General features: G+C 48.6%; 1 protein-coding gene across 5 annotated transcripts; it reads left to right on the plus strand.

Annotated features, from left to right (window-relative positions):
* The first annotated feature begins 3,554 nt into the window (after nt 1-3,554).
* Nucleotides 3,555-59,699, plus strand: LOC144934244 (uncharacterized). 5 transcript variants are annotated; one of them, XM_078859885.1, is made up of 14 exons: nt 3,555-4,021; nt 15,827-15,895; nt 26,187-26,340; nt 26,628-28,442; nt 30,245-30,456; nt 32,159-32,261; nt 39,173-39,248; nt 40,374-40,773; nt 42,489-42,569; nt 52,749-52,832; nt 53,840-53,956; nt 54,397-54,466; nt 55,038-55,069; nt 55,595-55,703. In XM_078859885.1, the coding sequence occupies exons 4-13, from the start codon at nt 26,723-26,725 to the stop codon at nt 55,058-55,060; spliced, it is 2,886 nt and encodes a 961-aa protein (XP_078716011.1). In that variant the 5' UTR covers nt 3,555-4,021; nt 15,827-15,895; nt 26,187-26,340; nt 26,628-26,722; the 3' UTR covers nt 55,061-55,069; nt 55,595-55,703. The 5 variants fall into 5 exon arrangements, with proteins under 5 accessions (XP_078716011.1, XP_078716010.1, XP_078716007.1 ...); XM_078859884.1 differs by lacking the exon at nt 55,038-55,069 and having other exon boundaries at nt 55,595-55,826; XM_078859881.1 differs by lacking the exons at nt 54,397-54,466; nt 55,038-55,069 and having other exon boundaries at nt 55,595-59,699.
* The last annotated feature ends 12,390 nt before the right edge of the window (nt 59,700-72,089 follow it).

Consider the following 72,089-nt stretch of genomic DNA (forward strand, 5'->3'; position numbering starts at 1 on the left):
TTGTTTGTTTCTATACTCACTATTAATACAATCCACTCAAGTTTCTTTTATTAAAGATTCCACTAGGTGGCGACAAATAATATTGTTGGATGAAACGTGTTTACGTATGATGACGTAAGCACGTTAGTGCGAGCCCTCCCGGAAGCCATAGAGAATGCATTGCAGCGCCCCCCGTTCGAAAAAAACATCTTTGAATTAAAGTCTATGGGGCCACTCGGGGCGATTCTCAGCCAGAGTGAAATCGCCCAAAAAGAGGCGGTACTCCACAGAACGTGACATGACGCTGATTGGACTATATCCAGAGGCACAGTGACGGCTAGCGTGACTCTGTGGTTGAATGACATTGGTGGTGCGTCGCCCAATCGCCCTAATGAAGAAACCGCCCCTGGAAGGGAGGGCATATGAACGGTGCAAATATCGCTCGCCACGAATACTCGCCGTTAAATAAATGCGTTTAGGTCGCAGTGGTTGCGGTTTAAGTGGAAATAAACCACATGTGATCGTCCCAATTATAACCGTCTGTGATTGAATGCAATCCTGCCGTGAAAATAATGGCGCGCCACTGTGATGTTAACTCAGTCGCCTGGTCGTGGGTGTGTTCCCAACCCTGACGCCTGCTGAATATTTGGATCTGGATGTCGTTCTCCTCGTGGTCGCGTGGGTTTTTCTCTAGGTCCTCCGGTTTCCCCTCCACGTTTATAAACATGCGTCTAGAGCAGGGGTGGGGAACGTCCGGCCCGCGGGCCGTATGAGGCCCGCAAAATCATTTGGTGTGGCCCTGCCAAGGCAACCGCAGGCGGGACTCGAAATTTAATAAATCTAGGAGCAAACCTGGAAAAGCAGTTGCGAGTAGCAATATCATCAATACCAGCTAACATCACACGCCTCGCCAAAGAGAAGCAGTTACAGCCATCGCATTAGGCGTGAGTTAATTAAATGTTTGACCAAATATAACAGGCAAATTTTAAAGTTGATAATTTTGTATGGTCCGCGAATGATGTTATAAATATCCAAATGGCCCTTGGCAGAATAAAAGGTTCCCCACCCCTGGTCTAGAGTATTTGGCTGTGATAAAAGTCCACAGGACAAGCTAATTTCGTTGAGCTATAATTTGTGGCCAGATCGCTTCTAAAAAAATAACTATATAGCTCAGTGGGCACTACCTGGTAAACTAAAAATTAAAGTTTCATAGTTTTCAGTGTAATCCACAGCACAAGACGCCAGCCGTGGCCAATGCAACCCAAACTATGAACCATAGAGAGTAATAAAACGACACGAACTCTCTCCCGAAGCCCTATCGTCGTGGCCAGCACACTTCGACTTTGGACTTTAGTTCCTGAACACATTGCCATACGCAATTACATAGATAGATATAGAGACTCATGCAGATACATATTGTACTCATAGAGACATCGAGACCCATACATAGTCCTGTACATTAATTGCAAGCCACGGGTTGTGCGATTGTGGCCATGCAACCCAAGCTATGGAGCGCACAGTAAACCGACAGTAATCTGCGCTCCTCCAACAGAGGAAGAAGAATAGCAACACCACACGAACTCTAAACTCCTGAAGCTCGACTCGTAGTGACCAGCAAGACCTCGATATGTGGGCTTCTAGCCCAAGGGTCGGCAACCCGCGGCTCCGGAGCCGCATGCGGCTCTTTAGGGACTGCATTGCGACTCTTGAAATATTGAGGGGGTTACCGATTTCAGAAAACAAGTAAACCCGTAAAAACAAAGTTTTTCACTATAAATCCTTTATATGCGTGGCGGCTAGAGTCCTCTCGTCCTCTGGCTTGAGATGGCTGCCACCTATGGGTCAGATGATTGTCTGCCACCATTAAGCAATTGGTAATTAAATATTTAATTTGTTTTCCCTAAACAGTGTTAAAAAACGAGCGAAAGATTTGCACGGTCCTAAGCAAGCAAGCAAACTTAATATAAAGGATTTAAAAATATATTCGCCTGTGGAGGACGCGGGGATCGATCCCGCGACCTTTGGCATGGGAAGCGAGGGTGCTACCAACTGCGCTACTCCGCCACGGCCTGTGGAGGGGTTACGCTCTGGGCTCTTACACTGTGACGTTCAGCCATAGCCATGAATGAGTTCTATTTGAATATGTAAAATATTTTTTTTTTGCCTAAAAAGTGTAAAAGTTTGGGAATTTTTTTTCACGAACATTAATTGTCTCGCACAACGAGTCTGTGTGGAAAATGTCAGCTCGATTGGATCACGGGAAGTGGGTTAAAAAACGACCGAAAGATTTGCACGGTCGCAAGCAAGCAAGCACGCAAGCAAGCAAGCACGCAAGCAAGCAAGCACGCACGCAAGCAAGCAAGCACGCAAGCAAGCAAGCACGCAAGCAAGCAAGCACGCAAGCAAGCAAGCGAACTTAATATAAAGGATTTAAAAATGTCTTGGTTTGCCGACCTGTGACCTTGGGAGTCCAATGTACCATGGAAGTCCAGTTTACCATGGGAGTCCAGTTTACCATGGTAGTCCAGTGTACCATGGGAGTCTAGTTAACCATGGGAGTCAAGTTTACCGCGGAAGTCCAGTTTACCATGGGAGTCCAGTTTACCATGAAAGTCCAGTTTACCATGGAAGCCCAGTTTACCGTCGAAACAAAAATATCTTTCGTTGTTATTTGGGTTTCCCGCTGTATTCTATAGCCCCTGTGAACACGGTTGCAGCTATTGCTGCAACAGCTGCTGCTATCGTCGCCTCGAGCAGCATCTCGAGGGCGCCACGGTGGCTAGGAGATGTTAACTACCTCGCCTGGTGTGCAGGAGGTCCGTGGGTTCGACCCCTGACACCTGCTGCTGTATATTTGGAGTTTGCGGGGTCTCTCTCCCCGTTTTTGCGTGGATTTTTCTCTGGGCCCTCCGGTTTTCCCCCTCCACATTTACAATCAACATCAGCTACTGCTGCACATTTCCACTTGATAAGCCACTTCGCTGAGCTATCATTTGCGATTGCTTTTGAAAAAGCGCTACGTGTAGCTCAGTACTAAACTAAACAAACAATGTTAATAATTGTTTTTTTTTACCGTTATCTGGCAACAAAACTGACACCTTTTTTTTTACAAGGAGTCATGTTTGCATAGACCACAATACCTGCAGTCGGAAGTTGTGCGCCTTTTGGCGTCACCTGGTCCAACACCATGTGAGACTAGGCTCTAAGGAAAGCTGTCTCGGGTGTGGACCAATCAATTTCAAGGACAGTGCATACATTATCAGAGTTGTGTTTTTTGTTTGCATTCCGACTGCAGGTATTGTGGTCAATGCAAACATGACTCCTTGTAAAAAAAGGTGTCAGTTTTGTTGCCAGATAAAAGGGTAAAAAAACAATGATCATATTTTGCTACTGGCAAATGAGGTTCCAATGGGGTAAAAAAGCAATGTTTATAGTTTTATAGAGAGCGGACCAACCCACTGGTGGTCCTGCGCTGCCACCTGGCGTCCACGCAAGGGAATGGTCGCCAGTGCCGAGCTCGGAGGATGATTCGTGTCGCTGCTGGTGGTGGTGGAGGTGGTGGTGGAGGTGGAGGAGGTGGTGGTGGTTGTGGAGGTAGAATTGAAGCGGTCAGCGCGCCGCGCTACGAACCCGGCCACCCGATTTCGATTCCGGCTCACGTCCAACGCCGGCGACGATTATCGAACCGGGCCCTGGGCCTCCACTAGATCGACTCAGCCTCAAATGAGTAACCTGGTGTAGCGGCGTGTAGTGACACAGCGCCACTGGGGGAGACGAAGGCGCTCTCCGACAGCACTTTGCCCCAATTGTTAAAGGCGATAGCGGGAGATCTTTATCTTTGAAGGTGGCGCTGATGGTGGTGGTGGTGGCAGTGTGTGTGTGCAGGCTTGTTGTGAGCTTACACTGTACCGGCCACCCCCCACCGAACCAAGCCACACGGATGTGAAAGAGAGAGAGAGAATTGATAAATGAAATAAATAAAATCGTGATACAAGAAGGTGCCCCCCCTCCCCGTGCGACGCCGACCACCGCCGTCTTCAAGGTGAGGGCCTCTCCGTGGGAAGGTGACCAACTTGCCGGTCAGCTGCTGCTGTTGTTGTTCGTGGTGTTGACGACGGCCACCACCACCACACACGGAGCGATGGTCCCTGCCATTCTACGTGGCTGGGACACGGCTGATTATCGCGTGAAAAGGGGTAAATGTTGAGTGTGTGGCGCGTGTTCGTCTGCGCTAGTCCCGTAGTGTTTGGTGGTGGTGGTGGTGTTGTTGGTGGTGGTGTTTAGTGGTGGTTGTTGGTGGTGGTGTTGGTGGTTGTTGTTGGTGGTGGTGTTGGTGTTTGGTGGTGGTGGTTGTTGTTGGTGGTGGTTGTTGGTGGTGGTTGTTGTTGGTGGTGTTGTTGTTGGTGGTGTTTGGTGGTGGTGGTTGGTGGTGGTGGTGTTGGTGGTGGTTGTTGTTGTTGGTGGTGGTGTTGTTGTTGGTGGTGGTGTTTGGTGGTTGTTGTTGTTGTTGGTGGTTGTTGTTGTTGTTGGTGGTGGTGGTGATTGTTGGTGTTGGTGGTTGTTGGTGGTGGTGGTGTTGGTTGTGTTTGGTGGTGGTGGTTGTTGTTGGTGGTGGTGTTTGGTGGTGGTTGTGGTTGTTGTTGGTGTTGGTGGTTGTTGGTGGTGGTGGTGTTGGTTGTGTTTGGTGGTGGTGGTTGTTGTTGGTGGTGGTGTTTGGTGGTGGTTGTGGTTGTTGTTGGTGTTGGTGGTCACAAGTGGTGAGAGGGTTGATGGCTCGCGGAGGGCCTCCATCCAGCAGTGGATGGAGGATCTTGCCTGCCACTTCTACCGCCGTGACAGGCTGATGGCGATATTACGACTACAGTGCGTGTGTGTGATGTGGTATGTATGGACTTACAGTGTGTACTGTACCAGCGTATGATATACTGTAATGTATAGACTTATAGTGTGTACTGTACCAGCGTATGATATACTGTAATGTATAGACTTACAGTGTGTACTGTACCACCGTATGATATACTGTAATGTATAGACTTACAGTGTGTACTGTACCAGCGTATGATATACTGTAATGTATAGACGTACAGTGTGTACTGTACCACCGTATGATATACTATAGTGTATAGACTTACAGTGTGTACTGTACCACCGTATGATATACTATAGTGTATAGACTTATAGTGTGTACTGTACCAGCGTACATAGCTGATATCACAAGTTAGGATGTGAGAATTGTAAGGTTGTTGTGTAACGTTTGATGCTTGGCACAGATTGCAATGTCGCTGTTGTGAATTGCCTCCAATCGGATATGCAATAGTCCTCGTGTGTGTGTACTGTGTGTACATATTGTTGTACACACGTTATGTTTGTGTAGGGTGTAGTGTTGTGTACGCGTTACTGTGTTGCTGCTTACAACGTCTAACACGGATAATGTGAATAAGCTTCGCTAATAATGTACTATGATTAAGACAATCACAGTGCCACTGCATTGTTAGTGCTCTGAGATGTCTCTTAGTAATTGGCAATCGTCGAATATGGACTGATGCTCATATGTAGTAACATCGTCATCATCATCATCAGCAGCCATGGTCAATCCACTGCTGGGATGAAGGCGACGATATTCAGAAGGTAAACAATCTGGAACTGATTCCATCGCTCCATCTCCCTCGTCGGACGTCGTTGAGTCTGAGCCGTGGACGGTGACTTGGCCCCGAAGTGCCACCGACTCTTCTCAGCGGTCTTGGACGATGTTGGTCGTCCACCTGCCACCCCCACGACCCTGTGGATGATGTTGGTCGTTCACCTGCCACCCCCACGACCCTGTGGATGATGTTGGTCGTTCACCTGCCACCCCACGACCCTGTGCACGACGTTGGTCGTTCACCTGCCACCCCCACGACCCTGTGGATGATGTTGGTCGTTCACCTGCCACCCCCACGACCCTGTGGATGACGTTGATCGTTCACCTGCCACCCCCACGACCCTGTGCACGATGTTGGTCGTTCACCTGCCACCCCACGACCCTGTGGATGATGTTGGTCGTTCACCTGCCACCCCACGACCCTGTGCACGACGTTGGTCGTTCACCTGCCACCCCCACGACCCTGTGGATGATGTTGGTCGTTCACCTGCCACCCCCACGACCCCGTGGACGACGTTGGTCGTTCACCTGCATCCCCACGACCCTGTGGACGACATTGGTCGTTCACCTGCATCCCCACGACCCTGTTCACGATGTTGGTCGTTCACCTGCCACCCCACGACCCTGTGGATGATGTTGGTCGTTCACCTGCCACCCCCACGACCCTGTGCACGACGTTGGTCGTTCACCTGCCACCCCCACGACCCTGTGCACGATGTTGGTCGTTCACCTGCCACCCCACGACCCTGTGGATGATGTTGGTCGTTCACCTGCCACCCCCACGACCCTGTGCACGACGTTGGTCGTTCACCTGCCACCCCCACGACCCTGTGCACGACGTTGGTCGTTCACCTGCTACCCCACGACCCTGTGGATGATGTTGGTCGTTCACCTGCCACCCCCACGACCCTGTGCACGACGTTGGTCGTTCACCTGCACCCCCACGACCCTCTGGAATCCAGAGGGTCATGGGGCCCCTCTCAATGTCATTCCAAACTTGCATCTTCTTCCACACGCTTACGTTGAGCACAGTATATTTTTAAAAATATATATTGTACAGATGATAATAACAATAATAGACAGTTTTGTAGGCAATAGTATATTTGCTGGCAAGGATTATAGGTATGACAACTAAACTATGTTGTTTATTTGATTGGTTTTAGGCCCCACTGGGCAGATCGCGTGTAGAAGCGACCTGGCTGTCGCATGATCGTTCAACAAAGTGCGCTGATCGTGTGGACATTTATAGCAGTAACAAAATACTCTAAACGCGTGATGTTGATTCTAAATAAACCAGAGGACCTGGACAAAAAATTCCACGGGACCATGGGGAGACACAGACACCCCCGAAAACTCCAAATATACAACAGACGTCTGGGTCTGGATCAAACCCATGGCCTGTATGCCGGGCGAGGTAGTTAACATCTCACCACCATGATGACCCATGACCCACAACCCAGTAGCCACGTTCTGGGTCGTCCTGGGGCCCACGTTTTACCCTACTAGACGCGATTTGCCCAAAACGACTTTCTGTAGAGTAACCCTTTCACCGCTGCTGGATGAAGAGAGGTGGGTGGATTGAGGAAACGTATCCATTGTTTTAACTTCCGCTCCTGGAGATCGAACCGGCGTGCTCAAAAGCACTCAATAGACACGGTGGTTCTTGACATGAGCAGATTTTTTTTAGAAGGTAAATCATCGAAAAAACAATCAAGCACGGACACCTAAGTACAAACTACAGTGTCATCAAACCTATGTATTTGTTAACATATATAATTGTTACAATTGAGAACCAAATTGGGTGCCAGGCTGCAGTAGTAAAGATTAAGAACCACTGCCACAGACAGTGCGTATCACAAATATATGACGTTGGACTATGAGCGATTACGTCAAGGCTCTTTCTCTTGGCTTGTGGGGAAATAACATTCTTATTCCTAGCATTTGCAGGGGTGAGGAGGCATGGGTGACTCATGCTAACAGTGGAGTGGCGGTCATGCCTTGCGTGTCCATGTCCTGACGTTGGTTTGAATGTCTGAATTCCTCTCGTGCCCTAATGCAGGAAGTGAGATTGAATCACGTGTTGCCTTGTCACCGCTGCATTTTGGTCAACAAAAAAAGCCCCTCCAGAGAATGTAGGTTAGCACGCAACAAAAGAGCCTTGGGATGCCACACATTCCAAAGGTTCAATTGCTGCACCCCTCGTCTTACTACTTGCCGTGGCGGTCACACCTCTTGCCGCATCGCCTGGGACGGGCCCGACCTGGTCGAATCTCGGAAGCTAAGCAGGTACCAGCCTGGATAGCGCTTGTGGATGGTAACATTGGCTGCTGTGCGGTGTATGTTGTGAGAAGCAGAGGGCAGTGCGGCAGAATGCATTGTTTTACTGAACTATGCCCCCATGTCCATGTTCCCTGCCATTACCAACCTTGGCTGGCCGGCGTGGTGAAGTACGGTCAGGTAATCCCCATGACCCTCACAGCTTGGGGAGGCCCTCATCCAGCAGTGCATTTACGCAAGGGCCGTGTGTGTATAGACTATACACAAAGATCCCCCATATAGCCTAACAGACTGTTGAGGCAAGTTCTGTCAGCGAGCACCTATTAATGCCGGCACGGCACACGAGGGGGTGGGTGGCCAGTGTCACACCCAGCCGCCTTTGTCTCCTTAGTCGCGATGTTTACACACCACACCAGGTACTAGGGGAGGCCCAGGACCGGTACAGATAATCGTCACTGGTGTTGGCCGTGAATTGAACTGTGGTCGTCGGATTCGTAGCGCAGTGCGCTAACCGCTACACCACCACTCCCTCCGTATATGTGACCTTGTACACAATACACGGCCACATATACAGCTGCAATCACCATCATCAACTATTGGATGGCAGGCGGCAATATTTTTTGTTCATTCGTTGACACTGCACCTTTTAACAGCCAGAAAGGCAACATCTGCTGTATCACCTTGAAGCCAGCCCTGCATAATAAATCTGTGATGGATCACGTATACATTCAATCCCGACAGAGATCCCAGCGGTGTCGACGTTTCCGACGGAGTGAAAAGAACGAGATAAGGCCTCACTTTTGTTGAGTGTGAATCGTGTGTGTGTGTACGTGTGAAAGGGCCTCTATTAAATGCAGAGTCAGAACGAATTACTGCAATGGGGGGGGGGGGGGGGGCTTTTACGCTTTTAAAGCGAGGCACACTCACCACATGGTCACCCCGTGGGCAATGTCGACATGGCCTGGCTAATGGAAGCTTGCAGCACAGCCCAGGACCGCGGTTCTCAACTGCAGTGGAGGAGATGCCTTTGACGGATTTGGTTTTGTCACGGGCGTGCTGCAGGCGGTGTCATTTGTGGCCCTAATTCTCCATCGTAATTATCAGGCGTTAGCCATGCTGTGTCGTAGCCATATCTCAAAGTCCAATTCTGTACGGCGCCTGTACAGTGCTTTACACACAGATCACTTTGCATGTGTAATCTACTGGCTACCAAGGTCTCCTTTACAGAAGAGATCATACATTTCACCAGGCCCTCACGTGAATAAATAAAGGAGGATATTGGTAAAATTTCTATCTTGACGTAATGTCTCCAAGGGGTCGGGTGAAGCTGCAGGATATCTCGCTGCCTTCTAACCTTGGGAGGCCACGCGATCATTTCCCCTGCGGGCATCTGAGCCCGGTGCCCCAAACCATAACAACCCTTCTACGTCTTGTCCAGGCTTTCCAATTTCCACTCACCAATTCTATAAGCACATATCGTTGAATGCCGTCTGTAGGCATGTTTCATTTATCCAATACCGCATGTGCTTAGAGATGGCCATGTGATAATCTATTTTCCCCCCGTCCTCTTCTATTGGGCTGCCATCACAGTTTTTCCACTTCCCGCACTGTGGATGAAACGAATGTAAGTGGCTGTAATTTGAATAGTTGGTATGAATGCAGGTGGAGAGTTTCAGTCGACAGGCTTTCCCGTCGAAGATATGGTTGTGCACATGTTACACATGCCGCCAAATTACCATAGATGATAGTGTGACTCGTGCAGATATCATGCTGAGGCTGTAAATAGTTTTCAGCTACGTTGCACTACATGCGTGGATTAAAGTGATACATCAGGAATAGTCTGTAGTTTATTTTGATTCCGATAATCTGACTTGCTGCAATTCCTGTATCAAGTTCATTGGACCCAGACACATTTATACATTCATGATCGTTGCATATTGTACAACCGTTGCGTTATTCCATTATGTCGTTAGTCCTCCCTTAAGTTGACTGCTTTAAATGAGTACCTACTGCGGTGTGTAATACATCAGCATTGCGGAGACAAAGGTGGCCGGGTCTTCTTCTGACCACACCTTCCCCTTGCGTGTGTTGCGTCGGCTGTTAATGTGCTCACTCGAATCACTTGGCTCAATAGTCTATTAGGCTCTGTGGGGATCTTTGTCCTTGATTGTGCAGAAATAGTCAGATGATGAGAATGTATCCTTTCTATGAGTTCGAGTGGACAGTAGTTACCATTGGCAGCTGCCATAGTTATATTTGCACATCGGTGTTCATGATGGATTTCATGTTCGCTACGGTCACCTACACAAACTCTAGGGCTCCTGAGCAAAGGATCACATAATTCAGGCTACATTTCCAAAATACCATGTAATCAAACTGCTCTTATCTGAGAACCCTATTTCCTTTAAATCCTACTTGTGGCCCCAATTGATCCCCAAAAATGCATTTAACCTAGGGTAGATGTTTTTTTTCAATTCAAATGTTTTTTTACAGATAAGAGGAGTGACCTGGAAGTGATGGCAATTTCATCCCATTATTTATTTTATCTGTGGATACGAATAACACAGAAGAGGTCTCTCAGAAACACTAAATGCATCCTTTAGGAATACCTGGCAATGAGAATGCACTATGTGATGTGAATTGCAAAACATGAATTGCAAATTAAAGTTCGATAAAAGTAGTGCTGCATCAGTAGAAAGAAAACATTGAGCTTGATGTTAAGAAATAACTACATTGTAAACAAAGGCAACATTTTTGGGTGGAATTTTAGTTAAATAGTTAAAATGTGTAGCTATTCAATTTAAATTACCTATTATGATCCTATTAACTTCTCGGTGAGGCCTTTGTCCTGAATATTCCTTTATAAATAAAATGACATATTTATAAAATACATTACAGGTAATATAAATGCGATATACCTGGTGTGTACAATATTGACATCGATATCCTTGTGCAAGGGAGTCCAAGGATTGGTAGCAAGTTCTGGAATTGCAAGAGACGTACTTGCTCGGCATGTAACGATGCATCGATTCGGCACGGAGGGTTTTTGTGCAGCCCGTAATTCAATCGCGCTCGTCCGGGTTGGCGCCCTGTGTCGATAATTTTTTCTCTCAACCTTTTGCCACACAACAATTACTGCGGGCATCTTCAGGAGTTGAAAAGATATTCTCAGCACGCAGCTTAATCCAGAAGACCACAAGCATGCATGTAGTTATGGATAAAATCGAGATGTTGTGCGTGATAATTTATTCATTTTCGTTTTGTGCAAATACAATTTTTGGTGAATGGAGCAAATAGGACTGTGCAAACAATAACAAACGAGATGGATAAAACGAGACCAATCATTAACTGAATTCAATTGTAACCATGAATCTTAACAATTCATAAATTCGCTTATGATACTGGGGTTGAGATATCCTTGCATGCTTAGTGTTTACCTTTCGATATGAGACTTATTTTCTGAGATGTCGCTGTTACTGTCAGCATGTTAATCAGCGCAAATTGAACAGTTTTATTGCCATTGTTGGTTGTACTTTAACGGGCTGGGTGAGCGTGAAGAGCATGTCACTTTCGCTGTGTTGGTAGTAGAAGGTGATCGTGCAAAATGTTGAATGGTGCTTCATGGAATAGCCCGTGGATAAATACACGTCCGCCTTTGTTGAGCCTATGGCCGCTCCCCTCATCATTGCTGCTTGTGTATTCACCCAAAAAACAAAAGTACAACGCGCCACACGCTTTACTTTGGACTTTTCAAGATCCCTGCACGATGTCATGGTCCAAATTTGCCAAATTTGAAAGATTATTTGCATTTTAATTAATAGGAAAGTATCGCAGTAATCGCAATCGCCCCCCGATTTAGAAAATCTAGTATAACCCTCCTAAAAAAGTTTTTACACGCAGGTTTTCACAGCTAATATTATGAGTAATAATAGATTTTTTTGGGTTAGGCCATGTCACGATCTGACCAAATCCTTGTCTTTAAGAACCCTCCACCACCCAACACAGTCAAATAGAGTAAATCGTTACGCGATGTACAAGCGTTTTAGAGCTCCGGTAATTATTATTGTTTCACATAGCTCACCGCTAAGTTGACGAACAATTCTCACAACCAAATTACGCAATTATATACGATCTAGAGTCTGAAACTGTGTCAAGCCTCGTCAGGACAGGATCCAGTAGGTCACAGTAATAATCCAGGAAGTCAGAATCGCAGTCTCTCTTGACCCGCCTGACTTAATATAATGATTATTATCATGAAAGCTCAGGAACGCAGTGCACTAACTATACTTTGTTTTCTAAAATGTGCCGTTCTGTTTTGCTCGGCTACCCTGAATGATGGTGATCGGTGAGGCTCTCCGCAACTAAGGCGTGGCAGCGATTTGCGTGTTTTTGCCGACACTTGAAATAGCGCAGGGTGTGCCGCCCGAGCCTGGCAGGTGCCCGCAAACAGCGACGGTGGCTCCAGATCCACTGACGATGCTCCCGGGCCGGACTTTACAATGCGCCTGTAAATGCTGATGCATTGGCGCGCATGAATTAGTCATTGTGGGTGAAGTGGCAGCCAGCTTACCGGCATTGCGGGTTAGAAGAGCTGGTCCTTTACGTGTGCACGTGTGGGTATTTTGATGGTGGTTAGCACACTGCGCTACGAACCCGGCGACCCGAATTTGATTCCACGCTTTAGGACAAGTTGTAATACCAAATTTTACCGATGTTAGCCGTGGTCAGGAAATTAACGCGGGTCACAGGGTTCATCGTGCAGTGTGCAAACCACTGCACCACCAAAAAACAAAGACAAATGTTTCCTGTACAGTATAGAGTACGTTACTGTACGATTGTCAGGGGCAGGATGATCTCCTAAGGCCATGTACTTGCACACAGAGGCAGAGACACAAGAAGATGCACAAAACTGGATTTAAGTGGTTTGATTGAAGGGCGCCCTCGTTGAGAGAGAGACAAGGTGGTACATGCGTGAAGGGCCTCGGGCATCCCCGCCTGCATGCGTTGCTGAAAGCCTCCCATAATGGTATTGATCGGAATGAATCCATTGATGGGCCAGGGTAGGTGCTTAGGCTCTTGAAAAGTCACGGGTGGTGAACAATGGTAAAGGACCCCTCGAAGCCTGGGAAAATGTGAACCGAAGCTCCGTGTGTAAGTTGGCTCAAGTGTGCGCAATTATCAGTGCTTTTATTATGTGAGGGCTCTGCGAATTTACGAACTAGCACAGCGCTGCTGTTGCTACATCGGCCGTAGTAAGCAGGGCGTGGGGGAGGGGATTCGTAATACCTGGGCAGTAGTAAGCAGGGCGTGGGGGGCGTGTTTGTAATACCTGGGCAGTAGTAAGCAGGGCATGGGGGGCGTGTTTGTAATACCTGGGCAGTAGTAAGCAGGGCGTGGGGAGTGTGTTTGTAATACCTGGGCAGTAGTAAGCAGGGCGTGGGGGGCGTGTTTGTAATACCTGGGCAGTAGTAAGCAGGGCATGGGGGGCGTGTTTGTAATACCTGGGCAGTAGTAAGCAGGGCGTGGGGAGTGTGTTTGTAATACCTGGGCAGTAGTAAGCAGGGCGTGGGGGGCGTGTTTGTAATACCTGGGCAGTAGTAAGCAGGGCGTGGGGGGCGTGTTTGTAATACCTGGGCAGTAGTAAGCAGGGCGTGGGGAGTGTGTTTGTAATACCTGGGCAGTAGTAAGCAGGGCGTGGGGAGTGTGTTTGTAATACCTGGGCAGTAGTAAGCAGGGCGTGGGGGGCGTGTTTGTAATACCTGGGCAGTAGTAAGCAGGGCGTGGGGGGCGTGTTTGTAATACCTGGGCAGTAGTAAGCAGGGCGTGGGGAGTGTGTTTGTAATACCTGGGCAGTAGTAAGCAGGGCGTGGGGGGCGTGTTTGTAATACCTGGGCAGTAGTAAGCAGGGCGTGGGGAGTGTGTTTGTAATACCTGGGCAGTAGTAAGCAGGGCGTGGGGTGCGTGTTTGTAATACCTGGGCAGTAGTAAGCAGGGCGTGGGGAGTGTGTTTGTAATACCTGGGCAGTAGTAAGCAGGGCGTGGGGAGTGTGTTTGTAATACCTGGGCAGTAGTAAGCAGGGCGTGGGGTGCGTGTTTGTAATACCTGGGCAGTAGTAAGCAGGGCGTGGGGAGTGTGTTTGTAATACCTGGGCAGTAGTAAGCAGGGCGTGGGGAGTGTGTTTGTAATACCTGGGCAGTAGTAAGCAGGGCGTGGGGTGCGTGTTTGTAATACCTGGGCAGTAGTAAGCAGGGCGTGGGGAGTGTGTTTGTAATACCTGGGCAGTAGTAAGCAGGGCGTGGGGAGTGTGTTTGTAATACCTGGGCAGTAGTAAGCAGGGCGTGGGGAGTTGGTTTGAGTGTCCCCGCCCCCCCATGCCAGTTTCCCACCCACATGCCTAAGCACTTTTCGTGAACTGAAAGCGAGACCAGAGAGACCCGGCGTGGCTTCTTTTGCTGATAAAATGAACGATTTCAATTGTACGGAAGTTTGGATTAAGACGTTAAAGCAAAACTGGAGTGTGATGTACATCCCTGCATGCTGATTGACGTAGAATAATGCTTCTCAGCATTGTTTTCTGTTTTGCGGAAAGGGTATTAAAATGTTTATTACTAAGCCCTGTTTGTGTTACGTAACGTAATCAGTAGTACAACCAGACTGGGTGTATGATATGATGAGGCACCTGTTTGTTTGCTCTGTTTTTGTCACTTAATACCATTTCTGTGCACTGTAACAGGCAAAGTGCAGGTAATCGGGAAATCCTAGAGGCATACACACTCGTGCCTCTTGTACATGTACAAGCAGCCCTTCTTTGAATCTACTGCTGGATGATCACCTCCACACACCGTGCGGGCTCGTGGGTGTTATTGGATTGTACTGCACCACGTCTAGCAATTGCTGGGTGAACAAGGTGGCGGATGTAGAGGTGGGAGCATAGAAGTTTATCACAGCAATGGATTTTACTGCACTGCCCTCTGCTGCTCACCAAGTGTGTCACGAAACGTAAATTACAATTGTTAAAATTTCCAAATCGGAGCGGGGGGTGGGGGGCACCACGCTTGTTAAACAAGTTTTGTAACATCTCAAATCGCTCCCAAAAAATAAATAAAAGTGTTATCCTGCCTCGGTATGCTGCGAACATTGTCACAATCGGTGGCCAGACCGCTGGCTTTCGTGACACGACACTGCAAGACGCGCCACACCGTCCTCGGGCCAAATGTTTACCAAAAGAGACGTGCCATAATTACACACTTCCTGCGCAATGGGGGGCACGGAATAGAACGACCGCCGTCCCATCCCCGAGCCGTGCCCCTCTCATCTGCGAGCGAGTGGAGCTAGCGCAGCCGCGTGTATGTCTCTCAAGAGGGGAGGGGCGGGGGCGTGTTAGCGTGCGACGTGAGTGCTCGTTAACCCGAGAGCCGGCAAGGGAACTCGAGCGAGCGGACGGGACGCATCTCAATCCGTGTTGCGCGCCTCGCCCGCTCCACCGCAAACTTGCCACGGCGGCGCAAACACTCCGCAGGTCGGTAATAAGTGCTGCATCGTACGTGCCCAGGAGAGCGATTTTTTGCTTCTTTATTTTTTTGGAATTGCAGCGCAGCGGTGGAAGGATGAAATAAAATAAGAACTCTCCGCAAGTTCAAAATACATTTTGCGGTAAGCAGTGTTGACGGAACGTTTGGGGAGCTGATTATTGATTGACTGCCTAGCTATAGATAAGGAGTGCCGTTATCTGTCTCTTATGATTGGGGTTTAAAAGTCAAGTGTATTATTAACCTAACCTGTGCTTTTCAGCGAGGCTGATGTCACAGAAGTGGCCATTTGCTGCGTATGCCCAGTGTCGCTTTGGGTACACGGAAGAGCTATGCCGTGCTGATACTTGTGGCTAAGTTAACAGAACGCTCGTGTTTGTGTGTTTGTCTTTGTTCCAGGCTTCGTGAACAAGCAGCAGCAGCAGCAGCTGTAGTCTCGCTGGAGAAGTTGTTGCCCAGCTGCGAGCGGTAAATAGCACGTGCGTGGGACATTCCCCAAAGCGGCCACAGTAGGGGCACACTGCGGTGGCCAAGCCGTCCTGTGGGGTAGGCAAGGTTATTGCAGTGGCTCGTGTGCAAGGCGGCCGGGGTGAGGGGGTTGCCATTTAGCTAAGTGCATTAAAGTCTGTCCTTCACTTTTTCTAGCGCTCTGCGCGCTTTGGGTAATTTAAAATCTTCACGACAGAGTTTGAGAGTTGGTGGTTGTTCCCAGTATGTTGAAGTTTTGATTTTTACTCTTTGGGTCTTTCGGTAAAGTCACGTGACTTTACCGAAAGACCCAAAGAGTATGAATTCCTGCAGTCACGAAAGCTTTAAGTCAAGGTTTAGATTTTGTTCAACCTACCATTTTGAGGGCTGCATGTATCGATCGTGTTTGCGGTGTTTGTGTGATCATGCTATGTGCTGCACATGCAGCAAATGCGTGTGTGCGTGTGCGCAATGAACATGAAATGATAATTATTACAAACTAAAATAATTTGCAGCGTTTTGTAAACCCACTGCTGGGTGAAGGCCTCCCCACGCTGTGTGGGTGATGGGGGTTGTTGGACCAGCATGGCGAATCATGTGCCGTGGAAGTGGGGGGACATCAAGGACCAGTTGGGATGTCACTCGCCGCTAGTGCCAGTGGTTATTGGCTATCGAACTGACATCACCGTCGAGTTCATGTCGTTGGAAACGAAACAACGCGGAAATGCTCACCCACCACTGCATGTGCTTAGTTATTTACAGTGCCGTGGAGAGGTCGTTCCCAACCTTTTCACGATGGCGAGAAGGGCGCCGTGCTGGCGAGATGTTAATTACCTCACCTGGTATGCAGGAGATCGTGGGTTCAATTTCGACCCTAACACTTGTATATTTGGAGTTTGCATGTCTCTCTCCCCGTGGTCGCGTGGATTTTTATCCCGGTCGTCCAGTTTTTCCCTCCACGTTTAGAAACATTGTGTATTTGGCTGCTATGAATTTCCACGTATCAGCCACTTTGTTGAGCTATCATTTGTGGCCAGGTCGCTTCTGAAAAAGAGCTAAATAGCTCAGTGGGCCTTACCTGCTAGAGATTAAAAATAATAGAGTTGTTTTTAGTGTGCGGACCCCTTTTCAACCTCCCAAATTTTTGCGAACCACCACATGCTACGAGTAGTTAATTGAAATTGTACATTTCCCTGGTGAGGGATGACTAGTTCCACCAGGGGTCTGCGGGACCCCAGGTTGGGAAACCGCTGCCCTAGGGAAATCGCCTTGAGCTGCAAGGTGGCTCTAGTTTGTGTTCAACGGAGATGTGGCGTCCGGCCGTAATCTTGCCAACAAAGTGCGTGGGGTAATCGCGTCGCATTAATAGCAACACTTACTGCCATTACAATTTTCGTAAAACTTTAATATACAGGTTTCTCCTCACTCTACACGGTAGTAGTAGTAGATGTTTTCCGAAAAAATGGGTGCGACAAAGCTAAACTGCACGAGGAGACAGCTGCCTACCGATAAGCGCGTACAGCACACACAGTACACAGAGTGTACATACACAGTACACACATAGTACACACATAGTACACACACAGTACACAGAATATACACACAGTACACACAGTACACACACAGTACACACACAGTACACAGAGTGTACACACAGTACACACACAGTACACAGAGTATACACACAGTACACACACAGTACACACACAGTACGCAGAGTATACACACAACGTTGTCCCAAGTCCGACCGCATAGCCACATGTAGAGTGAATTCAAACCGCATATAGCGAATTTTGGGTATAAATAGTTAGGCCGCATATATAGCGTGAAATCGTACAAACCAAATCGGCATAAAGCGAAGGGAAAACCTTGACCTTCTCTCCATGCCCGTTTGGTTTCCGGAACCAAACAATCGGAAGTAAAATATGAAACTTTATACATGTTGATGGATAGTTCTCTTGGCAACACCATCATCTTACACCAGAAAAGAACAAAATGCGATACATAAACCCTTAACGTTCGTGGGTTTTACAATCAAGGTTTTGCGTATTTGCGACAAATTAACTTTAATTATACATTTTCTGGAATGGTGTACTGTGTTACCGTTACCCATAGCCCCCAAGCAAGAAGAAAGAGTTGCATTATTACAGATAAGTTTAAATAACACCATGTAATATTTATTTATCTATTAATTGACATTTTCACTTTTGAATATGTTTATGACATCCTTATGAAGGTAAGTAAAATAACAGTACTATACAACATATGTATTGATTAATATATACATACACTATGAGATCTCTTTTACCAGTGGCAAAATATAATAGTAGGTTTTTACCCTTTTAACTGGTACAAAACTGACACCTTTATTCAAGGCATCATGTTTGCAATGACCACAACACAAGTAGTCAAAAAAGCAAACAAAAAGAAGCAACTCTGATAAAGATGATAATATGCACTGTCCTTGAAGTTGATTGGCCCACACCCGAGACGGCTTTCTTTAGAGCCTAGTCCCCATTGGTGTAGGGCCAGATGACACCAGAAGGCGTACAACTCAAACACAGTGCAATATCAGAGTATTGAGAGCTCGGGGTAAGCATTTACACTATGAGATCTCTTTTACCAGTGGCAAAATATAATAGTAGGTTTTTACCCTTTTAACTGGTACAAAACTGACACCTTTATTCAAGGCATCATGTTTGCAATGACCACAACACAAGTAGTCAAAAAAGCAAACAAAAAGAAGCAACTCTGATAAAGATGATAATATGCACTGTCCTTGAAGTTGATTGGCCCACACCCGAGACGGCTTTCTTTAGAGCCTAGTCCCCATTGGTGTAGGGCCAGATGACACCAGAAGGCGTACAACTCAAACACAGTGCAATATCAGAGTATTGAGAGCTCGGGGTAAGCATTTACACTATGAGATCTCTTTTACCAGTGGCAAAATATAATAGTAGGTTTTTACCCTTTTAACTGGTACAAAACTGACACCTTTATTCAAGGCATCATGTTTGCAATGACCACAACACAAGTAGTCAAAAAAGCAAACAAAAAGAAGCAACTCTGATAAAGATGATAATATGCACTGTCCTTGAAGTTGATTGGCCCACACCCGAGACGGCTTTCTTTAGAGCCTAGTCCCCATTGGTGTAGGGCCAGATGACACCAGAAGGCGTACAACTCAAACACAGTGCAATATCAGAGTATTGAGAGCTCGGGGTAAGCATTTACACTATGAGATCTCTTTTACCAGTGGCAAAATATAATAGTAGGTTTTTACCCTTTTCACTGGTACAAAACTGACACCTTTATTCAAGGCATCATGTTTGCAATGACCACAACACAAGTAGTCAAAAAAGCAAACAAAAAGAAGCAACTCTGATAAAGATGATAATATGCACTGTCCTTGAAGTTGATTGGCCCACACCCGAGACGGCTTTCTTTAGAGCCTAGTCCCCATTGGTGTAGGGCCAGATGACACCAGAAGGCGTACAACTCAAACACAGTGCAATATCAGAGTATTGAGAGCTCGGGGTAAGCATTTACACTATGAGACCAACTTTACCAGTGGCAAAATATAGTAATAGGTTTTCACCCTTTCAACTGGTACAAAAACTTACACCCTTATACAAGGCATCAAGGGTAAAAACCTACTATTATATTTTGCCACTGGTAAAAGAGATCTCATAGTGTAAATGCTTACCCCGAGCTCTCAATACTCTGATATTGCACTGTGTTTGAGTTGTACGCCTTCTGGTGTCATCTGGCCCTACACCAATGGGGACTAGGCTCTAAAGAAAGCCGTCTCGGGTGTGGGCTAATCAACTTCAAGGACAGTGCATATTATCATCTTTATCAGAGTTGCTTCTTTTTGTTTGCTTTTTTGACTACTTGTGTTGTGGTCATTGCAAACATGATGCCTTGAATAAAGGTGTCAGTTTTGTACCAGTTAAAAGGGTAAAAACCTACTATTATATACATACAGTTTATATGCTTAAACATAATAAATCTGTATGACCCCAAACGCGATTCTCCTCATGAGCTTTGAGTATTAATATTCGCCGATTGACTATTCGCTCCGTCCTCAAGGAACGTATCCTCCCCCCCCCCGCGAATGGGAATGGTTTACTGTCATGGTGTGTTCCTCGCGACGCAGCCATCCACAGAGCTCCTGCGCACGAGATGCTTGACTCAATCTTGATTTGAAGCTTTCGTGACTGCAGGGATCCATGCTCTTTGGTTCTTTCGGTAAAGTCACGTAGGTAGAAATAAAATAAGAAAAGAAATAATATTTAACGACGTTTCGATCGCAACACCAGCGGTCGTCCTCAGGCGGAAAACATTATCCAGCAGTGGAACTGCTGGATAATTTTGTAATTTTTTGTTTTATTTTATTTTTCTACCTACGTGACTTTACCGAAAGAACCAAAGAGTATGGTTTACTCACTCCGTCTCTACGCGGTGGATGCCCTCCTGGGCGTGCTGTCTCCTCTCCCCTGACACTCCCTCGCTAGTATAAACCACGCTGGCATTGGCACGTCCAGCAGCGTGCCTTACGCAGGTCCCCAAAAACGTCCTGTAACAGTCGATGTGATGTCTCTGTGCTCATCCTCTCTCTGAGAGTGTGTCGACCCGTAATAATGTAGACATCTTGTGTACGTGTGTACGGTACATGTTTGTCCCACGTGTGGGGGGAGCAGCAGTGTAGGGATTAGCATGCTGCGCTACGAACCCGGCGACTGGAGTTCGATTCCTGCTCATGGCCAACACCAGTGACGATTATCTGAAACGGTCCTGGGCCTCCCCGAGGTTGACTCGGCCTCATATGAGTACCTAGTGTGGTGTGTAATCATCGTCACTAGGGAGACAAAGTCGGTCTGGCGTGGTGTAGGCCACCCACCTCCTCGTGTGCTGTGATGGCTTTCATAGGTGCTTGCTAACAGCATCTTTGTCCCACGTGCCAACAGTTGGCATCGTGGGGAGCACGGGTGGTGCATCTGCCAGTCATCTCAGTCACCCCCCCGTGGCCTCAACGTGCACCTAGCCTGGCACAACCGCCTTGGTGACATCACCGTCACTAAATAGCGAACGGCGAGAGAGCGCTTATTAAAAACGAATTGGTGCTCTGCAAAGTCACGTGGAACGTATTTCACAATCATCCGGCATGTGCTGCTTGCAGCCACTAAGCTTCCGAGTGGACAGAGGTCAATGGGTTATCTTCGAAAGCTGGACTGTGGTGGGTCGCGAGGACTGGAGTTTGCGAAGCTCTGGACTCAAGGAGTTGGTTTAGGAGGCACTCGCCCAACCCCTTGAGCCACAATGAAGCCGTTGGCAAAAGCCTCTCCATTTGAGCAGCCACACGGCGCTTGCACCGCAGCCCCGAGGGTCAAGCAGGAATTAAGAGGCTCACGAGGATGATTACGGTGGGAGGTGGCGGTGGCCTGGGGAGGCCTTCATCCACAGCAGTGGACGGACCATGGCTCATGATGATGAGAGGGATGATATGTGTGCAGCTCGGTGAACAACAGGTGCATGCCCTGAACATGCGGGCACTTGCACCTCCCAGACTAAGAGAGGCCACGTTGACCTTATGTTTGACATTTAATGAAAAATTGAAAGTTTTATTTGCAATGTTTTATTGTCAACATTCATGGTATTTGTTGACCTCGTAATGCATTCTGTTTGACTAGTTGCAGCAGCAGCAATAATAATAACCAAAACACCAATAATTATTATTTGTATTTAATTATATGTAGGGTAATTGAAGTGAGAGAGGGGAGTAAACATGGGCTCACTGCTCCTGTTATACTATATAAGGCATTTTATGAAAGGAATGTTAAATGCATCTGATGTTATCTGTAAATGAGATGAGCAAGCGAGCTCCCCCCTCGGGGCAAGCAGAGGATGCAGACAGCAGGGGTAGGTCTGGGGAGCTCAGGCACCAGCTTGTCCGTCCAAAAAAATTATTATTTTTTCCCCCCAGATCATTCTATAGGCGTCGCATCTTTTAGACAAATAATCCATCTGCTACTCTCGCAGGGCATTGCGACGGGCCCGCGGAAGTGGATCTCGCAGAGCTGCCTCTTGAGATTCCTTCCACTGACCTCGGGTCCACGCAGTAGGTGGCAGCACTTTCCCACCAAGAGTAATGTTCGTCGCATGACAGTTAAACCGATCATTTTAATTAATAATACTTTAATTCTGTATAGCATCATTCATGCCAACAGCATCCCGCAACGATATAAGGACCAAATTTTATATACGTGGTTGGCTACATACGGCGCGAAAGAAGCCAAAAGCGCGCACACGTGCATACTGAGCAAATTAAAACGCTACGACCAAGTAAAATGAAAAATGAATAAACAAATTAGGAAATGGCACCAAAACAAAAATCAGAAACAACAACAAAAGTTATCACAACAAAGAAATGAGTCCCATTAGAGTTGTAATTTAGCCAAATTAAGTTCAAAACCAAATTGAATGTGATGGGGGCCGGGGAGGGGGGTCATTGGTGGCCATGTTGAGACTCACAACTCGCTGCACTTGAGAACCCAGTTTAATCACAGGCTAATGCCTGGACTTGAACACGGCATTCCAGCGGTGCCGCCTCTAAATCGTTAGCACTGGAGGTTGTGGGGGAGGAGGTTCGCTGTAGCCTCCTGTACATTCTATTCCTCGAAGATACCAAGGGTCAGCCCTGTGTTGTGTTGTGCGGCCTAGTTAAGTGACTGGCCCGATTGGTTCCATTTTGTTGGCTCTCACAGATGTCGTGAAATCTCCAGGGGCACACCTGTGAGACTGCTCTTGACAGGTGCGGACCGACCTGTTTGGCCGCTGTGCAGCGTGTTTACAATTAATTACGTGGCTCATTGTATAACAGCAGTCAGTACATAAATAGAATGCACCCTCCCACATTTCTTAATGCTACCCCAAGGCCACAAACGTTGACGGGGACCCACACTCGTACTAGATGCACGCACGCATAGCCCTTTGTCAAGCCACTGCTGGTTGAGGGCCTCACCACGCTGCGTGGGACGTCGAAGTTATTGGACCATACTTTACCACGCTGGTCAGCCAGGGCTTTGTGTAGGCGAGGAGCATAGACAGACGTTTGGAACGTAGGATTTCAGTCCATCAATGGATTTTGCTGTAGTGCTCTTACTGGTACCATCCGTGGTGGTCGCCCCATCCAACACTCAATATGCAGGCTCAAGCTCTTGCTTGGCTTGCAGCCTCTGATGAGATGGGGCGCGTGCCGGGTGATTTTGTGCCAACTTCTAGAAAACGTGAGCATAGCGGCTCAATTCAATGAGAGAGCTGGCGATTTTGGCGTTGATTATTTTTACGGTCGAGAGCGGTAATGCGGCCGCTACCGGGTGATATGAAGGGCGTGCGTTTTCATGCTGCGTCTTCGTAAGACGTCATTCTTGTCATCACCATCATCACCACCACCACCGAGGTCACATGGGTTCTCACGTTTAAGATTCCCAGACGGTTCACTGTGTGTGTGATGTGGCAGTTCGCTGTGCTTATGGGCGGTGGTGGTTCCCTGTGTGTGTGACGCGGTAGGTCGCTGTATGTGTATGATGCGTAAGTAAACTGTGTCGTAAACCTTAGCGTATAAATAAATAACAAAATAAAATTACTCGCTGTGAATTACATGTTCATAAGTACACAATTGCTGCCTTAAGGTTTTAATTAAAAAAAAATTTAAAACTCTAAGAGTAAAGCTGTTAAAGTGTGTGAATGTAACCTCTGGGTTGCCACCTTCATCAGCGTCAAAGGCATTTGCATTGTCAGGTAAATGATAAGCACCATTTACTTAGCCCATTACTGCCATCATCACCACCACTCGCACCTCACCACTATCATCACCCATATTACAATCGCTGCTGCCACCTATACCGCCATCAACATCAGTCTCATCACAATCATCGGCATTAACACCATCACTCATCCCCGTACCTACGATTAGTACGGTGAGAAATAATTTCAACATGCATGCATACACATTCGACACGGCCAATTAAGAAAGTTGTCACGTGATGAACAAACGTGCCAATGTATTACGGCTTCACTGGCACGACCGGTGTGTGTGAGAGCAATCCACACGTTTAACAATTTGGTGAGAGAGTAATCCACACACGTTTTAATAATTTGGTACCCCGCCTCGTCTGGCAAAGCGTTTTTGCATTTGGGCAGCTCCACGGATCAGGAAACTATAATTTATGGTAGGTATTGTTTTGGAGATAATTAATTATGGTTTTATCAAAAGTGGCTCATTAATGGATGCGGCGGCGAGTGGTTTGGCACAAACGCGAAAACTTTCAGCATCATCACCCGGTATTAAGGAAGTTAAACAAATCATCTGCATCTGAAACACAGTCCTAATTGGATTTCGTACTGTGCTTAAGTGAAGATCCACTTCATGATTATACTGATGATTACTGACTGCCAGTGTGGAATATAATCCTGGAGCCATATCGGTCATTTAAACGTTTATTGCAAACGCGCCACAATTGCAAACTCATCACATGGGCCAGAGCAGAAGCTGGTACCACCTAAGGTAGCACAACTTGAGTCATACCGATGTATTTGCACCGCTAACGAGAGTGAATTATTTGATAACGCACGTTTCACTTGGTTAATTATCACTCAATTCACTGTTGTTGGCTAAATAAGGAAATTGGAACTAATAAAGTTATGCCCCCTCCCCAGGTGATACCGGCAAGTGATAATTATATATATATGATGTGGGCTTATGGACTACATCATGCCTTGGTACAGCAATGGAATTGCATCTGCTCATCGGTGTTATGCTCCTGAACCTGGTGCTGCTAACCAGCAGGTGGGGAGCGGTGGTGTAGCGGTTAGCACGCTGCGCTACGAACCCGACAACTCGGGTTCGATTCCGGCTCACGGCCACCACCTTTGACGATTATTTGAACCGGTCCTGGGTAACTGGTGCAGTGTATAAACATCGCCACTGGGGGAGACAAAGGCAGTCGGGCGTAGTGCTGTCCACCCAAACTCATGCGTACCGTTCCGGCTTTCATAGGTGTTCGCTAACAGCACTTTCCCCAACAGTCTGTTCAGGCTACACAGGGGGTCTTTGTTTTTGTTAACCAGCTGGTGGGAAATCAATACGAGCACATTCATGGATCTGTAGAACCATATTAAATAATTAATGTGCACAATTAGTGGGAGTATAGCGCCAAATTTTAAAAGTCACGGTCAGAATTGTCGGAGCAAATGTTCTCTTTTGCGCCAGAAATACGAGGAGAGAAAGACACTTGTAAAGAGAGACGTGCGAAGGCAGAGAGAGCAACATGAGTAGAGACAGGGAGAGACACACTGGCATACGAGGATAGGGACGTGAGGAGAGACAGGGAAAGAGACAAACGGAGCGAGGCATTGTGGGAGGGGAGAGGGTCGAATCCCCTGCTCCACATCGGTGATGGTGACATTGTTCCATACATACATACATAGTTGAATCGCTAACTGAGATCCCTGGAACTGACGGACACCGCACCGCTGAGTCCTGCATTGGCTCCCTACTGTGGATCAGCATATCATGACAACTTGCCCATCGTAAAGCAGCCATACATCTCACAAGGCTAAATGTGGCCAGCTAAGCATGGCTCTGTTCTCAAAAGCCCGCACGAGTAGGAAATTAAGAGTCTGTAATATAGTGCGGAATAAGCCTTTGGAATAACCCTTTTGTCTCCTTAAGTTGTCGTTTCGGCATTTGTGTTTGCGTCCACGGCATAAGTGCCAAAATGTATTCCTGCTTATTGAAGGATTTGCATTATCCAGGGCCCATTCTCTCTCCGAAGAGGCTTGGAATTAAAAACAAAGGCTTACGGGGTGAAAGTGCCACGGTCCTTGCCGTGCCGTGTTGCCGCGCGTTTGCATGTCCGTCACGGGTGGGGGGGGGGGGTATTGACGCGCGGACTCGCCCGCTCGTCGCTCGTATTGTCATGGGGAAAAAGACGGCGATGGACGCCCCCCGTATTTATTTCACGGATGAATATCTTCGCCCCCGCAGCCGCTCTCATTCCTGTATTCACACCAGCAAGGCCTGCTTGTTGCGTCATGAATGCACGCCCCACTATTGCAGTAAATTTTTGTAAGTAAATAATCCGAGGCAGAGGAAAAGGATCCTCGCCGCCGGAACGTTACCGGGGCTTTTTGACGTGCTCTGGCTGCGACGCGGCGCAATCCGCCGAGCTAATATGTCCTGACACTGGCTCATTGACGTCGCCCACCCCCCCTTCTTCTTTCGTAGAGTGACCGACCGGAGCGCGATGTGCTGACGTGCGGTTGCCTTGACGTCGTAAACGTGGTTCGCGTGGAGATGATGCGCGACCCGGAGTAAGCGCTGCGCGGGAGCCATGGCCTAATTCCGTAATGTGCGACGGGCGGCTCGTAAGAGAGCTCAGGTGAGTGCCGCGAATGTGGATCCCCTGAGTCTCTCTAATCCCCTAAGTGACTTCGTTTTTTTTTCGTGTGTTTGATGCACGCGACGTTATTGGTCGCGGGACAAACGACCAAATGTTTTGCTTTTGAGAGTCCTATCGGAGCTGTTCCCCGGACAACTCGATTTTGTTCTTTTTTCCTGCATTATCATATTTAAGATACAATTTAAATTATTGTTGCCATTGCTTGTGCTGCTGTTCTTCCAAACGTAATTAATTAAAAGCGGCCATTGTTATTGTTTATCCTGCAGGTGGAAGCGGAGCTGCTGAACAAGACGCATCATAGTATTATAAAAAAAAAAATCCCATCGCCGCCAGGCCCCCAACGCGAACTCTGCGACTAACGATGGAGGGTCAAGTGAACGACCACAAGAAAAGTACACTGGCCTCTCGTCTGCCGCGGCTGACGCGCCGCTCTCCGGCACGGCCGGCCGCGAGCAGCGGCAGCAGCCCGCTGTACGTCGACTCGGGCACGAGCTCCGCGTCGGGGAAGACCAGCAGCAACGGCAGCGGCAGCATCACCAGCAGCGCCGGGACAGGCGACTCGGCGGGCAAGCGCTTTAGCTTGTTCCGGCGCCCGTCGTTTGCGCTCCGGAGCAGCAAGAAGAAGACGCCGTCGTCCCCGACGGCGGCGGCATTGGTAGCGACGCCCACGATGGTGCCGATGCGGCCGATGGGAGGCGATGCGGCCAACCGCGACTCGATGGGCAGCGGCGAGCGGGAGTTCAGCTTCTGCGAGTCGCCCCGTGATGGGTTCAACTCGGCCACCCTTGAGTCCAAGTCGAGCCGCTGCAGCAGCAGCGTGGACAGCAGGGATGACGCGGCCTCGGGCTCGAGGTTCTCCCGAGGCTTCCGCTTCCCGACGGGCGGCGAGCGCAGCAGCAAGAAGGTGAAGCGGTCGCTCTCCGACTCGTTCGCTCGCGAGTCGCTGCTCACGTCGGCGACACGCGGCGTGTTCCGCAGCTGCATCCGGCCCAACCGCAACTCGGGAGAGTTCGACAAGGCAGTGATGACCGGCTACCGCAACGCCGCCGTGGCGCTTCCCCTGCTGGAGCTGACCGAGGAGACGGATCCTCGGGAGCTCCAGGAGAGGGAGGCTGCGCCGGCGGTTGCGGCGCCGGTAGAAGGGGAGGAGGAGGAGCGGTCGCCAGGCGTGGACTTTCTTGAGGCGGCCGCGGAGAGGCCGCTGAGGTTCGTGAAGACGGCGTCGGCAGACAACGTGTGCGAGGTGTGGAGCCTGACAGGGTCGCGGGAGAGCTCCGTTTTCCAGAACATCATCGTGAAGACGCAGAGCACCTCCAGCCACGTCTGGGAGAGAAACCAAGCCGATGTAGACGGCGATTCGGCCCCCCGAGCCGGCGACGGGAAGAGTCCACGTCGGCTCCACCAAGCGGACGGGCCGAACGCCGCCGATCAATCAGCAATAAAAAACGCCAACGCGCACGCCGGCGCTGACCGAGTGGACGATGACGACGAGCGGGGCTGCCTCGAGAAGCCCGCGACAGCGCTGACTGACGGGCACAACGGCCGTCACTGCGCCTCCCCGGGAACGTCTGCGCCACACCTCGGTACCGTCAGCCCGGCATCCCCGCGAAGGACACCGGCGAGGGCGGACCCGTCGCGGCCCGGCCTTCCTCTCGTCGCCGAGACTCGCTCCGCGGAGAGGGAAGCCGCGGCGCCCGGCGGCGACGGGCGTGCTGTGGGCGGATCGCGCTTTTTTTACCAGGGCGGCTTGGCGCATCACCCCGCGACGAACCTTTGCGGTGTCGGCGTTGGTCCGACAGCGGCGTACGCGCCGGCCCCCTCCGGGGACGTCGCCGTCACCCGGGGGGTCGACCCCCGGGGCACGGAGAGCGGCCCCGAGAGCTTGGCGTGGAGCGTGAACGAGAGCGTGGTGCGGGCCGGCGGCGTGACGGCGGCGCGGCGGCGCCAGGCCCAGGAGCTGCACATCGAGGAGGTGGCGGTGGCGGCCGCGTGCTGGGACGAGGCGCACGGGGCGGCGGGGGGACCCGGCGCGGACCCTGGCGGAGACGCCAGCTTTCCGCACAGAGCTCTTCCGCTCAAGGGTAAACACATTCCGCCGTCGCTACCGTGCAACTTGTGACCGTAACAGTTCACCAGAGGCCTCGTTGACCCGAATATTATACCGTACGGATGTAAGAGGAGGGCGTTGCTTTTCCTAACCCACACAATTGATGTAATAACAGTGGTTCTGCGGTTGTCAGTAGGATGCCTGTCACAACAGGTGTGTAGGACTGGTTGTGTGCCGGCTGTTGTGACACTCATTGTAGTGAAATGGAGGGAGGGTTAGTAGCCTGCGCAGTTGATCTGCTCATATATAAAACAAATACAAAACCAAAGCGTGCGACCATTTGACCTAGGCACCACGTGACTTCAAGTGGTTCATTGAGCTGGTAAACTGTCGGTGTGTACAAATCACTCCAGTGTGTACGGTGGCTCGGCAGGCCAGACAGTGCGTTGGTGCTCACATGGCCAATCGAGTTGTACGTTACTCGATACAGGACTGAAACAAAAAACGCCAATCGCTGACGCAGGGTCTCGACTTTCGAGCCGTCAAAGCCGCGGTCGCACGCTCCTCCACCCGGCTGTGAGCGGAGCCCGCATTAGCGGGGAGCCTCGTCCGTCCTTCTGCGCTGCCGCGATTGATCCGTTCGGGGAAACTCGGGCGAGCGGAAGTTTGTGCGCACTCCTGCCTACTTGCCTAACCCTGTTTTGCATGACAAGCTGCCAATGATCAAACCATCTTACTGCGTACCGATTTTTCAAAGCAAAAATCGCTTACATTTGTATTCCCCTCCACCACAATGTTTATAGATCACATGATAAGTGGCTTATCATGTGGAAATTAATAGCAGCCAAATACTGTAAATGTATGCTTATATATGTGGAGGGAAAACCCTTACGACCCAGAGAAAGATCCACACGACCACGGAGAGAACATGCAGACTCCAAATATACAGGCATCAGGGTTGGGATCGAACCCACGACCTCCTGTATACCAGGCGAAGTAGTTAACATCTGGCCAGCGCGGTACCCTGGTCAACTCGGCTATCGGCCCGCAAACAGGCTACCGTGCACGGTTGCATGTTGTGCGTCGACAGGGCCTTGTGACGCGGCGTAAACCAATAATGGGCCCCGCGCACGGAGCGTGACAATCCCACGCGGTTACGCTCTGAGCTCTCATCGTCCCGCTGGGGTGGTAGGGGGGGACCCAGTCGACACAATGCGTTACGGCTGCCCCCACCGCGTATAGTGGCCTCACAACTCAAACACGAGGTAGACAGAGCCTATTAGAGTTGTGTTGAACATTGCCTGCGGATCCATTCCTTTTGCTCTGCCCACTCCCAACACTGCTATTGACCCTCCCCCTCTCCCCTGAGGGGAGCCACACTCTTGGCCATTAACTGCGTGTCGCTCTCGCAGGACAGTGTCAGGCTGTCTGATTGGCTGCTTCGGCATTGAGGGTTTGGGGAGTGGAGAAGGAAATTGACGGCAAGGCGAGCTGAATGTGCTTGGGGCAGTCGATTATTGTTATTATTTTTTTAAATACAGTCGCTGAGCACAGGTTCCGAATTCTCACAACGCCGAGCGGCAAGCAGCAAACAGCATGATTGAAGCTGTAAAATAGAGTTAACACGTTTCTTGAATTGAGCGAGGTTCAAAGAGCGCTGGAGGGAAATCCGAAGTCGAGCAGCGCGAGCGAAAATTTAACCGTCACCTCGTACTTCCCTCTTTGCATCTCCACCGGCCACCCCTCCGTCCCAAACATCTCCTGAAAAAAAAATCTGCCGAGGTCTCCTAAACCTGACGCTTGTTTTCGTCGTGCGATTGGCGCGTGACCCTGCAGCGGGCGGCAGGGCGCAGGCCGGGGAGTTCTTGCGGCGGCTGTCCGAGGGCTCGGAGGGAGACGGAGCGCTGAAAGACGACAACGACGGCGGTGGTGGCGGCGTGGCGGTTACTGCGGCGGCGATGCCGGTGCCGGCGTCGCGGCACCGGCATCACGACGAGGACCGGAGGGACCGCGGCGAGAGCTTCGCCTCCTCTGGAGTCAACAGCATGGTGGGTCTCGCCCGCGTGCGCGCGGCGTCGCCGTCGCTCGTTTGCCCGGCTCCCGTGCCGAGCTGGCTCCAGAACGCCGATGAGTTCAGACGCGGGCGAAAGGCGGAGGAGGGGCAGACCGCACCGGCGGTGCCTTTTAATTTTTTAAGAGTCACGTTTTCGTTTTGTCTTCTGGATAAAGTGTCACCGTGTGAAATTCAACGACGTTTATTGGGTAATTGTGATGTGCCCACTCGCATCGCCATTGCATTTTATTTGAATTGTGACGGTAACTTGCAGCCCTCGGCGAAGGCCTCCCTCACGCGCCGCCTTCGGTCATGGGAGTCAACTCACCGCTTATCAACATCCTGGCCAGTGCCGTGAGGCCTGGGAGGGTAGACTCAGTGGAACAGTGCATCTTGATGCGCCGCACTCTGTTGCCCACAACGTAACCGTGCAATGACAAGCGGAAGGTGGATTCAAGAGGCACGGCTTCGAGCCTTGTGTTTATACATCACGTGCCACCTGCATGCCATCTTTCGCCTCCAAATACGTCTCACTTGGCAGACCAAAGAGGTGTAAATGATTAGGCAAATGCAAAAAAAACCTCAACGCGTTCGTCAATAACTTTGCGTGAAAAGGCTAAATATATAACAATGATGGTCCTTCATCAAATCACAATGCTTTGTGGGCAGTGGTCGTCTTCATAGTATATCAATGCGCTGTGAAGAAGTTCCATTGCCTGAAACGTCGCCTATTACATTTTTTTAATGCCGCAGTGTTATTGACAAATGTGGGGTTTATTTCTTGTTAATTGTGCTCGTGCATCGCTTGCAACGCAGCAGCAAGCACCGCTAGATAACTGAGTTACAGACGGTAGTCGTAGTCCAGCAGTTGGAGGTCTACTGGACATCTGTGAAAGCTACTGGACATCGGATTCCTCCAGTACAAATCAATATTCTGAATCTGATGCTCAAGTGCGAAATCCTGTGCCTGGGTTCGGGGAGCTGTGCTGCCACTTCTGCCCACCGGGTGGCGGTGGCGGCCTTCTAACCCCGTGGGCCCAGTCGCGTTGTGCATCACGCGCAGCTGGGAGCAACGTCGTTCCCTTTCTCTCTCCTCCCCCTCCACGCGTGGCCACGCTAAAAGCCTCTGCGCCGTCTTCGCCAGGCGTTTAAAAATATATATATATACTTTCTGGTTTCGTGACTGACGTGAACTTCTATTGCTCTACTTAAAATATGTTAAAAGAAAATATAACCTTTGATGATGTCCCCCTTTTTTTCATAGCAGCACGGCTGTGCACTCTGCGCAGGCAATTTATTGCCATTTAATTCACATCCCTGTCCATCAGCAGGATCAAGTGTTCCCTTCCCCCCATCGTCCCCCCCCACCCCTTCCTCCTCGCGGTCCAGCGGCCAGTCAGCCACTCGTGTCTTGTGGCCTGCGCGCCGTTTGCAGAATGCATCCCCAGTTAGTGCAGCTGAAAATAAGTAAAAAAAAAAGTGCGGCATTAAAATATATTTTTTTTCCGGAAAAAAGTGCGAAAACGTTTCCAGTTCGATTTCTACGACGCCTTGGACATTTTGCGTAGAATACGGAGTCGAGGGAGGGTTCCTCTTATCGGGTGTGAACGGTCTTTGTTCTTTACGTGGTGCCAGCGCTTCCAACGCTTCAGTGCGCGCGTCTTGCCGTCCACTCCCACCCTCTTATGTGTGTACAGGACATGCTGCACAGTCTGGGCTCTCTGGAGCTCGATGAGGATGACCTCATGCTTGACTCGGAGCACCTTGAACTATCGCTGAATGGGTTGAGCTTGCTCACAGGTGAGGGAGTGAGTGAGTTTGTGGGCGAGCGAGAGACACCAATTTAGCAGTGCACAATCCGCACCGAGTCTCAATACACTTTCTTTGTAGCAGGACCTGCACAGGATATTTAGAACATTTCTTATTTTTCATATTTTTTTTTTTATATATACGTGGGAGGAAACATTTTTACCCTGAGAAATCTGTATGTAAAGGTCGATAATCAGATTGCTCCATCCCCTTGTGCAGGCAACCTCATGTAGCACAGCAGATCCGTGTGCCACGCACAGAGTCCTTTTTCCGTGAGCCACCAACCCAACCTATGCAGTGTTGGATTGCAACCACGCATCACCATGTCTGAAAATGCCACTCCCATATTTTTCAACGTCACTCTCGAACACATCTTAGCCTACTCAAAAGGCCGTTGGGAAAAGTGCCCATTATGGAAGTTACCATTTGTCATTTGTTTAACAAGGTGAGAACGCAGAGACCAGGATAGAGTCTTACTTGCAAGAGTGACCTGGGGAATTAGTCTGCCAGTAGGCGGGGGGCAATAAATCGCTGCTATGTGAGATCCCAATCAATTAATTTGCGTCGTAATTTTCTTCAATTTGGCAAATGTGGACGCTGACCCCTGGCACGCAATGCATCATGGGATCATGAACTTCCACAGTGAAACAGGTGACGAGTAGTAATATGGACATTCCACCCGTAGTAATATGGTGATTAGATCCCTAGTAATATGGTCTTTACACTCATAGTAAGATGGTCATTAAACCGGTAGTAATAAGCAGGGTGGCCGCTGGATTCGAAGTGTGAACTTCTCCACCAAGCGGCGAACGCGCTACTGCTCGGCCCTGTCACTTGATGTACGTATGTACGTTGAACTTTTTTCGCAACCGTACTTAGCCAACCGTGCTAATCAGAGGTGCGGGGGAAGGACAACAGCGACTGGAAGAAGGAAGCACGATGCACCGTAGTTGATGTGCTCCTCACAGGAACCACGAGTTTGGCGCCCTTTCAGCCCACACAGTGCTGTTCTACGCACCGCCTCCCTTATTCTCTTCACCCCGAATGGCAAAAGTGCTGCCGTTGAACGCTTAAATAAGTTCCCACATTAAGAGTTAAGAACGGTTAAATCGAATGTGACTGCAAATTTAAGGCGGGCTTTTTTTTTTGACGTGCAGAGGTGATTGAATTAAGACCCGTAAAATTCACTGCGCGTATGAAATCTCCAGAACATAGGACCTGGACTGCTCCTACATCGCTTGTCAGCCCTGGGGCTCAATCTCAGGATCACAGGGAATCCCGTCTCGGTGTTCCTGTCGTGGCGTACTCTCTCTCCTCCTCCTCCTCCCAACACTGCATTCTCAGAGCACCGTGTTAATTTGAGTAATGGGTCCCTTTTTACCCCTCGCGCCACGGTACAAGCTAGCGATGTCCTTGCTATTTTTCTCCTCCTCCCCGTGTTCAAAGATAGCCTACACACAAACACGCCCCCCCCCCCACCCTCCCTACTTGCACCCCAATTCCATCGTTATCTGTCCACCGAATTGGAGACGGCAGGTTGGGACTGATGGATTGTCAGCCTTCGTCCGAATCGGACCGTTTTGTCAATACCTATTTTAATTGTGGAGAATGCTCGTGGGGATTTGTTTTCAATTAGTGACCAATGGGCTTAATTGATGCACGGGGAACGGGGTGTTTGGCAGGCGAGTTGGGTCATGAGCAGGGGGCGTATCCCGGCCATTGATTCGCCTCTGCCGATGATATTTGCATGAATCCAATAATGCAGGCCCTCTGTTTCAGCTACTTTGGTTTAGGGCACAGCAGCATAATTGGAGAAAATTGCCAACAAGCGTATTGGATTTCCAGCCACTTTGAAAATGGAATGAAAAGTCCCCAAAAGGTTGATAATTTCGGATCGCTATTAGATGGGGAGGCATAGTATTTTATTTTTTGTTCTCTCGGGCTCTCAGGGTTTGGCAGGTGCTCTGCTCGTTTACAGAATCGGAGATAATTTAAGAAGCCCCACAAAGCACGTGCATATGAATTTATCCCCCACCGTGGCCACTTAATTTCGTGTGGTCCAAATTTGTTTGCCAATGGAGATGCTTCTAGTAACTGCGTCATGAAAAATCAAGTCCACAAAATTGCTGTCATACTTGCATTGTGTTAGTGCATTCTCAGGGTAACAGATGGATGAAAGAGTTAATTCAAATGGAAGGTTAATTCATCAATGATATTGATTTACAGAATTCAATCCTTTGATTAATTGAATTGATTTACCGTCCCAAATCCCATGAAGGAATGCTGCTACGAACTTCCCTGTCAGATCGGCGTTGGGGCAGATTAACACTGATTTGTTTTACAACAAGAAGGTCAACAGATTGCTGCGTGGTGGCCCCGCGTGGTGGGGCACGTGGCCCAGTCTTCTCCCTGGCGGTTCCTCTCTGCACTCACCACCGTGCCACCATGCTCATTTGAAGAGCTTTTCACGGCTAATAACTCGCAATTTTTATTTTATTTTACCGGGTAAGGCCTACTACTGAGCTTATGTCGCTCTTTTTTCAGAAGCAAACCTGGCCACAAATGATAACTCAAAAAGAGTGGCTTATGTGGAAATTTATAGCAGCGAAATACTCTTAAATGTGTTCTGTTGATTATGAATGTGGAGGGAAAAACCGGAGCACCCGGAGAAAAATCCACGCGACCACGGAGAGAGAAAATTCAAATATACAGCAGGCGTAAGGGTTGGAATTGAACCCACTACCTCCTCCACGGTGGAGAGGAAGAATGGGCCATTGCCTGAAATGTCGCCTATTATTTACATATTTTTCTGTTCATGCCGCACAGTTGTGTTTTGGAATAGGAGAGATAGGCAGCAGGCGTTGCTGTGTTTCAGGCCCAAGCTTATTTCACAGGACTCTTCATCCCAAGAGCGAAGAGACAACATTTATTTTTGGAACAGGTGGAAGATTTTTCCCACCTTTTTCCTCTTTTGTTTCGAGCAGCGGCAGTGGTAGCAGCAGCTATGGAGCTGGCAGATACCCCACAGTGATGTTTCCTCGGGTCCTACAGCAAATGATTAGGCTGGCACTCGCTCTTAATTATTTTTCTATAATTGTCCATAGTCTCTTTATTAATAGCGACGGTTAAGAAAATTAAATATCCCCTCAGGTGAAATGGTTATATCAAACGGAGCTCGGCTGATGGGCCCAGGGATGCCTCTTAGTCATGTGACAATAAATCACAATTAAATTTACATAAAACTATTATCCTCGTTCTATTTAATGTTATCTGGATGAAGACTCAGGGTGTGAAATTAACAAAGGTTTTGAATGTAATTGCGTTGTTCCGATTCGCATTGCAAGGGATTAATTTGAATAATTAATAACAATCATTTACTTGTCTCAATCCACTTCTGGATGAGAGCCTACCCATACCATTGAGGCCATCAGACTAAAATGAAGGCACTACCATCGCTGAGTAAACATTTCAAAAATACCTCCTCTTAGCTTGAACCAAGAGGCTGGTTTCACTTCTTGGATGGTGTCCATAGTTATCCCGTCTAGGATAACTGTATATTTCGCGGTGCCAGTGGTGACTTCAAGGTGGACATCTGGAACACCCTCTGCCTTATCCTTGTTTTGAAGACCCTGAATAATTCCTCAAATGGTATTAGATGTGATGAGCCAATGGGCTACACCTGTCTGTTTAGCAATGGACAGCATGATAAACCGTCATTACATTTCTTCTTTGGTTCTTTTCGGTTAAGTCACGTCTAAAAATAAAATAATAAATCAAAATAAAACAACACATTACGACGTTTCAATTGCAACACAAGCAATCATCATCAGGCATAAAAGAAAATAGCAACAAAAATCTAACTAGAAAACTATAGACTGACATACAAGCAGACAGACATCACAACGGCACACATAGAGAGGAGTATACAGGCACACGAAAATTAAATAACCTAGTAAAATATTGAAATGTGATGTAATACAACACAGAGAGTCGGTTAACACACAATTAACGCATGGCCTGGTTGACTACGTGTTTCAAAATTTGCTAAGTTAGAATTTTAAGTGTGAGCAACAAATATCTAACTAGAAAACTATAGACAGACATACAAGCAGACAGACATCACAACGGCACACAGAGAGAGGACACAAATCGGCTGTGTGAGCAACAAACATCTAACTAGAAAACTATAGACAGACATACATGCAGACAGACATCACAACGGCACACAGAGAGAGGACACAAATCGGCACAAAGAGATGGTCGTTTCTGTGACGGTCCCTTAAATATAGAGAGGAGGGGGAGGGGACGGGGGGAGGGAGAGGGCGGGGAGATCAATGAGTTCACGCCAACGTACTACCATTGTAAGTGAGATGATAGACGCGGCACGGGAGGCAAACCTGAAAATTAGGACAAACGCGGCACGGGAGGCAAGCCTGAAAATTAGGAGACAAGCACACGAAAATTAAATAACCTAGTAAATTATCGAAATGTGATGTAATACAACACAGAGAGTCGGTTAACACACAATTAACGCATAGCCTGGTTTATTACGTGTTTCAAAATTTGCTAAGTTAGAATTTTAAGTGTGAAATTTCAAGGAGAGGACACAGGCAGAAAGCCAGAAAGAAAAAAGGATAAGTTTAAAACTTCCCCGTAGAAGTGGTTCAATCTTAATTTGGGAGCTTTCGTGACTGCAGGAATTATTCTTTGGTTCTTTTCGGTTAAGTCACGTCTAAAAATAAAATAATAAATCAAAATAAAACAACACATTACGACGTTTCGATTGCAACACAAGCAATCATCATCAGGCATAAAAGAAAATAGCAACAAAAATCTAACTAGAAAACTATAGACCGACATACAAGCAGACAGACATCACAACGGCACACATAGAGAGGAGTATACAGGCACACGAAAATTAAATAACCTAGTAAAATATTGAAATGTGATGTAATACAACACAGAGAGTCGGTTAACACACAATTAACGCATGGCCTGGTTGACTACGTGTTTCAAAATTTGCTAAGTTAGAATTTTAAGTGTGAGCAACAAATATCTAACTAGAAAACTATAGACAGACATACAAGCAGACAGACATCACAACGGCACACAGAGAGAGGACACAAATCGGCTGTGTGAGCAACAAACATCTAACTAGAAAACTATAGACAGACATGCAAGCAGACAGACATCACAACGGCACACAGAGAGAGGACACAAATCGGCACAAAGAGATGGTCGTTTCTGTGACGATCCCTTAAATATAGAGAGGAGGGGGAGGGGACGGGGGGAGGGAGATGGCGGGGAGATCAATGAGTTCACGCCAACGTACTACCATTGTAAGACTCTCTGTGTTGTATTACATCACATTTCGATAATTTACTAGGTTATTTAATTTTCGTGTGCTTGTCTCCTAATTTTCAGGCTTGCCTCCCGTGCCGCGTTTGTCCTAATTTTCAGGTTTGCCTCCCGTGCCGCGTCTATCATCTCACTTACAATGGTAGTACGTTGGCGTGAACTCATTGATCTCCCCGCCCTCTCCCTCCCCCCCGTCCCCTCCCCCTCCTCTCTATATATAAGGGACCGTCACAGAAACGACCATCTCTTTGTGCCGATTTGTGTCCTTTCTCTGTGTGCCGTTGTGATGTCTGTCTGCTTGTATGTCTGTCTATAGTTTTCTAGTTAGATGTTTGTTGCTCACACAGCCGATTTGTGTCCTCTCTCTGTGTGCCGTTGTGATGTCTGTCTGCTTGTATGTCTGTCTATAGTTTTCTAGTTAGATATTTGTTGCTCACACTTAAAATTCTAACTTAGCAAATTTTGAAACACGTAGTCAACCAGGCCATGCGTTAATTGTGTGTTAACCGACTCTCTGTGTTGTATTACATCACATTTCAATATTTTACTAGGTTATTTAATTTTCGTGTGCCTGTATACTCCTCTCTATGTGTGCCGTTGTGATGTCTGTCTGCTTGTATGTCAGTCTATAGTTTTCTAGTTAGATTTTTGTTGCTATTTTCTTTTATGCCTGATGATGATTGCTTGTGTTGCAATCGAAACGTCGTAATGTGTTGTTTTATTTTGATTTATTATTTTATTTTTAGACGTGACTTAACCGAAAAGAACCAAAGAATAATTCCTGCAGTCACGAAAGCTCCCAAATTAAGATCGTCATTACATTTGTTTTTTTTACATTTGATTGAGCTGAAGTAAAATAAAAATTATCGGTTCAAAGCTGTCTTGCGACAAACTAAACTAACTGCGATTTTTATTTTACCAGGTGAAGCTCACCGAGTCATATAGCTCTCTTGCAAAAGTGACCTGGCCACATATGATAGCTCAACGAAGTGGCTTATCGCATGGAAATGCATAGGCAGCCAAATACTTCTGAACGCATGATGTCGATTCCAAATGTCGAGGGAAAAACCGGAGTACCCGGAGAAAAATCTACGCAACCATGGGGAGAGAGACACCGCAAACTCCAAATACATAGGCATCAGAGATGTTTCCTATCTCGGCCGAGTTAGTTAACATCTCGCCACCGTGGCGCTCAATATCTTGCAGAGTGCGTGGGGGAAAGTGCGCCCCCTTAGAGGATAAAGCGGCCACCTGTAGGATTTTTTCGGGAGGAAGTCCTCCCCCCAAATGCCATTCTTCTCCGACACGTGGGGCCGCCGCGTTGCTCTGTGAGCTTTCCCGTTGAATTCGTCACCTCACGATGCAGGCACCAGTAGCTCGCGCGGAATGAATTGGGGGGAAAAAAACAAACGTCGTCGTACGCAACGGACGCTGGGTGTTATTAAACAGTGAAGAATTGTTCCCGGTTAGATCTTGCAAAATCACGTGAATTGTAATTTTTCCATTATGCCTCATGCTCGCCGTGGCTGTGCCATTGTTTCCAGGTGGCATTGAGCCGCTGCAAAGCCCTGGGGACATGCGGCAACTGAATCTCCAGCGCTGGACAGAGAACGCACAAAGGTTTCCGACTTAATTACAGCGAATTACCATCTGTAATATTTTTTTGCTCAATCCTTTCATATGCATATATTAATATGCCACTTAATATTCTCGCTTATGACAATGAAGAAGCCTGTGGAAATGTTTTCCATATTTGCCTAATTTAAATTAACACGCTCATTCATCACGTTGATCACTGTAGACATGCCTGTATTGATGGGATATTGTATTGCGTGTGTGCGTGCATGTGTGAATGCGCGTGTGCGTCTGTCTTTTATGTGAGAGTGGTCGCGCAGTGGCTAGTGCGTTGTGCTTTGAACCTCGCGACCCGAGTTCAGTTTCCGCTCGTAACCAATAATAGTGGTGAATATTTGAACCGGTCCTGGGCCTCCCCTAGTTCGACTCATCCTTAAAAGCGTACCTGGTGCGGTGTGTAAACATCAGCAATGGGGAGACAAAGGTGGCTGGGCATTGTGCTGGCCAACTCACCCTCTTGGGCACAGTGCTGCCCTCAATATGTGCTCGCTAACAGCACTTGCCCTAACAATCTGTTAAAGGCTAAACGGGGGATCTTTATCTTTGTGTCTGTATGTATGTGGGGCGCGATAACGCAGCGGTTGCGCTCTGCGCTATCAACCCGTCAACCGGAGTTTGATTACCAGCCACGGTTAACATCAGTGGCTAGTGATATCTGAACCTTTTCCTAGGCTCTCCCCCTCGGTCAACTCAACATTAAACTCAACCTGGTGTGGTTCGTAAACATTGGCACTGGGGGAGACAAAGCCAGCCAGGCGTGGCGGTCGCCACATCACCCGCTTTATGTGCTGCGCCAGCCTGAGAAGGTGCTCACTAACAGCACTCTGGCAGCTGGCAGAAGCTTCGTAGAAGATCTTTATCTTTCTGGAGACTGAAAACAAACCTCGGCCATATTTCATTCACTTGGTTGCGACCGATGCATTTGACTGATGAGATAAAAGAGCCACTGCTGCCATGCGAGCGAGTGAGCAAAGGCATCGGCTTGCACGCCGGATGAGAGGTCGGCGCTGGCGGGGATGCGAGCGCCCACGGCCTTCGAAGAGCTGTGCGGTGCCCTCCTCGTTCCTTTTAATACCTCCTCCCTCCTCCCGTCGTAACCGTTCCACGCAGGGGCCGCACCCGGACGCGCTCTGAGTGCTCGCAGCCGGAGAGAGCGGAGCAGCCGGACCCCGCAGGGCCTCCGCATCAGCGTACGAGTTCGGCCCACGCAAGCCACCCCGCCTCCCTCCTTCCATCGCCGTCGCCGGTCCCCTCAAAAGACCGCGGGAACGGCGCTCCCCCGCCGAGCTCCCCCAGCGTGCGCCACCACGGCTGCTCCCTGCCCCCCCTTGGAGGGAGCCCCCCGTCGCGAGCGGCTAGCCGTCACCCCCGCTCCCCCCTCGAGCTGCCCTGGTCGTCGGAGGAGGGCCTCTGCAGCCCCGAGCAGCGCGGCACCACCTACAGGCACATAATGACCGAATGCACGGCGCTCAAGACGATGCTGTTCCGCTTGCGGAGAGTGCTACATGAGGTGATGTTTGTTTCGCTGGTGCTGCCGTGTTGGCGTTGCGTTAAACCCATAGCACCTGGGTCTGTCCCGCGACCACCCACACCGCTACAACCCAGACGGCTTGAGGAGGCCTTCAACTAGCAGTTTATTGACCAAGGGTAGCAAATTATTATGATTATGATATATAAAGAACAGTACGGTGCGAAAGAAGTTCAACATGCATACACCTGCCCAGCGAGCCTTCGACACTTCACCTGGCCCCAAAGTACACTTAAGCTGGCATGGACGTCACGCTTAGTGACGTCCATGCAGAACACATTGCTACCACGATCGTTCATCCAATATTGCTTTTTTTTAAGAAAAAAATGTGACTTGATTATATTTTTCTCCATAAGTAGTTCACACATCCCCTAATATATGCCCAGACATCTCTGTGGAACATTGTGTGAAACCCGGTCAAGGTTGGATATCTTTTTTTTTTACAATTTAATACTGATGCTGCGGTTTATTTTTCAGTTGGCGTTTTGTTCTTCCGCAGCGGAGAGATATGTCTTATTATTTATATATCTCTACTGATCTCGGTTGGCCTCTCCACACAGCTTGACATCTTATTCTGCTCTGACCGTCGTCTCATGTAACACGGGGGGTGGGGGATGGATGGAGGCGGCCCAGAGATGAAGGTGAAACGATCTTTGCCGGGCAGGCCCCGGCTGCGTGCTGGCCGCTGAGCGGTATTGTCATGCCATGTGCGTGCACGCGCAAGCCAGAAATTGGCCATCGCAAAGCACCCACTGTGCTCTGAGCAGAACATTCGCGGCATTGCAGGCATTTCTTCAGAAAAAAAAAATATATTTTTGTTATTTACTTGCGCTTGTTTACCCAGGAAAGCCTCACTCATTTTAGGAAGTTACTGCCGAGTGTTTGCCGTAGGCTGGCGGTGAGGATGAGGATGCCGCTGTGTGCCAATCCCAGTTGAGTAAATTTGCAGGTAATATTTGAGCATTGGGATATTTGCCCAATTCCACTTACAACGTGTGAATTTTTTTTTAGCTATGGGAGGCAACTGAGAGTCTCGTTCGTTGGGAACCCATGCAGAATAGGGGGAGAACATACAAAGTCCACACAGAGTGGGGAACCGAACCCAGTCCCTCCTTGCTGTGAGACGCAAGCATTACCACTGCACCACCAACCATTCCCAGTCCATCAATGGATGAAGGCCTCCCATGCCACAGGTGTTTTTTTTTAATAATCGAAATATTATCCCGCTGATAATTGTCGGTTGGTTAAGTGACAGGAGGCCAGGACCAAACTCGATACACAGTCACGTTTACTTTTTATTTCAATGCTCCGCACTGTCCATCACCCACACAGCTTGGTGAAGAACTCATCCAGTGGTGGGTCGACATAAGGCAGTTGTGAATTATCACTGTTGCTTACTTTACACGTGCGCGTAAACTTACAAGGTCACTCGCCCCGCTTGGGCTCTTGAAATAAAAACAAAGCAATCGGGGGAGACGCCGCATCTGCCGGGCAACAACCAAGCTGGATGTGCTCCGTGTACCCCCGATTAGCATTGTTGGCTACATACGGTGCGAAAGAAGTTCAACATACATACATGCTTGGCGATCGACAGCCAGAGCCAACGCATCGTCCGCGTGCACGTTCACCCGTTTGAACGCGGTGCTCAATGGGGGTCCTGAATCGATGACTCGCTTCCGCCCGTCACCCTTCCCCAGGACTCGGACGTGAGCCCCTCGCCTGCCACTCCGCCGCCGGCGTTCCCCGGCGGGAAGGAGGAGGCCGACTGCATTGATCAGGTAGGGTTGACGTTTCACACACTGGGAGCAGTGGGGGGGCGGTGCTGGTGATGTGGCAGGGTGTTGGTGGGGGATGCTATATACATGCACCTCGCTGATGAGATGGGTGGATGGGAGACGTAGATTCCCGTGTGCTGCGCTGTAGCTGCGCTGTAGCTGTGCGGTAACGGATAAGAGAGGGGGGTGAATGCGGCGTTATTGATGTAAAATGACACGTGTACAGTGGGCTCTAATTTAACATCGGTGACACAATGTCGTCCCGTCATTGCACTTGAAGTCGCCGCCGTCGCTGCTCTCTCCCGGTATCGCACACGCGCGATCGTTTGTCTTGCGTGGCGTTAACTTCGTTCAGTGGGCGGGGGAGGGCTGCAATTATTGCCGTTTACTTTTTGCATTCTCTGGTTGTTTCCGTGAGCTCTTTGTTGCCTGTGGAGTTCCCGTAAGAATCGTCCCCATGCGCGCTCCTCTTGCTTTCTTGTTTAGTTTTGTCTCCTCATCTTACTGAGAAGCGCGAGCAAGCAGAGAATTAAAACCCCAGAGCACCGAGCGTTACGGCCTTCAATACGTGGTACACCCTAGTACAGGGCCACCCGTTCAGAGGCACCCCCAATAAAATGATCGGGAGATATTATTTCGAAGCCACCACATATCTCCCACCGATAATAATGCAATTTGTAACGCGCGCAAATTTGCGTTTTGTTCTTTGAAAGCGAGGTTGTGGAGGTGAATTTTTAAGTGTCTCTTGAAGGAGACGATGGAGGTGATGCTGCGAATGTGCAGAGGGGCGGCGGTTCCAGACTGTTGGGGCAGCCACCGAGAAGCGGTGTAGCCGTGACCGTTCTGGAGCTTGGTATCGATGCAATGTATTAAGCCATTGAAGCACTCTGTTCTATCATGTATGGAGCCATCGCTTTCGCATTATTCAATCGCCTGAGGTAGGCAAGAAGGGATCATTAGATCAAAAGTCAGTTGGGGTATCTCGGAATGGATCGCCCTGCAGAATACGCAAACAAATATTACCTTTTACGCGCGTTTGCTGCGCTGTAACATTTTGCGTCTGAATACGTGTTTTTTTTATCCTTTTGATAAAAAAAAAACATGAAGGCACCTCAATCTGTCCGATAATGCATTAAAACGCCGGCCGTCACACATGTTTTAGTGGCTTCATTTCACGAGCAGGGAACTGACAGTGATTTCCATTTTTAAAATTAATTCTCGCTACCAAAAAAAAACGAGACGGGAGCTTGGCATGATGCAGTATTTAACAGACGGAGAGCTTTCCCTCCCGGACAAATTATTTCCGTGCAGCGAGAGGGGACTGCGGGACTCTGACATTGGGGCGTCGAGAATGGATGTGCATTTGCGAGATGACGTCATGCTTCACTCGGGCTGTGCGGAGAGGAGGATCGTGAAGAATCCTTAATGGACAATGCATTTTGACATTTCCAATTGGTCACAGTGCTTGGGAATTGAAAAGAGCACCGCATCTTTTCGTCTCTATCTGGGCCCTCGAATGCTGAATGCGCGCGTCTTGAGTTGCCATTAAATCCCAGCGAACGCCACGTGTGCCCATTAGGGCTCCTATTAATGTTTCACATTTGACTGCGCTCTTTTTCGCTCGACTCATTTACAACCATTATGCCGTAATTTCATGAAAATATTATTACGAAGGCTGTGTGTGACTGATTAAATCAATATTGCATCTCCATTTGTGGGCGGAAAGAGAAAAAGGCCGCCCGCCACGGTTATGTAATTCAGTAACTCTGTTAAGCATATTCGACTTAATATTGTGCAGATTTTAAATTTATTTGTTTATTTTAAATTTTCAATAGAGCATAGATTATGTAACCTCTGGCGGGCGAGACGATATTTAAATCTTTAGGTTTCACCAATTTTTCTTGGCAGCAAAAAATTATTTGTGGGTATATTCATTGTACTCGGTGCTGGCGGGAAAATGAAAACACGAGGGGGCGGCATCAGCTGCTTGCTGAGCGGAGCTGCCGTGCGAGCAGAGTGCGCAAGCGAGGCGCCAGCCCTTCCGCCCCCCCCCCCCTCCCACCAACGCCCGTTCTTCCTGACGACCGGTGGCGCTGCGAGGGGAAGATCAGCAAAGCCGTTAACCCTGGGGTGTGTCTCTCAAAACCGATCTCCGTCCACCTTCCGGTGACTGTCATTCTCCGTGATATAGAGACGTTACAGCAATTTTTACCAACGGCATTGTGCGCACGCGTAGTGACCCTTTTGTCAGTCGTCCGCTGGTTGAAGACCTCGCCATGCTGTTGGTTACGGGGGTTATCTTGACCATGCTTCACTTACGTAGCATTCTATTAAATATATATTATATTAAATATATAATGTCATGATGCGACCCCATGCAGTTATATTCAGCGTCAATATAGTGTGACAAAACTTGCTTGTGTGCAAAGGAGCAACATCTTTAATGGGTAATTTGTACAACGTTAGTTTCATGATACAGTACTGTAATAGCCATTATTAAGTGAAAGAAAGTAAATCGTTCTCATGCAAGTGACTTTAATTCAACCACTCCAATTTAATCGGGTTAATATACTGAAAACGTGACGAACAATAAGCCACCTTGAGGAGATAGATTATTGTTGGAAACACGTTGATCAAAACTTCCGTACGAGCTCGATACATATTTTCCTGCAACACGCTCCGGGTATAGTGAATAAACTACCTGAATCGGATCCCTGTGACGGTGAATCACGATTGGTTAAGCAAGCGATGCACTTAGCGGTTTTGCGAAGTGTCACTTGTGCATGCGGGCAGCAGGGCTTAATTGCAGCCGGATCTTTCCGTGTTTTGTTGATCCTGGAAATATTTCCGTGCCTGGCACACCACATCATCCAGTATAACTCTCGCCATCATCATCATCACGATCCATGGGCAGAGAGCCCGTAGTAGGTGTCCACTGCAAATGCCATCATTTGTTTCCACTTTCCTCTGTCTTCTGGCAATATGCTCAAATCTGGCACCAATCTCTGATGTGGTCGCCATGGCTATGGCTAATAAATCACGTGGCACCTCCCGGAATACGTTCGTTGGTGATGCGTAAAACACCGAGCGAGAAATTAATCCTTTCCTCGGCAGGCAGACCTCGCTGCCCTGCGCCGGCTTTGCCCTCGTTAAGCGCCAGGGTTCTTGTCGGCACGAGAGCACCGTGACACACCGGGGCCCTGTGCCGGGCACGTTGGCCTCGCTACGCACGCGTGCACGGAAATCGCCGGTCACAGAGTGGCCGAGTAAGGGGGGTAAGCCAGGGCACGGTCGTGGCGAGCGCGAGCAAATTAGTGGCCGGTCGGCGGTCCCCCAGCTTCACGTTGACGCAATCTGTTCACAATTAGATTGCAGTGCAGTGGGTTTTTTTTTTTGCTGGAAGTGCGCACCTGCTTTATTGTTGTTGCAGCCTCTGCTTGCGGGTCGGGGTGGACCTCGGATGTGTTGTTAGCATGTCAGGCAGAGCCAAAAGGTGACTGGAGAAGTGTTTATTTAATTATTTCCCCACAGGCATCGTTATTAGGGTTCAGCGGTCGTTCCGTTTAATGCCAACGCACTTCAGCGGTGACACCTGCAGGCTGATGTTCTGTGGGGCCCCAACGCTTTTGTTTGGTTTCGCATTCATCTCGCGTTTGGCAGTTCGGTTCCAAAAAGACGCTCCCAGCACGTGGAGTAAAACGTCGGAACCTCGCGCCCAACTACTTGGGAACACGTCCGAGAGCTGTCGGCAGTGCACGTTTCATTTAAGCGACGTTGAACGTTCGGCGCGAAAGTCACATGTGCGCCATCGGTCTTGTGAACCAAAATCAGTGACTTTGTATTACGGTGCAAAAACATTTCCTCCGCTCCCTCCCTCCTCTGAAATCATCAGCTGGGTGGTGCTTGCCGGACACACATGGAACTCTTAGAAAGTAGACTCGTGCGTGCAGCTGCCCCTCCATTGACGCGGAGCGCGAGTTCCGCACAGATATGCGGTAATGCGTGCGAGTGCTCTTCACCACATTACTGTGTCCAATGGTGAAAGCCTACAAATGATGCCGGCACTTTTGTTTTCGGCTATGATACCACTGTCTGGTTTTGTAAGAATTATTGTCAACCGTTTGTTGACAGTGCTGCGTCATTTGGATAAAATACGCTGCTCACTTTAAGATTCTGTGATGAGCTGTCCCACGCTCTGATATATTGACTGAACGCTCAATAAACCCAATTCAATATTCCGCTGTGACGCACAAGTAAACCGTTTTTTTTAAATGCCATTTATTTATATTTACTACATTCTTGGCCTTTTCAACAGAGATATTTATGCAAATCAAAATGACCGGTTTGATCACTTTGGTCGTTACATTCGTGGAAACCCTCCCCCCCCTCCATAATTCACATTTTCTCGCATACCAGTTTAACATTTTTTTATATTTCTCTCTTTCCGTAATGTCTGTTAAACACGTTAAACGCATCTGAAGGCCGTGGTCGGTTCAAGCAATTAAATAATGTAATTCGGCTGTAAAATTGCCTGTCCGTTTCAAACTTAAGTTCACGTCTACTGTGCTCACATGTGCGAGCCCCCCCGCCTCCACACCCCCCCTCCCCTCTCCCCCCTCCCCCTGCTCACGAATCTCGGGAGCGTCACGGACCTCCCAGAGAAAGAGGCTTCGGTCGCTTCTCTCCCCTCCATCCGTTCCCTCTCTCCCCGTGTGTTGAAAGGCGCCAGCTGCCTTTTCGCGGAACGTGACTGACACTTCATCTCAGGAAGTCATTTCCGCACGTTTATTTATTTATTTGCGCTGGTTGGGGGGGGAACTAAATTACTCGTGGTGGGACGGACTACGGGCGGACGTCTCATTCTGTTACGGGGGGTGGGGGGCGGCTGCTGGCTCCGTGTGCCCGCTCGCGCTGGATAATTAGCCGCCGCTCGTGAGGAGCCGGGTCCGCCATGCGCTCTCCTTTCGCTCGCAAGTTCAAGAGGGTTCACGAAACAGGAGGGGAGGGTGCTATTTTAGAAGTTACAGACACACACGCATGTGCTTACAGTATAATATCACCATTCTCGTCGCCATCATCGTTAATATTCTGCTGCTCAATGCTTCTGCTTTGTTCGTGGAAAATAAATTTACGGAAGAGAACTTCCAATGAAGTCTACACAAACACGTTATTGCATACACAACAAAAATGTCTAAATTAGAGACGATTTTGGAAGAAGAAGAAAAAAAACGCCCATCGGCAAAGACGTTCACAGTTGGCGTTTTTTAAAATTCAGGGCGCCGGCTGCTGCTGCCGGTTGTTGTTGAGAGTGCGAGCGGTTGTGCCGATGGGCGTTTGCGGTGACACAAACCGGAGATGGCGCATTAGTGGCACACGATACATTATCGCCGCACTGACAGCGCTTATTCATCATGACACAATGGAACGATGCTGCGAACACTTTATTCTTTCGTGCACGGACTCCTAAAATAGAAACGAGTTGCAACGCTCCCGTCGAAGCGGTTTGTTTGCGTCGAGCACGACTCTCTTGTTTGTTGGCATTCGATTTGGAGGGAGGGTTGCGGTCGTTCTTGAGCGCTGTCGCTGCCCTGCGTTCACATCGTCAACGTCCGTGTCGCTCTCCGATGCTTCATTCAAGCGCCCGTCGAGGCTAGCCGCCTCTTCCAAGGGAGACCTGGGGGGAAAGGAAGCAATTATGGGAAACATACTTTTCCCGTTGAAGCATAGGTAAATTGAATAATTTACGGAAATTCTACGCTCGTCAAGAAACGCCGCTGGGAGTTTCGAGGGTTTTTTCCAGGCCGGTCCTGTGTGTGATGTTTGGCTAATTCCTGATTGAATATTTACCAGAGAAATAGGCACTCATGAATATACGTTTAAAATAGTCCGATAGCCCGGGCGGCCGCGGCTACTCACTGCTGTGTAAATCCAGCGCTGCGGTGGTGAGCGCTGGTGGAGCTCACTGATGTCGTGAAACTCCCTCTCCATTAAGTGTCGAGGATCCATAAACCTGGCTCGCCAGTAGATGGCAGAACAGTGAGTGGATTCACCTCCATCTGTTTCTATTTGTAGCTAATGGAGGTGACTTACAAAGTCGATCGATCTTGCCCTGTTGACTGATAGAAAACTGATGTCTTTAAAACTGCTCTCTGTGTTTTGTTTGTTCTTCCCCCGCACCTTCGATTAGCGTGGTTGGCTACATACGGTATGAACGAAGTTCCACATTGTACGGGGATTGAGTGTTGCCCCCCCCCACCCACCTTTGCATGCATGGGTTTTTTTTCTCCTTTCTCCGGTACTCCGTTTTTCACACGCGTGTAAAATTAGTAATGAATGGAGTGGGCCAAATACCCGGTTAGGGCCACAGAGCATGGGCAATTATTGACGCCGGTACTGGTTGCCTTCCTGCTTATCTATGGTTTCCCACCACTTTAAATCTAAGTGAATGTGCACCTTTTAGCGTTTAGCTTTTCTCACCCACTTAGTCGCCACCTTGCATCGCAGCGCATTGCGAATCAGTCATGCACAATGTGATCTGTGTGATCCCCCAACCCCACATCTATTGCCCTCAAACAGCCAATCACAGGTGCGTTGCAATACAAACTGCGTAGGTTTTCGCGGCTGTGCCGGCGAGCTTTTGTCCCGCGGTGATGAAGAAGCTCCGGAGTGGAACGAAACACCGGACATCATGTTCACGCTTGGGGGCAGCCGTACTCTAATGAGGGTTTATATGTAGACCGAGCTGCGAGCACGATCTCCTCGCGAAGCCGCGCGTGTGCCATCTCGCGTCACCTCCATTATCTCGCAAAAACGAGCTTAACTGGCGTGCGAGATCGGTCGAAGGGGACACCATCGATCGACCGACGTCTTGCGGCGCCTCCATTAGCTTGCGGTGTAATGGTTAGTGCGCACAGGACGTGCGATCCACAACTCGACGGTTCAATTCCCACCCCTCCCCCTCCCGGCATGGCAGTTGAAACAAGGCCGTGCATGTTTCTTCAATGTCCCCTTCCCCCCCCCCCTCTGTCCACGCAGCAGCATGAAGAAGTGATCTGGCCACTTAGCTCAACAAAGTGGCTTATATTTCAATTTAAAGCTTTCGTGACTGCAGGGATTCATCTTCTTGGTTCTTTCGGTAAAGTCACGTAGAAGGGAAGTAAAATATTTTATTATGTTTTATTTTTATTATTTTATTACTTCCCTTCTACGTGACTTTACCGAAAGAACCAAGAAAAAGTGGCTTATCATCACGTGGAAATTTATGGCAGCCAAATGCTCGTAAACGCATGTCGATGCTAAATGTGGAGGGAAAAACCGGAGGACCGGGAGAAAAATCCATGCAACCACGGGGAGAGAGACAAGCAAACTCAAAATGTATTCCAGGCACCAGGGTTCGGGATCGAACACACGACCTCCTGTATACCAGGTGAGGTAGTGGGCACCCCTTGGTCAGCGTAGAAGAGGAGGCACAGATACCCTCTAGAGCTCCCTCTAGTGGACGCCATTTCTGCCAGCGGTGACATGAGCGAGCAATTGCAGAGTGGAACCTTTACCATTTTTTTTACCTTTTCTTTTACCTTTTTTACCTTCAGCTCTTTTACATGAACCTCCATTGGCTCCATGGTGTAATGGTTACCACACTGGATGGTGCAATGCGGAAGTCGCTGGTCCGATTCGATCTCCCGGCGCGGCACATAAAACAATTGGCATGCCTCCGTCCGCCCACTTCGACCATCCTCCACGAACCGGCTTCACGAACTGGCTCCGCTGTGTTGCTCGAGGTGGGCCAGCAGAATCGTGCTCCGTTGAGACGGTCAACCCAACCGCAGCAGCGCAGAGCGCTAATACGCCTTGCCGCAGGCGGTCGCTCGACTGGCCGACTGGCCGGCGCCTCCGCCCCAATGCGAGGAATCGATAGTTCCGCAATTATAAATTCTCGCTCCGCCTCCGCTCTGCGACGGGCTGCCCCATTAGCGGGACCCTCGTGACACGGTCGCCGCTTTGCCCTGCCAACCCTCGCGCGCCCGGCCGCCGTGCGAAAGGGGATGTCCGTCCGCTCCGAGCTTGGCGCAGGCAAAGGTGCCGCCGCCTGTCGCGGCCCTGTGTCCGTCCCCTTCGCTCGACAGGGCGTCACCCGTTGGGTGGTTGCGCCTTGCGAGTCGCCGGCCAAACGTTCTGATCTCGGCCGAACAAAAGAGGCTGCGCTTTGCGCTTTCGTGCTGCGCGCGGCTGTGAAGGGGATTGGTGGCTTGGTGTGGTTTGCGGGACCGCGCAGTGGCGATGCCGTCGTCGAGTGTGCAGGCGGTGCAGCCGCACGGCTGAATATGGTTCTTAACGATTGCTACTTGCAACGCGGATGGGTTCTATCTGGTGAATCAAATCTCATGTAGACTTTCACGGAGGTTTGCTCAGCCAATATGAAGGCTTTTGATATTTTGACGAATGCTTACGCAAACGCAACAAGCGTGCATGAATAAAATTGAGACAATTATCTTGAATATCGCCGTTGAACCTAGAATCTTGGTGGCTACCCATTTGGAAAATTATTCTGGCTCCAGCCTATTTGCAGGAGGAGGCTGGCTGGGGGGGGGGATTAGGGCGGCTCGGGGGACAGCGAGGGGTTGGGGGGGGCAGCGAGGGGGTGGGGGGATATTTTTGTGAGTTGAACAGCAGCCAACGGATGCCCATGGCAGATCAGCTGCCTCCAATTCATGGAAAATTTGGGCTCCTGGTTTTGCCAATTATTTTATCTAAGTGACTCCGACATGTCCTCTACAGCCGTCTGTGAAACATCAATTTTGTTTTGCTGATGCGCAGGTCAGGGGCTTGTTTACACAGTACGCAGTAATTGTGGCTGGTTGTTTGGAGCGTATCAGAAATTGTGCCCTGCATGCAGAGTGGTCAGGGACTTGGGTTGCCCGCGAGTGCGTGCGTGCCTGTGTACGTATGGGAGCGCCGACCCGAGTTCGATTCCCGCTCTCATGGCCAACATCGGTGACAAATATCTGATTTGGTCCTGGGCCTCCCGTAGGTCGGTTTAGCCTTAAATGAGTGCCTGTTGCTGTGTGTAAACATCAGCACTGGGGAGACAAAGGTGGCCGGGCGTGGTTTTGTCCATCCAACTCCTCGTGTGTCGTGCCTGCCTTCATAGGCGCTCACTAACGGCACTTATACGGGGAAATCTCCGGGTCTTATCAGGTAAAATAAAAAAAATATTTTAAATAGGATGGTCTCCTTTGAAAGACTCACTTCACTAACTGAGGCTGTATGCGCACGTCATGGTTAGCCTGCGGGGTTTTGCATGGAGTCAGGAATTGTGAAGAGCTGCTGCGATGTTTTGGCGGATTCGCCGTGCCGATTGGTTCGTAGTGAACGGGCTGCGTCTACGAAAGAGAGCAGAAGTCTGTCCCACTAAACGGATAATTCGTGAAATGCCGAGGTGCCCGCTTTGTAGAGTGCACCTCAGAATAACGTGCGGTCGTTGATCCGTTGAATACGTGGGGCCCAGAGTTTTTGTAAAGGAGTCTGAGTCGGTATGGCCGTGTGGGTTTTCACGTTCGTGCTGAACAGCTATCCGATGTTTTATTTTGGGTCGTACCGTGTGTTGTTTTGGCACGACGTCCGACGTTTCGCTCCACGTGTAAGAGTTGACACCCATACTTTTTAAACCTTCGTATTCCTCCACAGTTCATACAACCGGGACGTACGTTTGTTCAAGTTTCGTGTCAGTACGGGCAGCATTTTGCCTAAACGTGTTTATCCCAATTCACACACAGCATACTGCACACACTGCGTGAGTTTCGGTAACATTGCCAATGTGAACAAAGTTGCAGGATGGTTGTAGTGGTACAGACAGGGTGGTAGGTATGTATGTTGAACTTCTCTCGCACCGTACGTAGCCAACCGTGCTAATCAGGAGTGCAGGGAAGGACAACAAACTAAACACAAACAGCACTTCTAAAGAAATTAGTTTGAAATCTGGTTTTTAAAATGCATAGCTCCAGTGACTTGCTAATATCAGAAGGAAGAGCATTCCAGATGACCGCAGAAGTGCATCTGAAAGCGCATAATGTAATGCCCATCTTTGTTCGATGGCTGGCCAAAAGCCGCTGCTGCGAGGATGGCCGAAGTTCGCGTGATGATGGTTTAATGCTGTCCATGGCGACGTGCTGCTGTCTGTAGGTGCTGCTACTGGAGGAGATGGAACAACTCCGAGACAAAGTCCGAGATCAGGAGATGATGATTGAGCGATTGCAGGCGGAGCTGGTGAGTGCCGCGCATCGATTTGACTCATCTCAAACTTATGTTCCTACTTCAGCAGGTGGGCATCCTCCGAGATGCATCGTCAAACATTTTCGCAGTTGATCTCATAAGAAAAATATCTGTAAGTTACATAACACGAGCGGGTTTCACATACAGTTGTCTGACACGTTTCCAGGTTCAGCCGCTTGTTGTTCAGTCCGACCTCCGACGTTTCACTTTACAAGCCGGGAGCTTCTTCAGGAGCCTAAGTAGAGGGACGGAGTTTCCTGAAGAAGCTTCCGGAAAAGTGGAGCGAAACGTCAGACGACGGGCAAGTGGTGCAACCTGGAAAAAAAATACACTTGAGATAGCCATAGTTGTGAGTGGTTCTCAATTTGTTATGAGGTCTACATTGATGATGTGGCGTGAGTTTGCCTGTTATATCACAGGTGTTTGATGTCTGCTCTAAAAGCAGAGGCACTTGGGTAATTACAGAAACCACGGGGTGGCGGCAAAAATAAAACAGATAACTCGGCGCAAACTAGCCCAGCGGCTAGCATGCAGACCACTACACCATCCCATCATCCCACGAGCCAGTGCGGCGTAGGGTTTGAATTATAATGTCAATGACGCACACTTTAATATAAAAATACTTGAAAAATTACATTCAAAAACTTTTAGGCACATTTGCAAAGATTAATGTATATACATATGTAAAAATAAAAAAGAGACACAATTACATCTTGGAAGACAAACTGCAATGATGTCGTAGCCGGGCGCAGGGCAGTCACGAGAACTCCTCTTAATAGCCGATGAGGATCCATTACTTGTGGAGCTTGCGAGCGGCGGCGGCGGTTCGACGGTCCAAGTGAATCGATCAAAGGTGACACCGAATGCCATCACACACAGGATGGAACAAAAATAAATCACGAGCACGGCTCCTATTGCCGGCGATTGCTGTCCACTTTTGACGAATGCCAGCCGCTTTGCTCCAAGTGTCCCACGCCCACGACTGTTGTCGCCCCTGGCAGGAGGAGAGAGGGAGGGACGGAAGATCGGCATCTGTCGCGGAGGGGACCTCCTTCGAGTCACGGCCCCCTCGCGCCGAGCGTGGGACGCAAACCACCGAGCCCACGCAGCCCGCGAACGTGCGTAACCTCCGCTCTCGTCCGTCCGCGTGTCCCAAAAACCCGAAGGAAAAAAACACCGCCACACTTGTTTATCTTTCAGGGTGGAGGGGGCACCTGCTCGCGTGTGCAGAGTTGAGTTTCAGAGGGCAGAAAGTTCGCCTTAGCGTTTGTCGTGCCCCGTGTTAACATTCTTTGCGGTGGTATCTTGGAAGTAAGCCTCGACCCCCGTAATCTTAATAGCTTGGCCCACACGATAAAGGGTTTATTTTGGACCTCGGTGCTTCGAGCGAAACCTTTTTTCTTTCCTCTGTCCGTCTCAGAGGAGCCTTAAAGGTGACTTAACTTTAAATATCTCGTCCCTTGTTGTTTGCAAGTCTCTTCTGTTGCTGCTCCTGTGTAACTCCTTTTTCTCCTCCTGCCCTGCTTCCTTTGACTTGATCAAATCGTGCCGTCGTCAGAAGGCCACGGGGCCACGCAAATCCTTTTTGCCTGTGCGGACGGCACGCGGCCCGCGTCCAGACAAGCAGAGTGAGTGGTTCTGCAGCATCACTCCCCCCCCCCCCTCTTCCTATCTCGCTCTTTGTCCCCCCTCTGTGGTCTTTTTTGTACTTAATGTTTACAGCCGTCACCTCTGTTTTCCCCCCCCCCTCTACTCGCCGATTAACATAAAATGGGGAGGGGGATGGGAGGGTTGGTGGGGGTGGAAAAAAAAACCGATGCCACAAGTTGGCCCAGTGGGTTCACCTGAGAGGGGAAGGAAATGGCACGGTCGGGTCTGGAGTGATTCCAAGAGGTGAAATTAGCTGCCACAATTGATTGACTTCACCAAAGCTGCCAGGCATGTCAGCGTGGCGATGAGATGCCACCGGCGGCTCGCACGCGCTCCTAATTAAGTGTCGTCGTCGATGGGATTTGTGAAGAAGAAAGACGAACGTTCGGACCTCTCGTCTCGCCTGTTTTTTGTTGTTGTTATCCGTGTTGCGTTACCGCCACCGCTGCTGCCGCTGCCGCTGGTTTATTTCTCATTTCATTGTTTCTCCCCTCTTGTTTCTCCTCCTCCTGTCGTGTAATCCTGCCGATTTACCCACCCCCCTTCCAGCCATTTTCTTCAGCGCAGTCTGAGCGCACGAGGTAAAGCGGTTGCACTCCTCGACTTAGTTTGCCGTGATGTCCGCGCGGGTTTATGCGGTGTGAATCCCCCACCACCCCCCACCACCCCCCTGCCACCACCCCCCTGACACCCACCACCCCCCACCATTGTCCCCTGTGTTGTACCCCCCTTATCCCGCGTGGATTGCGGAGTCGATGATAACAAGTGTGAAATCATGCGTAATGGACCGGTTTTTTCTGATGCCATAAAATTGGATTCTTATTAAGTTTAACTTGCTAAGATAACCTGAGGCGTTTTTTTTCTCCTATTAATTTAAGAGCCTTGCCGACGGATATATTTTTTTATCCTTTTTTTTCTCAATAAAAATAGGAGATCATGTGGAGTATAACTTGGCTGTACATTTTAGTTAATTTTTTGCACATCGACTTCTGTCCTCCAAGACAGTGTCTATTTATTTTAGTTTTTAACGATGAAAGAAAACAGTTTTTTTCAAAAAAAAAAAAGTGTCCGTGTTAAAGTTTTGTATTGATTTATTTTTATTTCAGACGTGCCGCCGCCCGACTACAGACACAGTGGCCAGCGTAGCGGGCACTTTGGCAGCCACACGGCCATCCGCGGGCCCCAGTGAGGCAGCTCGGCCAGACCTCCAATTTGCCGATCGTTTTCAAGCTTCCCATGACGAATCCTCTGGACGTGTCGGGGACCTGCACGTCAAAACGGAACTCGTCGCGACTGCAGAATTGTCCCGGTCGCTGCAGCAGCAGCAGCACGCATCCGACGGCCTTTACCGCTGTGGTCCCTGCAGCGTCCTTATTGATCGCGACGGCAAAATGGCGAGAGCAAAGGACTCGGACGAGTGCAGGTCATGCGCCAGCCCGCGAGAGCGGTTCTTTGAACCGCAGTCTCGCTGCAGACCTTGCGCCACCTCGGCTTCCGCCGCGCAGGGCGAGAGCGAAGCGGCGCCGGTACGGCCTCCGGATGAAACAAGCCGGCCGGTTGGCTCGAGCGACCCCGCACGAGGTGGGGCGGTCGAAGGCTTCCGCGCGGGAATTGTTCCCGTCGCCAGGACGGTGGAGGCGAAGAACGGCGTCGACGCCGCGTCGGTCGACCTCTGGAGGCACGCCGCCTGGGTCCCGGTGGGCGACGGCGAACGCGCTGACTTCGCGGCCGGCGCGGCCGGTAACGACCGCCTCGATAGCCCCGCACCGGCGGGAGACCTGCGTGCCTCGACCGGGAATGGCAAACTGGTTGACGGTTCGGAGGACAGATTTCTTGGCCCGCGGTGGGACGAACCGACGAGCGGATGGCAAAGCCAAACGGAGCGACCGTGCGACCAGATGCGAGGACTGGGTCACCTAACGTCGATCCCCATGCCAAGAGGAGGAGGAGGAGGAGGGGACTTGAGGTGCTTCTCATCACCGCTCCCAGGGCACTTAGCGGAATGGGTCTGCTCCGAAGGCGAGATTGCAGATAACGGCTCGGGTATTGCGGTGTCTGGAGAAGGAAATTGCTGTCAACTTATCGCTCAAGACAAGCCCGGTTTTGTTGTCAGTGTTTAATTCTCCCAGATGCCTTTTTGTAATCTCTCTCTCCTTACCTTCATGGGAATGAAGGTTGTTTTTCTGTGGAGCTGTTTATTGGGGATATTGATTTTTGTTGATACGATACATAAAGAAGGGCAGTGATCTACTTTAATGCACAATACATAAAGTACAATAACACAGATTATGAGTGCCACATTAATAACAATAGGCATAGCGGTGGCCTGCTTTATGCGGTGTACATAAGGTGTAAATTTCTCGACATTAAATCACACACACGGACCGCAGTAGAGGTTTGAAAGTTGAATTCTCCAAATAGCAGATTTGTGGTTCTGAAAAACAAACCAATACACGCACGTACGCACGCATGCACGCGAACGAAAAAAACCCAAACTCTTTGTACATATTATATCTTGAGACAAATGTCCAAGGACATTTTGATGGCGTGAATAGAAGACCTTTTAAACACTTGTGCTTTTCCAAGCGTTATCAAACAGGGGCGAGTGCTGGAAGACTGTATAGGAAAAACGGCGAGTGACAGGAATTACTTTAAAATGCATCGGGTGAGTCGAATGTATATATGAGAAAAAAAAAATCCACGTTTCTTTAAGGGTACATCTCAAAATATTGCACATTCCATTGTATTGTACAGGATAAGTAAACACTCTTACACTGGGTTTTTAATGACTGTAAACGATTGTTTTTGTTTGGTATCTACTTGTTGTGTGGGCACAATGCAATTTACATGAGGGGGGGGGGATAGAGGAGGCGGTGATGGAGAAACAGCATTGTGGGGGTTCAGGGTGGACAGTGGCAGGAGCTGGGAGTAGGACTCGATTCCGGTGGGAGGGGATTCGGTGGAACCTTTCACTCATCGCTCTATGGGGTATTCTCAGGCTGCACTGCTTATTGTTCGTCTTGATGTCCGACGTTTCACTCCACGTGCTTGGGAGCTCCATCAGTTCTCAAAGTTATTCTCCATGTGCCGGGGAGCTTGTTGAGAACCGAGGAGTTGAACAAGGTCCCACCGAGCACGTGCCGGGCCGAACGTTGCGCTGTGCAACCCGAAAACGTGCGCACAGCACGGCCGCCATCGCTTGTGGTTGAGATGCAGAATGTTAATGCTGTTGCTGTGGTGAACTCCTCCATACCTCCACGGCCTGAGCGCGCTCCGCACCGCCTGTGGGTTTGACGTCCCCACGTGTTTGCGTGTGCAAGTGCAACGGCGCCTATTTATTTGCACTTAATCATGTATATATTGCGCGCGACGTTGCCTCGTGTAAGGTCCACTTTTCTCCGCCCTTTTGGGCCGAAGCCGCTCGGGTCGGATGCACCCGAGCGGCCGTCTTGTCTGTCTGGGATGGCGGCGCGCGGTTGTGTCGCTGGACATTTGAGATGCGACGCCTTCCGCCTTCCGTGCTGCAATCACGAAGTGTGAATCTTTCGAATCTTCGACCCGTGCGTGCACGCGCGTGTGCGTGTTGGCACGTAACGCCACAACGAATGATAAACGCCGATTCCAGTTGGTTGTACGGGACAGGTGGCTTCAATATGTAAAACAATATGGTCCACTTGAGAGTAATTTTTGTTGGTACGTTTTTCGAGGGACAGTAAGCGCATTGTGGATCGCGATGCTCGTGTGTGAATATACGGCCTGCCTGGGTCTCGCATCGCTCCGCAGCGAATAGTTTTTCGCTTGTTACGCAGCGATATTTTATTCATATTTGAAGCCATAGGTGAACAAGCAAAACCGTGCATTTAATTACTTGAGGAAGTACTGTGGGCAAGAACATATTATGAGGTGTGTTGTGGTTCGTTTGTCTCTTTGAATACAAATAGATTTATTTACAATGGGAGGGGTGGGTGTAGTCTGGCCGCATGCTTTTCCAGAACAAATTATAAAACGCAGCTCGCGAACACGGATATCCAGCCCGCGATGCACGAAACGCAAACATCGCGTACATTCGAGGCATCCTCTGGCCTCGTCACAACGCGTGAAATGTAACGGAAGCTTTAATATGTTGCCGAAATCTAACAATTGTGCACGTGTAAAAAACACACAAAAACATCAATGTACAAAAATAATAATCGAGGAAACTTTGCATCCCTTTGTAAAGTGACCACGCGCAAGGGATGTTCCTTACAGCAGTCCTGACCCCCCCCCTCCAGCTCCTGATGTTATCACCACAGCGTTTGCGGGGAGGCATCTTCAAGCGGGGTGCTGTGACGTCCCTTGGTTGCCAAGCAACTCCCAAGTGTGCCCGATGGTGACCAACCTTCAGTGTTCTTCTAATCGTTGCGCACGCGCTGTGTGCCTGGTTGTGTGTGTGTGTGCACGCGCGTGTTGCGTTGCGGGCACGCGTGCGCAGAGTTTCTCTCCAGTGATTTCCACGCTGATGAGACACCGGAATCGCATCCCACGCGCTCCCCACGGGATGTGAGCGTGTGTGCACGCGCGCGTGTTGGCCAGCACCGCGCCCGGCCGCCTTTGTCTAACCAGTGGCGATGTTTACTCCACATCGGACCAGGTACTTATTTAAGGCTGAGTCGACCCAGGGGGGGGGGGCCCAGCACCGGTTCAGATAATTGTCACTGGCATTGGCCGTGAGCGGGAGAATCGAACTCCGGTCGCCGGGTTCGTAACGCAGCGCGCCAACCGATACACTACCGCTCGCCACACACGCACATATGCGCGCACACACACACACTGGAGCAGATAACCCCCTACGGCCAGTCACGTGCAGCGACGATAGTTATTTGTGGTACGCCTGTGCAATATGGGAGAGCGGTTGCACTTCTTACAGTCGACAAAGGGAGGAGATAAACTATGTTGTGCTCGAGTAGGGTTTTTTAAACTACCATTCTCTGTTATCCGTTCTTTGTATGAGCCAGCAGTGCTTCTTTGTGTCTAGTGGGTAGCTGCACATTTTAATCTTTTTCAGTAGTATGTGATGGGTGTTTTATGTTTTTTACGGGATTCCCTCAATACAAGGTTCAAAACACTCGTAACTGATTTTATGCGATGGTGTTGCTGATTGTTGGTACGGATAAAAAAACGTTCAATGGTTCAAGTTTCACCTGTGAAAAAATAAAATTTTCAAAGTCTGAATTTCACTCGTACACAGTTCTGCTCATTGTATGTGTTGGCAATTGTTTGAAAGTACAGAATGGAAATGCATTACCCCATGTTCACTATGACAACAAAAACCCCAACGCATTAATGCGTCGAGTCCCAGCCTTCGTTATGACAGCCCCTCAATCAAGATGCAGTGGCGAGATGTTAAGTACCACGCCTGGTATACATGAGGTCGTGGTTTCGATCCCGACCCTGACGCCTGCTGCTGTATATCTGCGTGTTCTCTCTCTCCCCGTGGGCGACTGGATTTTCTCCGGGTCCTCCGGTTTTTCCCTCCACGTTTAGAAAGATTAGTTTCGAGTATTTGGCTGCTATAAATTTCCACATGATCGGCCACCTGTCATTTGTGGCCAGGTCACTTCTGAAAAAGAGCTATATAGCTCAGTGGACATTACCTGGTTAAATAAAAAATAGTTTTGTTAAGACCCCTCCAAGGTTACCAGGGCCACGGCACACCTGAGAGGTCACGTGTCCATTCTTCCAGTCAATGTGGTTGGTGGGACATTCCACGTGAATTAAGTGTATGTCGTGTTTGTAAGGCACCTTGAATTGTCACAATTGATCGAACCACAAGAGGAGGCGAATCGTTAGGAGCCCAGTTAACAGTCCGTATAATATAAAATGTAGAATGTTTGTAACGACTGCAGATTCATCATCATCAAAGTCATGAATAGTAGCAATACTCAGGCGCTGTGCATTAAACAAGGCTGATGCTGCAACAGCATTTGAGGTCCCTCAATTGCTCTCCGGGTGCAGTTATAGTGGCACGGCACCTGCCACGGCAGCTTCCTCTGACACGGCGGAGGAAAATGATTTGTCATGTTTGCTGCTGTGCAGAATTGTTGCGGACATTGGCTTTAACAAGATGGTGACTCACGGGGCGGCGGCGGCGGCTGGGGAGGTCCTATAAACATGTGGCACTCATTGTCGGGAGACTTTGTGTGATGTCATGGACGGCATCATGCCTTGGTACAGCGATGGCATTGCATCTGCTCGTCGGTGTTATGCTCGTAAACCTGGTGCTGCTAACCAGCAGGTGGGGAGCGGTGGTGTAGCGGTTAGCGCGCTGCGCTACGAACCCGGCGCGAGCCGAGTTCGATTCCCGCTCACGGCCAACCCCGATCCTGGGGCCTCCCCTAGATCGACTCAGCCTCAAATGAGTACCTGGTGCGGTGTGTAATCATCGCCGCTCGGGAGACAAAGGCGGCCGGGCGTGGTGCTGGCCACCCATCCCCTCGTGTAATCTATCAGCTTCCATGGGTGCACGTTTACTGCGCTTGCCCCAACAATCTGTTAAGGCTATACGGGGATCTTTGTCTTTGCGGGCCCTGGATCAGAGCACGCGATCAATTTGTCCACAATTCCTTTGCTGTCAAGAACTGCCATTATAAATAGAACGCACATATATATAAATACACACCGTTTAGCAGAGGTGTGGACTCGAGTCATGTGACTTGGACTCGAGTCAGACTCGAGTCATGAATTTGATGACTTGCGACTCGACTTGGACTTGCATAACAATGACTTTGTCCCACCTATGAGATGTGGACTCGAGTCATGTGACTTGGACTCGAGTCAGACTCGAGTCATGAATTTGATGACTTGCGACTCGACTTGGACTTGCATAACAATGACTTTGTCCCACCTATGCCGTTTAGTCCAATTTATATTTCACAAGCTGGCCCTGCGTGTCAGTCACTTTGCTAAATGTACATCTGCTAAAACCAACTTGAATGCTCCGTGATTTGGAGCAAAAAAGACAGTCTTGGGGGGGGGGGGGGGGCGGAGCACACGGTTGTCGCTGTGCAGGCAAAACTAGAATCCATCGCTTCATCTCAAAATGTTCTTCCACTTCGGGTGAAGTACTGGGAAATCTGGCTTGTGGACAGGCAATCTATTTTCTCGCTTTCGTTCGCCGTGACGACACGGCTGGTAATTATGTAAAATAGTTTTCGAACACATTTCTGAATTTCAAAAATGATGCCTACGATTCTCATTGACGATTTTGCAATGAACCTCAACGGTCATTGTCGTTGCAATCGTTGTAAGAGGTCAACGGAGTCGTGCTTAGGAAACACATGGGTATGATGCCCCTCCCCCCACACAACCCCCCCACCATCCCCAACCAGCACCAAAATCACAACTAAGGTTGCTCAGGCCACAGTGAACAAAGACTTCACATGTCCATTGCTCGAGTCAGTGTCGTGTTAGTGAGACATTTGGTTCACGTGTATCGGTGCATGTTGTCTTCGTAAGGCATTTGTTCCACCTTGTGTACGAGCACGCTTTGTGTTCGTAAGGCATTGTTTTCACGGTGGCGCTGATGTTACCCCAGGCACGTTCACATTTCCTCCTGCACGGTATCCATGGCACAGCCTGTGCCCAATGTGCCCAACCCGAAAGGCTTTGCGGGGCGAGAGCGGGGTGCTCCCCATGGCATTGATAACTGCTGGGTTCATTCACGTTTCGGGAAATGGCGCTTCACAAAAGGCACGTGTCTCGTGTCGGACGTGCGTTGTCTCTCGTAGGCGTGCGTTGTGCACCACTGGCAGTGGAGTTCTTTACGTCATGAAATTATTTTAGAAGTGCGCACGACGAGCGAAACAAGAGCGCGAAGCTAACAAAGAGAGTGCGCGCCAGCTGAATAGATGCCCGTTGTTGTGGCCTTGTCAACAGTCCATTTAGAGGCGCAAATTATGTCTGCGCCTGGGAGTTGAAGGCTATGGCCATTATCTTTCTGAGCGGCCACTCTAAAATCAGAGCCTGCCTCCGCCCCCGCCTGCACTTGCAGCGTGTTCCCCATGGCAGAGTGGGAGTCTTCGTCTCTCCGGTAATCATCACGTAGAGTTTTACGTTTCAAAAGTTACATTGGACGTAGATTCGCGCAGCTAACGTTCACGTTTCGGAGCTTCGACAAGTCAAACGTTCGTTTGAACATGAAACCTCAAGTCGACCCCAACACTCTGGCTGGGGGTGGGGGGGGTGAGAAAAATGCGCAACTTTAAATAAATATAGACAACACGTTCTACTTAATTAAATAGACTTTTTAATACATGTTTTCTCCTACAACATCAGAGTGCAGCGCCACATTAAATACGCACTACAATAACAATAGTTTAAAGCGATTTGAAGCATGTTCTATATATATATTTGGGGGGGGGGGGGCAGAGCTTTGTGACGTCATATTTGAGGGGGGGGGTCTGACTTTTTGTGTCGCCGTGTGACGAGGGGGGGGGGTCAAAAAACGTCCAAAATCGCGTGACGTCATTTATGGACGGCCCCTTATGTGGATATTTATAGCAGTAAAATTATTTAAATCATCCATCCGCCGCAACGCTTGCAACCCTCGGGGAAGTCGTGCGAATCGAGGAAGACAGTCGCCCCTTTCCATTCACCAAAACCACAACAACGTCCCTCGTCCTCGCTTGAAGTCACGAAAGCCCCTTGTTGCCCCATGCGATTAACCGCAATGCGAATTCAACTCCAACGAAGCCTGGCGAGCTGAATGTAGTTCAAAAAGAACTCACAGACAAACACCGCGCTGTGAAAACCCTAACGCAGACGACCCATGGGTTTGATCTTCCACGAAGCTCATGGTTCACCCTAAACCGCATCCACTGCACAGACCGTGGCAGATGCGGATACCCTGATGCACAAATGGAAGATTAAAAACTCTCCAGTCATGTTGTGCCACTGTGGTCATCCAGAACCGACCGTACAACGTATCACGACGCAAGGCCCGATCCACAAATACGAAGGAGACATCACAGCGATGATACACTACTCCACGACGCCTGCTGGCGGGGTTATCTGGACTTGACCACCTGCATGTGAAATTGTAGTTGTTGCACTGCATCTACATCAGCAGACGATGAGAATATATGATCTGGCGACACGCATGAAGGTAGAAATGTTGAGCATATGTAGGGGGGAAGAAATATGTCAACAAGTTTTAGCATTAGATTGAGGAATTAGAGGTAAGTGCCTTGAGAAGACATTGTACAAGCATACACCGTATGAATAATCTCAGATCTGCTGATGCGACGCAGTCATCATAAATAACCAATGGATTAAAAATGTAGGCAAATATTTAATAACTAAACAAAGACTCCTGTAAAGTTGGCCTCAAGGTGAACACGGAACAAAATGAAAGTCAGGGACACAAATGTAGCTGAACAATTGAAGATATTTTGATTTAAAGCTTTCGTGACTGCAAGGATTCATATTCTTGGTTCTTTCGTAAAGTCACGTAGAAGGGAAATAATAAAATAATAAATATATAACAATACAATTCTCACGATTTGTGTTGCAGTCGAAACGTCGTGAGAATTTTATTGTTTTATATTTTTTTATTACAATTTTTTTTATTTTCCTTCTACGTGACTTTACCGAAAGAACCAAGAACTGAATATATATTTTTAGAGGGATGCAACTGTAAAACACGTTGGAGTGTATATGCAGAGGGCAGATCAGAATCGGAACATTTACACTGGAGGAATGCGATTAACTACACAGCTCTTTTTCACAGATGTCCAGGAGGAGCGGGTAAGAACGTTACAACGACAACAATAAAAGCGATAGTAGTGGAAAGTACAAGAAAGGTAAAAAAAATCACCCAAAAACATTCAAATATAACTAATCTAACCCCATCCTACCAGGCAAAGCCCATTGAGGTATTAACTTATTGTTCAGAAGCGACCTGGCCACAGATGGTAGCTCAACAAAGTGGCGTAGGGGCCGTCAATAAATGACGTCACGCACCTGGGGGGGGGGGGGGTCAGACATTTGTGACGATGTGTGACGAGAGGGGGGTTTGAGAAATGTGACGTCACATGAAAATGCGCAACTTTAAATAAATATAGACAACACGTTCTATTTAAGTAAATAGACTTTTTAATAAATGTTTTCTCCTACAACATCAGAATGCATCGCCACATTAAATACGCACTACAATGACAATAGTTTAAAGCAATTTGAAGCATGTTTTATTTATTTGGGGGGGGGGGCAGAGCTCTGTGACGTCATATTTGAGGGGGGGTCTGACTTTTCGTGAAGCCGTGTGACGAAGGGGGGGGGGTGGTCAAAAATCGTCCAAAATCGCGTGACGTCATTTTTGGACGGCCCCTTATGTGGATATTTATAGCAGTAAAATTATTTCATCTCAATGTATGTTTTTTAATGTGGCGGGGGAACCCAGAGCACCCGGAGAAACAAATCCGCGTGACTACGGGTGAGCGAGACACGCACACTCCAAATATACAGCAGCAGGTGTCAGGGTCGGGATGGAACCCCCGACCTCCTGCATACCAGGCGAGGTAGTTAACATCACACCACCATGGCGCCCCTTACCTAGGTAGATAAAGTGCACTTAGCGATGAACGAGAGTGGCTGAGAGTGGGTTGACCACCTAAAAAACCCGATTACAGCTTTCCGATGTATTTCACAGGAAGTTTACCTGCAACCCAAGGGGGGGGGGTCACTTTGTTGTAAGAAGAGAGACAGAGGGGTGAAAATGAAGGCCCTTCTTTCCCGTGAGCACAAACAATTCTCCGTTGATGCTTTCTGGCAGCGCCGATGATGTATCTCTCTGGTGTGGTGTGGACAATGCCCTCCCCATAGCGGCTCCGGTTGAAAGGATAATTGACTGAGAAAAACAGGACCCTGCGGGGTGGGCTGGTAGGAATAATACTTAATACCGGTACAGGGATATCGACCGGGTATAGAGGAGTTAAAGAAAAAATTACTGTATTCTAGTGTAACGTTAATTAAAAGTGTTTGTTTTGAGAAGAAACGCTGTGAGATTTAAAGACTCGTAGTCTTTCATTTCCAAACGATCACATCTGAGATTAATTGACCTTAGATGGGGAAACTCGAATGCATTTACTAGTATAAAGGTGAAATAAAATAGAGGGAATAAACGGGACCTTGGTGCATTTTATGTCGTCTACATAGAGTTGAATAAACGGGCGTTTGGCATATTCATATAACAGTACTACATTGAGCAGTGTTTGTTTGGCACTTCGAGTTTTTATTCGCGCGCACGACATGGATACCGAAAACAACCACGACTTTGAAGACCCCAATGGTTGTCTGGACGCCCACGTTGAAAAGATGCTTGCTGAAACAGAGACCGCATTTGCTGCTGGAACCCTTTACAAACTCGCAGTGAAAAGCGTCGTTTCCATGGACCCAGAACCAACCGCAGTTGGTGCTGCTATAACGGTAGCATCGCCACCAAACATGCAGCCAGCAGCTAAATAATCAAAGATTGCAGCACAAGTAGAAATACTTGCGTGTGAATACGATGTAGTGAACACGACAGAGATGTGGTGAACACGGCAGAGATGTGGTGAACACGGCAGAGATGTGGTGAACACGGCAGAGATGTAGTGAACACGACAGAGATGTAGAGATAATAGTGAACACGACAGAGATATAGTGAACACGACAGAGATGTAGAGATGATAGTGAACACGGCAGAGATGTAGTGAACACAGCAGATGTAGTGAACACGGCAGAGATGTGGTGAACACGGCAGAGATGTGGTGAACACGGCAGAGATGTGGTGAACACGACAGAGATGTGGTGAACACGGCAGAGATCTGGTGAACACGGCAGAGATGTAGTGAACACGACAGAGATGTAGAGATGATAGTGAACACGACAGAGATATAGTGAACACGACAGAGATGTAGAGATGATAGTGAACACGACAGAGATGTAGTGAACACGACAGAGATGTAGAGATGATAGTGAACACGACAGAGATGTAGAGATGATAGTGAACACGGCAGAGATGTAGTGAACACGACAGATGTAGTGAACACGGTAGAACTATAAGCGAGTGAATAGCAGCAGCGACGAGGCCTCTCGCTGCCTCTGCTCTGCCGCTGCCGGGCTGCAGATTCACCCGAGTCAGGTACCACTGCCAATATGCACAACAACAACAATAAACGTGCTGCGTTTCATCTCTGTGTTAATAAGCCTGCTGCACTAGGCCTCACGAAGCCTGCCGCACTAGGCCTCGTGCCGTGCTTTTCGTGCACAAATAAGGCGATTAAATGTATCTCGTCTCTGTGTTAATAAATGTTTCTTGTCTCTGTGTTATAAAAACGTGCTGCGTTTCAGTAAAATAATTGTTTTTAAATAAACGTGCTGCGTTTCATCTCTGTGTTAATAAGCCTGCCGCACTAGACCTCACGAAGCCTGCCGCACTAGGCCTCGTGCCGTGCTTTTCGTGCACAAATAAGGCGATTAAATGTATCTCGTCTCTGTGTTAATAAATGTTTCTTGTCTCTGTGTTATAAAAACATGCTGCGTTTCAGTAAAATAATTGTTTTTAAATAAACGTGCTGCGTTTCATCTCTGTGTTAATAAGCCTGCCGCACTAGGCCTCACGAAGCCTGCCGCACTAGGCCTCGTGCCGTGCTTTTCGTGCACAAATAAGGCGATTAAATGTATCTCGTCTCTGTGTTAATAATTGTTTCTTGTCTCTGTGTTAAAAAAACGTGCTGCGTTTCAGTAAAATAATTGTTTTTAAATAAACGTGCTGCGTTTCATCTCTGTGTTAATAAGCCTGCCGCACTAGGCCTCACGAAGCCTGCCGCACTAGGCCTCGTGCCGTGCTTTTCGTGCACAAATAAGGCGATTCAATGTATCTCGTCTGTGTTAATAAATGTTTCTTGTCTCTGTGTTAAAAAAACGTGCTGCGTTTCAGTAAAGTAATTTTTTTTAAATAAACGTGCTGCGTTTCATCTCTGTGTTAATAAGCCTGCCGCACTAGGCCTCACGAAGCCTGCCACACTAGGCCTCGTGCCGTGCTTTTCGTGCACAAATAAGGCGATTAAATGTATCTCGTCTCTGTGTTAATAAATGTTTCTTGTCTCTGTGTTAAAAAGCGTGCAGCGTTTCAGTAACGTAATTTTTTAAATAAACGTGCTGCGTTTCAGTAAAGTAATTTTGAAGCAAAGTTTAATGTTTTGCCGTGATGCGCCGGAAGCGACGGCCATCTTGTTTAATTCACATATCGCAGGGGGAGCGGGCGGCCATCTTGTCAGACAGGGTCATTCCAAGTGTTTGCAGTAGGGGGCGATGTTGATACACGGACGGACGGACGGACAAACGCGGACGGACGGACGGACGGACGGACAAACGCGGACGGACAGACGGACAAACGCGGACGGACGGACGGACAAACGCGGACGGACGGACGGACGGACACATTAATCTATTGGTGGTCTGGTCCACTTCGTTCCTACCAGTATAAGTCGACAACTCAGTGGTGTCTCAGAGGCTGGGCCCATTCGCAACCTCGGAGTTATTTTTTAGTTCGGAGTGCTCTTTTTTTAAAGGTCGTCATAAACCATGCCAAGAAGAGCACATTCGGTGAAATCTTATGCTTGGAAATAAAACAAATTCCGTAGCAGCTGATTGAAAATAAATAAATGTGTAAGAGTCAGTGATTGATGGATTGTGGACATTACCTGCGAGTGAGGATAGTTGGCAGTGGTGCAGAAGCATAGCTAACACAAAAAGATATAAAATTAAAACTAAATTAAATCACGACGTTTCGATTGCAACACAAGCAATCATCATCAGGTGTGACAATTTTCTTGCTGTGGTGGACACACCTGATGATGATTGCTCGTGTTGCAATCGAAACGTCGTGATTTCATTGCGTTTTTTCATTCATTTTATTTTTTACCTACGTGACTTTACCGAAAAAACCAAAGAGTATGATCACCAACTCAACACAACGATGGCCGCCTGTGTGCACTAGACAGCACCTGCTCGATTGAACCCACGATGCGATGGTGCCACTTAATTGACCACGTAGCTACCCTCTTACATCACTGGGTCAGCGCTCGAATTGAGTGTGACCTAGTGATGTTAAAGCGTGGCTCTCACGATTTCACGAGGATCAAAGCCTTGAGGGTAGTTTTTGAGAATCTATTGATGTTCGTACGTTGTGCAGCCATTTGTATCTGCGCGAACGCGTGACGTGTAAACGGGAAATGAAGCACCGATGCCTCAATGACTGGGAAACAACGTTGGATCTTTTTTTCCTTTGGTGGCACAATGGGTGTTGATTGAACAAGCGTACGATGACACGAAGCAAATGATGTTAATCGCCCAGGAAAAAATGCCAGAGTTGAATGACATATTGGGTGTTGTGAAAGGGTTGTGTGTGTGTGTGTGTGTCGACACGTGTCGAACTAACTGCGCAAATGACAAATCGAATGTGGAAAAGTGCGCGCGCTCAGAAAGATGCCTTTACAGAGGGTAACTCCGCGAGTGCACGCAATTGCAGTGTTGAAAAAATAAATCCCCTTCTTATTCCCAATACAAGAAGATCACAAACGGCCCATTCAAATATCAGTTTACGAGACGCGCGGGGTAAATTTGTGAGCGAAATTAATTTTGGGCGGTAATTGGTTAAATGAAGACCCACGATAGCGCGAACCACACGGTAACACCGACGCCGTCGACTGGGGGTTTTTTTATTTTATTTTTGCGGCTTGATTTTCTTTAATAAGTTTCGCGGGCACAAAATAAACACACCACAGACTCTGACCTTTACCGAGCTGCCAATGAACAACCTTGGCCGGTCGGCCGCTGCGTTCGGCGTCGGCGCTACAGGCTGTTGGTGATTTTGAGATCGTGTCGCGATGGATCGGGAGCGAGGCGGTGGGGGTCGGGAGGGAATAAATACACGCAGTGATGGAGAAGTATTTTCGGCCCATCGATCGGCGATATAAATGAATGTTTCCAAGCGTGTCGTTTTGTCATCCGTAATCGATGTTTTAATTAAGCATGTTCGATGAAGGCATCATTCTTAGGCGACGTAAAACATATGTGACAATACACATGCATTTGTAATGAGCGACTTCCGCGACACGTTGTGTAGAGGGTACTCTTCTTTATTTCACATGCGGGCACAGCACAGGCCAACTTTATATTCTCCCTCTTCAGAGTACACACTTTGGATATTAACGTTGTTACAGACTACACACACGGTTGATCACACGGCGGGGCTCCGCCCGTCCACTCCCAGCCTCGCCGCTGGCTGACGGGGTGCCGGTAAGGGCGGTGGAACTCCGCAGGAGATCTGCCACGTGGCCAAACGACGGAGAGAGATGACGGCGAGCAGCGACCCCGAGTTCTCCTCCGGTTATATAGCCGCAGGTGCGGTTAGGCTCCGCCTCCAGCCACGCCCTCTCGTGGAACTTTCTAGCCGGTTCTCGGAGTTTCTCGGCCAGCCTCGCCCTTCACCTTTGACCCAGATACCTCTCCCTTGGGGATTGGATAATGTTTATAGTGGTGCCTGTACCCGTGCTTCCCTTTTCCAACCAATAGATGTCACTATCTCATTACACATTTATGAAATCTAAACATTAATTGGTAAGTGGTGGGAGTGATTTGCCTGGTGGGTCGTGAGTTGCACTATGAACCCAATAACCCAAGTTAGATTCCCGCTCATGGCTAACGTCAGGTGTGAGTGATACCTCGACCAGTCCTGGGCACCCTCATCACCAACCCGCATGGACCAGCGTGGTGAAGTATGGTCACACCACTCCCCATGCCTGGCATGGTGTGGGGAAGCCTTTACCCCTAAGTGGATTAACAAAGAGTGTTAAATTATGCATATGTAATATATATAACAATTTATATGAAAATCACGAATTTGTATTCATCATCATCAGAAGCTATGTGCAATGCACTGCTGGTTGAAGGTTTCCGCAATCTGCCGTCAACCTCTCACGATCCTGTGATTTGGCAATGCGACCTACAACCAGCACGCAAACCGACTGCATCACTCCGTGTCCCCTTTGAGTTCCATTCTGTGGCTGCTCCTCGCTTTGTATCCTTGTACGTTGCACTTGTTTCGCATCGCACGTAGCCCACCGTGCTAATCCGAGGTGCCATCATCCTCGCACTAAGGCCGTTGTTATCATACGATAATGATTATACGTGGATATTACATGGTGTTATTTGTTCACGCAGTGCGGTATAAATAATGTGATATTTACATATATGATGATGTTCTTTCGTTTGCAGACAAATCCTAAAAAAAAACACTTTAACGGCAGAACAATGTTAAGGAATTTATTACAACGTAAACCAGTATAAACAACGCGTTTCAGGAGCTCTCACATGATCAACATTGTAAAGGCTACACACAGAATATTAATTAGGTTCTTAGGAAGCGTTCTCCCAAAACATTAGTCTATGGATCTATATACGTGCAATATTTTACAGCATTGGAATGCGATAACAATGTTTAATGCATATTTACCCTATGTAAGGTTACGTGAAAGGATCACTTTATTCCATTGTGTGCAAGAATGTCCGCTGTTTAGACAGGGGTGGTAATAAATAAACAATAGCCAGGGCTATCCTAACAGCAAGTGTAAGATGGCCTTATTACACTATGTAACATAATTTTTGTTCCTGGGTAGTAAGTGTCATTTCGTTATTGCTTATGCCTAAAAAGTATAGAAAATGGATATTATTCCCCACAAACTTTGCTTTTGTGACCAGAACAGTGATCTTTTGAAATTTATTTATTTTCAATTAGAAAACGGGCGAATTTGTGTCTTTTCGTTCACATGAAGTCAGAAAACAACAACATATGAATCAAAATTAACATTTATTTATACTAAAGTAATACAAAAATTACTCCAAAAGATTTAGAAGTGAGTAAATTTACGATTATACTGTATATCACTTTCACGAATCAGCCCCCAAATGTCATCTCCCATCATATTCTCGTTATACTGTCCTTGGTAGCGGCGTTCAAAGTCCAGTATATCCTGCTGGAAGTGCTCGCCTTGTTCCTCCGAGTACGCTCCCATGTTCTCCTTGAATTTATCAAGATGAGCATCAAGGATATGGACTTTGAGGGACATCCTACAGCCCATTTTGCCGTCTCAACCAGCTCCACATAGTTTTCGACCTTGTGATTGCCCAGGAAGCCACGAACCACTGCGACAAAGCTGTTCCAAGCCACTTTCTCCTTACTAGTGAGCTTCTTGGGGAATTCATTGCACTCCAGGATCTTTTTTTATCTGTGGTACGACGAAGACACCGGCTTTGACCTTTGGCATCTGATTTCCTTTGGCATCTGATAATTATTTTGTCAGCCGGGCGGGACGGGGATTTCCCGCCAAATATTTCTTCCCACAATATAATAATTAATGCAACAAAAGAGACGACCTTTGCATTTGGTATCCTATTCATTCGACGGCGTTGCGCGCGCGTGTTTTTTTGGCCATTTTTTTAAATTTCGCCTCACGTCGTCGTGTGCGTGCGTCGATGAGGGTCACAACCCTTGTTGGTGGGATTGTGCGCCATCTCGCCGTG

This window comes from Lampetra fluviatilis, chromosome 9, assembly GCF_964198595.1.
Source record: "Lampetra fluviatilis chromosome 9, kcLamFluv1.1, whole genome shotgun sequence".
Taxonomy (NCBI): Eukaryota; Metazoa; Chordata; class Hyperoartia; order Petromyzontiformes; family Petromyzontidae; genus Lampetra; species Lampetra fluviatilis.

What these genes read in the sequence shown, in the direction of transcription:
- LOC144934244 (XM_078859881.1), top strand. Translation starts at nt 26,723, where the DNA reads ATGGAGGGTCAAGTGAACGACCACAAGAAAAGTACACTGGCCTCTCGT. An exon ending in CAGAGCTCTTCCGCTCAAGG is followed by an intron (nt 28,443 to 30,244) that starts GTAAACACATTC and finishes GTGACCCTGCAG; the next exon opens with CGGGCGGCAGGGCGCAGGCC. An exon ending in AGGCCGACTGCATTGATCAG is followed by an intron (nt 42,570 to 52,748) that starts GTAGGGTTGACG and finishes TGCTGTCTGTAG; the next exon opens with GTGCTGCTACTGGAGGAGAT.